The sequence below is a fragment of the Sus scrofa genome, chromosome 6 (genome assembly GCF_000003025.6).
Source record: "Sus scrofa isolate TJ Tabasco breed Duroc chromosome 6, Sscrofa11.1, whole genome shotgun sequence".
Taxonomy (NCBI): Eukaryota; Metazoa; Chordata; class Mammalia; order Artiodactyla; family Suidae; genus Sus; species Sus scrofa.
Window position 1 is genome coordinate 115,285,612 of NC_010448.4, and position 62,952 is coordinate 115,348,563.

General features: G+C 38.1%; 1 protein-coding gene across 1 annotated transcript; it reads left to right on the forward strand.

The window, feature by feature from the left end:
* Window positions 2,995–39,711, forward strand: DSG4 (desmoglein 4). The gene is made up of 16 exons (XM_003356395.4): window positions 2,995–4,590; window positions 15,003–15,038; window positions 16,719–16,850; window positions 18,458–18,613; window positions 18,898–19,042; window positions 21,488–21,654; window positions 21,910–22,044; window positions 22,837–23,022; window positions 27,006–27,277; window positions 28,755–28,894; window positions 31,726–31,953; window positions 33,893–34,189; window positions 35,028–35,167; window positions 35,318–35,387; window positions 36,723–36,931; window positions 38,475–39,711. The coding sequence occupies exons 1-16, from the start codon at window positions 4,543–4,545 to the stop codon at window positions 39,240–39,242; spliced, it is 3,129 nt and encodes a 1,042-aa protein (XP_003356443.3). The 5' UTR covers window positions 2,995–4,542; the 3' UTR covers window positions 39,243–39,711.

A 62,952-nucleotide genomic window follows, 5' to 3' on the forward strand; every position in this document is an offset into this window, starting at 1 on the left:
CATAATAAAAAAGTACAATTTACTCAAACTAGAAAGCATGTTAAGAATGAATAATTCTAGGTCCCATCTCCAGAGATTCTGATTCAGTAAATCCATATTCATTATGTACTGAACCATACATTTTTGGTGCTAGTGGCCCAAGAATTATATTTCCAAAAGGACTATATAGCTTTTGAGCTCCTTGTTTCCAGAATTCTTCTCAAACAACCTGAGCCCAGATCCCATTCAGAGTCTGCCAGATGCATAACTAATAGCATCAAAGGTAAACTCTGCCATAATAGCTTTGCCAAAGGACACTAACAGTGCCATTAAAGAGTCATAGTGACATCTAAGTAATTATCATACTGTAGAACAGCCGCCACTGTTGTCATGATTGGGAGTCTAGGGGTGGACTACAATGATATTTTGGGGGATAAGTATGCAGCACATGTGTAATAAGTATGTAAGTAACACACTTTAATTAATACAGAGCTAGAAGCCACGCTATTCCTTCCGCCCTTATTTGGAAGACATCCCACACCAAGGACATGAAGTCACGGGGAATCAACAAGGCACCTCTCTCTGTGGGTAAGTATGATTTTAGGGTGTAAACTAACATCATCTTCATGGTATTAACCTAACTCTTGAGAAAACCGATGTTTAGCTCCATGATTTCTAACACCCACTAAATAACCTGGTTTGCTAACACCCTCGTTGCCGTACATAAACTGGCTTTAATGAGGTGACAGGTTGTTTATCTTCAATGCTGTTATCTCAAAGTGAACAGACATGTATTCATAGCAACAGCTCTAGGTCAAACCAAAACAGCTTTACATTTTGTCCATCCCCCCAGGCCCATGCTAATGAAAACCCTCTGCTCCAGTCAACTTTAGAACCTACTTGCCTTCAGCATTTGACGTAGTTTGGGACCATAAATAACTTTTAAATTTCCTTTGCTCTAAGACCTGTTTTCAAGAAATTAAGCTGCCCTTAGATACTTATATAATACCCACCAGTAACCCTAAACTATAATAATTTGATGGAAAACTTTGCCCTAACATCATTTTCATAATATCTTTGCCTGTGTAGATTTCATTTTCTTTTCAAAAACAATTTGTCCTGGAACGTACTGGATTAGCTGTCCTCTGTGGTATTATTTTAAAAATATATATTAAAGTGCTTGCTATGTGTTAAATGGGTATGACATATGGAATGAAAATGTCCTACAACTTTGGAAGCAAGATAAGACCATAGTACAGAAGAACAAGAACAATAATTGACTATCAAGAGCCCTGAAATTCAATGTACACTTTCATGTGAGCAAATCAAATACTACGGTTTGAGTTCAAACACAAATAATTGGGCAAACTTACTTTAAAATTTCCCCTTGCAAGGAGTTCCGGTCATGGAACAGAGGAAACAAATCTATGAACCATGAGGTTGCGGGTTCGATCCTTGGCCTCACTCAGTGGGTTAAGGATCCAGTGTTGCCGTGAGCTGTGGTGTAGGTCACAGACACAACTCAGATCCTGTGTTGCTGTGGCTGTGGTGTAGGCTGGTGGCTGTAGTTCCAATTGGACCCCTAGCCTGTGAACCTCCATATGTTGTGGGAGTGGCCCTAAAAAGAAAAAAAAATTTCCCTTTGCAGTGTCAGCTGTTAAAAATAGTTTTGTCAACTCTAAAATATAAAAAGGCTTTTTTTTAAAAAAGGTAATAACATTCAGCATCAGCTCTTTTCTACTTTGCCTTCACACATCTAGCCAGTACCGAAAAGTGGCTTAGTATATGAATATATAAATTACCTATAAATTAGGAGGTGGAATTCTTGTTCTTTTTATAGTACTAATAAACTTTTCAGCCTCTCTGGGCTATATTATTACATGGAGACAAGAGAAGGAAGAGAGGACAGATTGGATTAAGTACCATCCTCTCATATTCTTCTTTTGATGCGGGTACCAATAAGAATTTTATGTACATGGGCCAGGATAATATAGGTGGCACAAAGAAAGAGGATGTCAGCCATATTTTTAAAATTCTATTTATTTGAGACACTTTATTTTCTCCTCCTGTGTTTCTATAATTTCAGCTCATAAGCAGTATTGAACACTGCATTTCCATAAGACATAAACCATAAACCATCTGCAGAGTTGTTTGTGGTGTGTTTCTAGGGATAGAAAACCACACAGTTAGCCAGGGAATATCCCCACTTACTGATACAGTACAAATTCTCATTGTCCTTCTTTATCCCAAAATAGGTCAAGTTCTTGGTATAAAAAATAAAAACAAGGATACAACACAGTCAGAGCCAATTAAAAGGTCTTTGGAAGGCCGGATTGGAGAGAACCACTTCACACCACACTTTTTCTTGGAAATAATCTCAAGTGGTAGCATCTTTTGTACCTCTGACATATAGAGACACAAAAGGAAAATGTTCTGCATTCCTAAGTACTACTGATAGAGGATAGATCTCAAAGACTAAGAGTAATTTAATACTGTTCTGACCTAGCTATGAAAGAAAATTGTTCCATGATAGATGAAATTATTACATTTCAAATTTCTGGACAAAAATTCATGAAAACAAGGATGAAAGCTCAGCTGGGTATAAAACAGTTAAAAGAGAATTTTTTAAATGCTTATTTGCTCAAGCATAGGTTTTCTCAACTCTTGGTTTAAAGACTAATCTAGCTTACAATGAAAGAGTGGGTTAATATCCTCCCTGTGAATGTATGTGTGTTAATTCTAGACAATCTGGAGGACCACCCGAAAATGTATTTTATTTATTTATTTATTTATTTTTGTCTTTTTGCTATTTCTTTGGGCTGCTCCCACGGCATATGGAGGTTCCCAGGCTAGGGGTCTAATCAGAGCTGTAGCCACTGGCCTACGCCAGAGCCACAGCAACGCAGGATCTGAGCCGTGTCTGCAACCTACACCACAGCTCACAGCAACGCCGGATCGTTAACCCACTGAGCAAGGGCAGGGACCGAACCTGCAACCTCATGGTTCCTAGTCGGATTCATTAACCACTGCGCCACGAAGGGAACTCCAAAGATGTATTTTAAAATATGATCCATACACATGATTTATCAGGTAAGCTTATATATTTTTGAATTAGGCAGCTATCCCCAAATACACAGTTTGGCTTTCGCAGATCTATCCAAATACTGCCTCTTTGTAACAATTCATTTCTTTCCACTGCTTAAGTATAATTTCCTGCTCTCTGTCTCACAATATCTTCAACATATAATTCATTTCTATTCACTTTAGAATACTATGCCAGCTTTCTAATTGCCTAGACTCTTTCCTATGATTCCAAAAATGCTAAATTAATGTTCTCAGGGGACTAAGTGTTATTTGCAATACATTCCATTACTATGATAGACCTGCCTTGTTTCTGAATTGCAGGGATGGGGTAGTAAAGACAAGATTCAGTCTCCCTTTAAAGTTCTCCAACCAACACCCATTTGCAATGAGAGAACATTTAACTACATGTTCTTTTTATGTTTGTGGATGTTGCTGTCAGCCTGCAATTTTTGCATGAGAAAACTATACCTGTTCTAAGCCCAGAACAACAAAGGGGAAGAGACACGAAAAGGGGGAAATGATTTTCAGAAATATCCAGATGCTGCTTTGGTCTTTTCCTCCTATATTCTCAGGTTTCCAATTTCAATTTCTCTTCAATAAATATTTATGAGGGTTTAAAAGGTGTTCCCTATCCATGTTATGTCCTTTTTTATCAGTAGAAATGCCATGAGGTGTGAACACACTCTATTTTGGTTATTTAAAATAATTTAGTTAATGTTATACATACTGGTTTGACTGTATATTGAGTTAAGAAGATGCTAAAATGTAGAAACAAATATACTAGTGAAATCAAAGTTTCTTTGTCTTTGTTTTATTTCTTAGAGCATCTTTAAAATTGAAGAACGCATCTCAAATACAGGACTTCTTAAGGAGGAAAGCATGAGCCACCAGAATTAAGGATTGAGCGTTCCATTATTCTATATTTTTCCCTACACAATATTTAGGCCTGGTGCCTTTCCACAGTGTCCTCTGCTCAAAGTCTGTCCTTGATGTTGATTCTGTAGTGGACATGTATGTGTGTCAGTATATGTAATTTTGCTTTTACAATGTTGGCAGTAAGAAGAAGCCTACTAATTTTATTCAGCATGATGACAGGCCCTAGCATTTTAATTATTTTTCATGTTGTGAGTAATTTATTATTCATTGGGTATCTTCCCTGTAAATCTTGTCCTCACTCTGTAAGATTTTTCTTTGGTGTCCAACAAAGGGTTTCATTGCAATAAGAATCAAGGTGTGTCTATGCTTTTACCCAGAGCCCAAGAAATGCCAGTCTTCCTGACCAGTCCAGGAGTTTGGGGTGGGGAAACAGAGTCATTATAGAACGTCTTCATTCCTCTGCCTAGAGAGCAGCAGAGGCCCAGGCCCTCCTTAGAAGGGCACCTCGAAGCACATCTTGCTGCAGAGCTGAATTCAGGACTCAGGGGACCAGGACTAAAATCAAGCCTTACTGGAGTTCCTGTGCAAGAGAGACCTGGAGGAATGGATTGGCTCCTTTTCAGGAACATTTGCCTTTTGATCATTTTAATGGTAAGTAGAACATAAAGGTCTGGGAAAGAAATGCTAACTTGAAGCCTCACCTCTTATGTCAGTTGCTGGACTTTCTACATGGGATTTACTCCATTTTTAAATCCCTTCCTGCAAAGGGAATTCTATGAGGTCAGCCTCTGGTGACTTCAAAGGATTCTCCATGCTTGAGGGAATAAATCCCATAGAGAAGCAGGGTGAGGATCTGGTGGAATTAGACTTAAATAACATCAGAGACATAATCTAATTCAGATAAAGTTCTGGAATAATTCTAAAATTCATCATCAGAAATAAAATTGTCTCTTTTCTTTTACTTATACTTAAATCAGACAGATTGCTGTCAAAATTCCCAGTGCAAACGAGTTCTACATTTGTAGGGAAGGAAAGTTGATCAAGGGCATTTCTTTTAAACAGTTATTACCCTGTGAGTTTGTATCAAAGTGGAGGAATGCTAGCTATATCGAGATTACACTGTAACTAATTATGAAATATTAAGTAATAGCATTTTTTTTGCCAGTGAGAAATGACTAAGGAAAAAAATGAAGAAAACCAAGCCATCAAGACAAACCCTTTCTGAAATTATTAAGGCATTCTTATAGTCCAGAAGGGAACATTTAGGTCATCTATCTCTTTAAAGTAAACATGGCATTTTGGATATTACATTACTTTCCTCCAACCCTCGGGGGCTCACAGTGTGAAGTGCTTTCCAGATCAGCGACAAAATAGAAGTGTTCTACCCTTCAAAGAGTAAGGCAGCTCCTAATGCCAGCTCCTCAGAGGAACAAAGCTCAGGTTAGTCAATTCACCAATCTATTGCCAATTCAGTTAGAGAAAGCCTATTGCAAGAATAAAGTAAGATAGGTTAGATTATACCAGATTTAAATCTATCAGTGGTCAAGTGACAAAACAATTCAGTCAAGACAGTTAAGAAAAAAAAATAAGTGGAAAAACAGGAGAGGATTGTAAGGAAATTGTGCATATCTTTTTTTCCAAGCAAAGAAAGCCAAATAACCTCTAGCTAACTGCACCCCTGTCTCCCAGGAGGGTCAGCAGTGGTGCTGCACATAAACTTGGACAATGATTTCCGTCTATTCTCAGGCAAGTGGCATTATAGGCGACTCATCTGAACATCAGTTCCAAAGGGCAGTGGGCAGCCAAGCTGGGGAGATAAGGGAACACATTGTTGTATAGTTGGCCTGGCAGGTGCTATTCTTCTGAAGTTCACATTTCTATGAACTTTAAAAGTAGTGCAGCAGCCTGACACCGTCAAAGGACAAGCAGCCCAATTGGGAAGGGAATAGTGGTAGAACATTCTATTCTCTGAGCTTGGGAGGCAGACTACAAGGCAATTTTTGAAAAAAAAAAACTCTATAAACTGAAAAACTCCAAATAGAACTGCAATACCCTGTTACAATGTTCGCTATTTATTTACACTGTGGGAAGACTCTGACTCGACCTTTAACAGAAATCAAGAATCATCAATATAGACTTCTTGTTACACTTCTGTGGGTTACCTGCATGCTTTGACTCAGAAATCTTTTGTTTTCTGGAAAGAAAACTGATTGCATGCATCAAAATTTCAGAGGCGACCTCTGGGCATTGAATTTCACCTCCTATTCCTCTCTGTACAGGCATGTTTTATGACAGCATTGTTTAACTGAAGAGTTAATTTTTCTTCTTGATCTTGAAAGAGTATTATATTTCAGATTCTCAGGATCTCTTTTTAGTACTATTGATTTATCACACCTAGTAATTTTAGGGTTTTTGAAACTAACTTTCTCCCTACTCCCGATGGATACTAAAGAATCTGCATTTCTTGGTTATTAAGATAGACTTAAGATCTTTTTGCATTTCTAATAGATCTTTTAAGATGTCAATTAATAACTTTTGGAATTGGGATGTATAAACTTCCAGCATGTTTCAAGGTTGGAACAAATGCAAGAAATGTATAAGGAGAATCAATATAATATTATAGATGTGGGACTTTGGCATGTCCGCTTGTCTTTGATTTCCAGAACTTGAACTCTGCCCCTTGCTCATAACTAAATCAAAGGCTTTCTGGGGCATCACTGCAGCTCATCCTAATGAGGGTGTGGCAGCCTCTCGGCGACAGGTACTTTGTGTCATCTATCTCTCAACCACAGAGTACTCTAAAGAAGATTTTGACTGACTTAACCCATAAAAGGTAGCCCCAAACTCTAAGCTACAGCAGAATGTTTCACTGTATCACATGAGTCCTCCAGCATCTTCTTCCTAAGGATGTTCATCATGTAAAATGAACTGGGGAGTTAAGATGCGGTAAACACTGACTGGAGACTCAGAAGCCCCAGGGCTAAGTCATGACTTCTCCTCAAAGGGACTGCATAACTTTTGACCAAGGCACTCAACCTTGCAGGGCCTCCCTGTGCCCCACATCTGAACGCAGTTAGACATGATGTCACTGAGTTTCTTCCAATGTAGAAACTCTGAAATTCTATAATTATCTCCACTGAATAGGTATGTCATAGAAGTTCATATCTGGTTCCTGAATATTTTCATAACTTAGTAGGATTAGCTAAATATTTAAGGTCATGCTATGGATTGTATAAGTTTCACTAGTAAGAAATCACTTAAGGCAGAGCAGTCATTAGCTATGAGAGGCTGTATTTTACCGAGTTGATAAGATCATTACAAACAGCCATGTAGCTTTTAACAGATAAGAATTTTTGTGCACCCGCAGTGATTACTCATGCAACATGTAAAATGCAAACATTTCAATTAAACATTTTGGTTCCTGGAAAGTAAACAGGATAGGTGGCCAAGCATATAGATATTATCTCACTATAAGTTGAAAACAGGCATCAAAAAATGTAAAACATACTTAGAATTAGCCTATCAATTTAGTTCTCACATAAGCCAATGTGATTCTGACATGAGGGGTAGAAATTTATTTTTACCTATCTTACTGCCAGGTAAATTTCTAGAAGTGTAGAGTGGTGGGGAAAAAGAATACCTTATCTGATTTGCTTTTTTTATTTGTATTAAACAGAATACCCTAGATGCATTAAGTGATTGGTTTCAGTACTGTGTGTTTTAAAAACATGAATGTCCTTATCATACCAAAGGTTACGTGGAAGTAAATCTCAGCTGTTTTTTGTTGTTGTTGATATAAGTGGCTAAAGAATCACACATTTTTAAAGCAGTGGGGGAAAAAAATTCTATTTTTGCCTTCAAATTCCTTCAGAGTTCATGGTGAACTAAAAAAATAAATATCCTATCCCACAATATATCCAAGATTATTACCATAGCATGACTAATAGTTTTAATATTAAGTCTTCTCAATAATTTCTCCCTGTAGAGTTGTACCATACTGCTCTAAAAATATTTCCTGACTCTTGAGACTCTCTGATGCTTTCTCTCCCCTTTTCAAAGATATTTCTCTTTTTTACAGAACTAGATCTTGAGTACATACTCTATGACTCCTTTTATCCTGAAGTATCCAGGAAGGAGTCCTTGTAAAGCAGTGAAACGGTTGCTTGAGCTGCTGTGACGTTTCCTTTTCTTTCCCACGTGGGATCGAAGTGGGAATTCTTCACTCACAGAGGGCAGCTCTGATGACAGTGTTGGTGAGAGGAGAGACCAGAGGGAAAACTTCAGATATTACCTGCATCAGAAATGTTTGCCCTTCCTTTCTATGCAGAAAATTACATGGCTTCCAAACTCAAATGCCACTGCTTAATATACCTTCAATTATAAACAAAAGTGGTATAATTAGGCTTGAACTTGGCACCTCAACCATCTCCTTAGGAGGACAGCAACTGCTTTACTCAATTATTTTTATAAGTATTATTCAGGAGGGAACTGCTTATTAGTAAGTTGGTCCTAAGTGTGCAAATGACTTCAAAAACTGACTTCAAAAAAGTAAGTTATGGAGATGAAAAGTAGCCTTGTTCCTTAGCTACTAATTTAAACACAGTTGATATGTAACAGAATAATATGTGTTTCAACACGGCATATATAAAATCATCATATTCTCTCTAGAAGAAAGCACTGAAAAAGAAAACTAGATCCAGAAAAATTTCAGCAAGTTGCCAAAAGTTAGATGGCCACAGAATGTTGTATATCCCCCTAAAAAGACACACACAAAAAAAAAGTAAAAAGAAAAAAAGGGAGTTCCCATGATGGCGCAGCAGAAACAAATCCGACTAGGAACATGAGGTTGAAGGTTCGATTCCTGGCCTTGCTCAGTGGGTTAAGGATCCGGCATTGCCGTGAGCTGTGGTGGAGGTTGCAGACGTGGCTCAGATCTGGCGTTGCTATGTCTGTGGCATAGGCCAGTGACTACAGCTCGGATTAGACCCCTAGTCTGGGAACCTCCATATGCCACAGGTGCAGCCCTAAAAAGACCAAAAAAAAGACAAAAAAAAAAGCGTATTGTATATCCTATTATTCCCCCAGAATGTATACCTCATAAAAGGTCGGAACTTGTCTTCCACAGAAAAGACAGTGCCTATCACATAATATTTTACTGATAAAAATTTCTGGATGAATGAATGGATTTAATTTCTAATTTATCTTTCTTACCAAGTTACTTCACCATATTTCCCACCTCTATACTAACAGCCAACTTTAATGAGATTGTGAACCTCAATGTGAGCTTGAGGGTTAAAAATTGAGACAACCAAGGAGGTGGTTCTCTGGAATTTGTTCTGCCACTGCAGTTCCATTTCACCATCTTCTCCTAGTAAAACTTTTTACAGTTGAGAAAGTTATTTCACACATATAACAAGATTCCTGAAGGGTAAATAGAGGTATCCTCATTTTACAAATAAAGAAACTTTGAGGAGTTCCCTTTGCGGCTCAGCAGGTTAAGAACCTGACATCCATGAGGATGCAGGTTGGATCCCTGGCCTCACTCAATGGGTGAAGGATCCAGTGTTGCTGCAAGCTGTGGTGTAGGTCACAGATACAACTTAGATCCCACATTGCTATGGCTGTGGCATAGGCTGACAGCTGCAGCTCTGATTCACCCCCTAGCCCAGGAATTTCTATATGCCATAGGAGCAGCCATAAAAAGAAAAAAAAAGAAATTTGGGGGGCATAAATGATTCATAAATGTAGTATAAGTGGTACAGTGGAATTTGAACCCAATGTTACATGTCCAAATCTGTATCTATTGATCCAGAATTGACTCCTTTCCCCAAATGGGCCAATGCTGTATCCTATACAAGCTTCTTTCACAATGTCTACAATATCCCAATATCTTTTCTAATCTATCTGCTTTCCTCCCTCTTTTTAACATGTGACCCCTTTGTATACTGGTACTCTGTCTTAGTTATCATCATATTCTTGGAATTAGCACAGATGCATATATTTCAGCTTCTTAGGCACTTTTACATTGCTAGAAAAGGTCTTATTCAGGTTACTTTAGTTAATGCAAATTCACTGTAAGGACATCCGAAGACAAAGGGAAGACAGTGAACTCTCTCATCAACCAGGCCACAGAGACTGTAACACCCTCAGGGTTACTTTTGCCCCTCATCTGCAGCTGCTTCTAAATCCCTTTTCTAGTCCTCCACCATGATGGTAACTGATTCAGCCATCACCATTTTACCCGATGTCTCTTAGACAAGCTGAGAACAAACCACATCCTAGGATGATGTGTGACCTATATATGCTCTAAAAAGGTGACTTTTATAAGCAAGGAATTTCTGCAATTATCCAGGAGCCCATAACACTCCTCTACACTATAACTGAGGCTTATAGACTTAAGCTACTATGTGCAATTTAGAAAGACGATGTCATTTTATGTTTCTTCCAAAATACCCATTCTCTGGTGTTTCCTGGAAAGTGAGGAGGCTCCTGACAGGGCTCATGGTTTTGTGGGGTCTGAGAATAAAATCTGCAGAGTTCCTTCAGGGAGACCTTCACATAAAGAGAGAGGATTTGAAGGGCTTGGCCAGTGTTCCCCTCATCTGTAAAGCCAGCTGAGCAGGAAGCAGAAATACCAGAAGTGTACCACCCCTATCAGGCACGATGTAAGCTCTCATTAATAACCCTAGGATCTAGCATTGCAGCTGCCCCAGCCTAAGGGAAAAAAAAAATGTCAGGGACAGCAAAAGGATGCAAGGATGAAAAGGAGTTTACACTCAAGTATTCTCAAGGTAACCCTGGATAGTTGGTTAACCTTAAATTGAGCTGGCTTCTTTAGAAAGGACAAGAGCAAGGTAACATGAACTCCAAACACCCTCTTTATCCCTTTAAACTGAGGACTAATATGGTTGATGTGGCTAATTTCAAGTCCATAAAAATGGTTGACTAATACTTTTATTAATCTGGGATGCTGTGAACATATATCTTGTAAAGCACAGAAGAAAACTCTTCTTTCACTCTTCTTCCTCTTTAGAAGTGGACTGAGCAGTTACTGTGCCTATCACTTTCACGCTTTTTTATTCTATTTAGATCAGACCTGAATCAGAGAGGCTATGAGATTTGTCTAAGGTCACAGAGCTATTAAACAGAGCCAAGACTCTGACTCAGTTCTTCTGCCTCCGAGTCTCAAGTTTTTGTATCTATACCACGTTGCTTTTAATGAAGCTAGACTATATTGCAGGGCCATATATCCACTCTGAGATCTAAATTATTTTCCTTAGAAACATACACTGATTTAAGAAACTTAACACCAGCTTAATTGCTGCTATAATAATACTCTTCAACGGGGACACAAATATTCCTGAGATACATAAGCAATTCAGAGGACACAAGTGCACAGATAGTTTTAAATGAATCACTTACTATATCCTCAGCATCCATATACATACACATATATTCTTTCCTTAGGTCAATCTGCTGAGCGTGCTCCTGAACCTAAGGTATCAAGCTGGTTCTCTTCCAAATCCTCCTTAAAAAATCACACTTCTCATGAATAGTACATATTATTATGTCATATTGCAATAGGCTACAAAAGTATCTGGGTCACTAAACTAATGGATAATTCAAGATATCAATGTCAACACTGAGAAAAATAACTGACTCTAAAGCTCGTAATGAATGCTTTTGCAAGTCTGATAGTTTTCAAGGACTTTTTTTCAACAAAATTAAAATAGGACTTAATAGAACATCAGCTAATAGGTCATTCTAAAATCATTTTATTGATAGATTACTTTGTAGATTTAAGTGATATAATTCAAAATAAGTTTAAAGAATTTAATGACTCTGCTGCTAAAAAAAAAAAAAAAAAATCCCAAATCATCCACCTGTTTGTATGAACAAGTTTTGTTAGTACTTGGCAACTGAAAAACAAAACCAAACAAAATAGAATGGTGCTAAAACTTATTTAATTCTAGCGATGTTTTATTCATGAACTAATTGTCTTTAAAAACTTCATCCAAGTCTTTGCAATGAACTTCTGATAAAATTTTACTTTCTATACATAATACTGTACCGAAAATTTCATCTTTGCATATTGTTCAATAAATTTGCTGCCCATAACAATTGTAAGCAAATTCAATCTAGAAGAAATTGACTTTTAACACTGAAACCTTATAATTACAGAATCCCAATAAAGTAACATTTCTATTCACATTTTTGTTGCAGAGAAGTATGACAGACTGTTCAATAAAAGCCTTTAAATGATATTAAAATATATTGAAAGCTAAAAAATATATTCCACTAGGAGAAATCTATGGGGGATACGGTTCACTAAATAGAAATAGGATATTTCAAGGAGATCGTTCAAAGAGAAATAGAAATGAAATAAAATTTCTAACTATTAAAGAAGAACTTAAATCTATTTTTTAATGGATGGGACCGGGCATCAAATGACTACAATTTTTGGATTCTATCGGCTGCAGTTAAAAAGTACTATAACAGTTTTATTTTAAAATATCAGCACTTAACAATACTCTTAAATTCCATCCTTTACAGCTGATTAATCTTACAATGAAATTTTTTAATGTCACTATATAAAAGTCTGAAGAAGCAGGTCATTTTTCAGAAAAAAAAGAATTTACAGCTACATAAGCAAAACCTTTAAAATCCTTGCAAGGCAATATTAGGAACAGTCAACACAAACACTGAGATTTTCCCAAAGCCAGGAACCACAATCATAGGACAGCAAAGTTTAAGTAAAACCAGAGCAATTTGGTAAAATAACATCAAGTGATTCAAGAGAGGCTTTAGGTGTTGAGTGAATTGTTAAAAGATAAACTGAGGCATATAAACATTTTAAGAATTTTTTTGAACAAAAATAAATTCAAATCAGGCTTTGCCAAAGTGTTTCTAGTAGTGAAAAACAATCCACCAACAGAAGCTGGGGAAACACTTTTATAGAGAAAAAGCAGAAGCGAAGTAAGGGAACTATTGGTTGACCACAGCCTAAATCTTAGTTGACTCTTATCAGCTATCCCTGGGTTCCAGTTTTGTCATCTTGAGGCATTTTAGGGGATTATATTTTGGTTTGCTTACTTCAGCACCACAGAATTAGACCACCCTAGTTGAATAACCTCCTTGTTTAATTAATTAAATGAAAAAAGAACCAGTGATTTGGGTCCATCCTCCAGTGGGTGTTTTCATACTGCCCAGATGCAATATTAACCTTGCAGGCTTGTTGTAAGCAGGCAGAAACCAGGGTGAGGACAGAGTGAAAACTACCTGCCACATCATTGATTGAATTATGAGCAGAACCCCAGCTAGGATTCACTCCCACTACCTCCCAGTTAAAATCAGGTTATTCGGTTGAATATAGCTCTCAGGGGAAGCAGCATAATGAGGTTAGAATGATTCTTGGTCAAGCCTAAGACTACGTCAGAAAGGACATGAGGAACAGGTGGAAGAGAATACCAAAGAGGAGAAATAAAAACAAGAGAAGAGGGAGGGAGAGAAGGGAGTGGGAAGTTGAAGATGAGGAGAGAGAGCTTCTTATTAACCTTGGGCTTATGCACTAAGCTCACCAACCTGACATCCACCAAGACAGTGCTTCTATTTACTTCCACCGGAGGACAGTGCCTGAGAATCCCATGTCAGAGTTTAGTCTGTAGCTCTAAACTGCAGCATCTTTCAGTTCTCTGTTAACCTAGGATCCCAGTGACCAGAATGGAAGACATCTATTAAAGTGATACATCGAGTTCCCGTCCTGGTCAGCGGGAAACGAATCCGACTAGGAACCATGAGGTTGCGGGTTGGATCCCTGGCTTCACTCAGTGAGTTAAGGATCTGGCATTGCTGTGAGCTGTGGTTTAGGTCACAGACATGGCTCGGATCTGGTGTTGCTGTGGCTGTGGTGTAGGCCGGCAGCAACAGCTCCAATTGGACCACTAGCCTGGGAACCTCCATATGCCGAGGGTGCGGCCCTAAAAAAAAAAAGACAAAAATACATAAATAAATAAAGTGATACATAAGGCAACCTTCAAAATGGATGTCTCTATGTCTTCACTGATGTGGAGTTTTACCCTGATAATTAAGTGCAAAAAAAAATTACCAAATGGGGTGTTATAATATAATCTCTTTTTAGTTAAAAAAAAAAAATACAACTTGTGTAAGTAGTTTTTGGAAAAAAAAAAAAGTTTGAAAGTCTTTCTCCAAATATTAACTATGGTGACTTCCAAGTAGTGGGATACTGTGTGACTTTTCCTTTGTCTTCTATCTTCCAGAATCATCTACCCCCAGTTTTAGAAACACGAGAAGCCCCAGTCCATAGCCCTCTTGGTGCTTCCCAGCACCACTTCAGCACTGTGTCCATGGTCTGTGTCTTACCTAAGCAAGTGCTAATACCTGAGTGTCTCAACTTCCAGGGCTTTTCCCTTGTCACCATCCCTTAAGATCAATGACGTGTTTGAAAAACGTTTTTGTCACTCCCAGACTCTTATCCAATAAAGTCCAGACTCCCTAGTCTGGCATATAAAGCATTTCATGATGTGCTTGCAAGCTGACATTCCAAACCTTGTCTCTCATGTCTCCTCACTGTTTCCTCCACCTTCATGCTAATATTATTTACCATTCCTGGAACCTCCTCTGAAACTCTGTGCCTTTATGCCTGTGCTCAGCTTTTATTCCGAATGAAAATTTCTTCCCCATCAAGTCCTCTTATCAAAGGGGGTTCATCCTGCAGACCCGTTTCAAATCCCTACTCCCCTGTGAGGCTTTCCCAGAATTCGCCTTGGTAACTTGAGTTGTCCAATCTACCCCTTCATGGAGCCTCTGCTGAAGCACGTATTCTAACTTGCCTTGCTGTGGTTATGTGTTTGTCTTCCAAAGGTTAAAGCCTCTAGATGACAAAAAGCCTGTATTATTCATTTTGCATTACCCATGTTTATTCCATATTATTAACAAAATATGTGTTTAGCAAACATATTAATGAGAGAACATTGTCAATGGTTTTATGTACTGCTTCCTTTAAATTATGCAAACTTATGCTAATGTTATACCTTCCATAACAGGTGGTGCTGGAAGTAAACAGTGAATTTATTGTTGAGGTAATGTATAATAAACTATTTTCTCAATTTAAAATCAAAGGAAAAATGGAACTTCGTAATGCATCATAAACCAAAAATTAGAATATAATTGTCAAGATAAAAGGTAAAAGGAAGAACCTCTTCCAAAATGAAGGGCAATGGTAAAACCCATATTCCCAAATAGCCATGCATTTAGCCATGGTTTTAGACAGCTCAGTGTGGTAACTCCTACTTCTCAAACTTATACTATTAGCTTATTTATACAGTTCCTCACCTAAATCAAAGAAAGAGAAACAAAGTAACAAATTAGAATGGGAAGAGGATTTTTAGATAGTCACATCAGCAAGAAAGACAATTAATGGGAAATAAATGAATGAAAGATATAAAAGTAAAAAAATGCATAATCACCCCTAAACAAAACAACAGAGAATCTGGTACCATTTAGAGCAGGACTCAGGAAATAAAGCTACTGGTCTCTGTCTCCAGCGGGGCTTTATTTCATTTCAGTAGTTAAATTTTCATTCTGACCTCAAACCATTGAAGAAAATAAAATTACTTTTCTACTCTCTGTTGACAAATGAGGGAATATGTAGTACATTTCAGGAAGTTGTATGCAAAAGGGGGGTGGGATGCAAAAGCAAATGCTTGAAAGGGTAAATTCCATTCACAGGGAATATTTCTTTTCCCCAAAGTGGTAATTAAATGAAGCCTTAGCTTAATCAAAAAAGAATATTCTAGGTCTCAGTAAGTACATTAGAAGTTACTTTAAAAAATATGTGTTTATACACATATGCATATGTTTATGCTTTATACATATGTTTATGTACGTAGTAACATTTCTAAACTCTTTACCTATAAAATTCTTAAACATCCTCCAACAATAGCAAAAACAAAACTACAAAGAGAAAAACATAGATCAAACAGAGATAAAAATGGACAACACTGAAAAACCACATGGGTATCCATGGGATTACTGCTTGGGACCATCAATTCAGCTGAAATCTTCTTCTAATCCCATGATAATATAGGTGGCTACTTAGCCAGAGTGGTGTCCTTAGCAGGAGAAGACAAAAACCCTTTCCCTCCTTGAAGTGAACGCACTCACCACCACAAAACTCCTTCAACATGGGTTGCGGGAACATGGAACACTGGCCATCTTTTTAGCTCTGGAGACCAGAAAGCCCGGTCAGAGCACAATGAAGGGTGAGGTGGGAAAGGCCTCTCACCTTGTGAGGAGAGACTGAAGAAAGATAAACCACACATATTATCCAACATAACCCACTACGAACTCCACACAGAGCTCATGAAATTTGTTCCGCTGGAATCCTATAGTTAAAAAAGAGATGATTCTGGAGTTCCCTTCATGGCTCAGCGGTTAATGAACCCACTAGGATCCATGAGGATGTGGGTTCCATCCCTGGCCTCACTCAGTGGGTTAAGGATCTGGCGATGCTGTGGCTATTCTGGTGGCCCAAAGTTGTAGCTCTGGTTGGACCCTTAGCCTGGGAACCTCCATAAGCAGTTGCTAGTCAGGGTGACCAAGCTATATCTATCTAGAGTTATGAACTAATAAAAACTTGCTTTGTTCCTCAACTCCAATGTCGTTGCTTCTCCTGAGTGCATCTCACAATGCTGAGTAAATGCCCTTACCAAGTAAAACTGTTCTAACGTTTTATGAAATGTGAACACTTGCTACTTAAGGTCAAAGAATTAGACATGGAGAATGGCACCACAAAATGGCAAACCGTCAGAAGACAGAAGCGAGAGTGGATCAAGTTTGCTGCGGCCTGTAGAGAAGGAGAAGATAACTCTAAGAGGAATCCTATTGCCAAAGTAAGTGATGAAATAAACGGGAGTGGGCTGCCCTGATAACAAAGGCTTCTGCAGGGCAGGAAGGCCCCTAGATTCTTCCAGGATTTGCAGCCTTCACTTCACCACAGTGATTTAGGAAGATGGGTGACACAGGGTAACTGGCTCTCATTGCTGAGGCACCGTTTTGAATGTTACCTTCCAGGATCTGATATAGGCACAGGTCCTTGCGTGATCCTAAAAGAGACTTGGATCTCCAGCACAATTGACTGTATCTGTTTATTGGTGTTCTGCTTATTGCCACCTGTATATGTTATAGGAAAGCTAGGCATGGTGTCATAGCCTTCTGACTAGCCCTCCCCCAAATCAAAGGTTTACAGTATTGATTAATTCTCCCCAAGAGGGTAAGAATTCCCCAAAAGTTCCCAAGAGATTCCAACATCCAGAAATGAGAAGAGTCTTAAGAAGTATTCCAAATAATGGCAATCAATAAGGAAGGAGAGTGAAGAAAAGAATGTATAATAAATTGATTCCCAAAGGATGGGACCCACATTAACAGCCTTACTAGCTCTTTCCAGGCATCTTGGCCTTGCCCCACTGATAAAATCAATGGTAGAGTGATCTACCAGATTTCTCTCCTTAAAGCTTTACATGTATACACAGCTTAAATGTATATACAAAGCTTTACATATTTAATAAACATCAGCAGCGGTGATATTACAGATATAACTTCAGCTCAAGAAAAGAGATGATTTATTCGCTTTCAGAAGTTTTCAAATTTTTGGAAATTTTTGGAAAGCTTTAAATTGTTATTGTTTCCATTTAACTCATAGTTATACCTTTATGTTATCCCATTTGTATGGAATATTCTTTTTTTTTTCTTTGTGTTTGGGGAGTTTCCTGAATTTTCATCTTTATAAATACTATCTTTGGGTTAGAGTGGAGTTAATCCAAGTTGTTTTTCCAACTGTTTACTTACTTGTGGATATTTGGGTAACAAATCAGTATATTACTGAGAGCTCTCATCATTAGTACATAGGTGAGATTTCAAAATTAAAGTACTTTTCTTCAAATTCATGAGCAATAGATATAAAACTATTCAAACAAGACTATATGGCAGAATATTTGCCATAAAATTTATTTGGCAAATGGATGATACAGTAGGTTTCAATTGATAAAATTATTGCCAATATCTCTAACCACTGTATTTCTCTTCAAGCTTTCTTAAGTTATTAAATCTCTAATTAAAGTCTAGGCAGGGTACATATTAATGTGACACAATCTTTTAAAAATAGCAAGGATGTTGATTTTTTATGTCAAACTCTATGTGCAGAGAAAATCAGAGAAATGGACAATGTATTCTTAATAATAACAAGTCTCACATCAAGTATGTATGTCCCCTATGCCAGGAGTTGGAATGAGGGCTGGGATATAAGCAGAATTATCCCATTATAGGCTGATACTTCACAAAACTAGGTGAATTTTTCAAGGTCACACAGGCACAAATCACGGTGCCTGGTTAAATCCAAAGCCTATCTAGCTATACAGCCCATTCCCTTCTCATTGCACTACATTCTGCAGATCACGATCTGCTCTATATTAAATCACAGTCCTGGCTATTTTCCTCATAGATTCGATCAGACTGTGAAGTGAGTCAGAAGATTACATACCGCATCTCTGGGGCAGGAATTGATCGACCACCATATGGCGTATTCACCATTAATCCTAGAACTGGAGAAATTAACATCACTTCAGTGGTGGACAGAGAGATAACACCACTTTTCTTGGTAAGTTGCAGCCGTGTGTAGATTGGACGCAGTAGAGTGGAATCAAATAAAGGACTTGAATCAATGAAAAGGGCGTGAAAATAGAAGGTTTTAGTTCAGGATTCTTTGGTGTGTGGCATATGTGTGTGAGCAAATGTCTTGATAATATTAAAATGACTAGATTGTAATACAGTCTGAATTCACTGAAAAAAACTATTTGCACATTTCCTGATATAAATGTAGACAGGTTACCTAATTTCCTTTGATGAACAAAGACCCCTTTTTTTTCCCCCAACTTTCCACAGATCTATTGTCGGGCTGTAAATTCAAGGGGTGAAGATTTAGAAAGGCCTCTTGAGCTTAGAGTCAAAGTTATGGACATAAACGATAACCCCCCAGTTTTTACACAAAATGTGTATGCAGCCAGCATCGAAGAAAACAGTGAAGCAAGTAAGTAGAATGACACTCCTTCTCTGCATTACACCATCTCTATTTCTCTTGGTCAAAAGCTTTAGGAGACTGAAACACAGGTAATTTCAAGATCAGAAAAAGTCAAACTTGTGTTTTGAACAAACCTCACAAATGCTAACTTAAAATTGATCTGGGGGGGAAAATCATGCCTAAAATACTAACCATCGTCGTGTTGGTGGAGGATTCTTATACATGTGATTTAGCAAGAGCTTAGCACCTTCCTGAGAGATGTTAACTGGACTCAGAATTAACTTAATCCAAATGGGTAAACTGAGGACGGAACCATGAATGTGCAAAAAGGCTCTGTTCTGATCTATTCCTCCAATTCTGGGCTGAACCTCACCAGTGAGAGAGTGGGGAAGGGTTCACTTACAACTGTCCCAATAAGGTCACTCACGAAGGTAATCACAGTCTACACAGCCAACTCACATAACATTTGGGTTTTGTTCTGTTTTTTCATCCTGCTTCTTTCATTCTCCAACACTAATATTCATTCTTTCCCTCTTTCTATCACTTCTCCTGAACTTCCACTCTGTGCTTATGCTTCCCCACTATTGCTACCTCTGCTCTTCTCTCCTTCTTTGCTTTCTGCCTCTTTCTTACCCCAGATCCTCTAATATTTCTTTTCTTTTCACATCTATGTCTGCTCTTATGCCTCTAAATAAATTTGGGGGAAAAGAATAGAAAAAAGAAATTTCAGAAGAAAGGCAGATAATGACTCTGATGGAGAGTCAAAGAAAGGATGGAGAAGTCTGGGGCAGAGGTGGGGGGAGTCGGGGAGGAGGCAAGAATGCTGAGGGAGAGAAGAGATAACTAAGGACAGGGGTTGAGGTGGGGAGTCAGGAGAATCCCTTTTTCAATTTTCCAAGAAAAAGGCTGTTGAAAATAAGACACACAAAACGTTTTACAATATAGGATGGGAGAACACAGAGAGGCAAAGAAAGGGTTTTTCTAAAAGAAGCCAAACAGAGGGGATGCAAAGTCCATCATGGTTTCTTCACTAAGACACTTCTGCACAAACTTGGTGAAGGAAGAGAAGTGGAAGCCCACACTCAAGTCCATATCCAAGTCTACCTCATTGCTGATCAGCAGCCTTGTTAATGTCTCTCAGATGAGGAGAAGGGCCAGAGCATATTTTCATCAACAAGGAATCCCATGAAACCTGGCTCTTTCTCTTCAAGCGACCCTGGTTCTCTGTACCAGGATTTTTCATGATGAAGCCTGGCTAGGAAGCAGAAAAACATCAGGGACAAACCAACTCTGAAAAATCTGTTCTGTGATGTCCTTAGAGATTGGCCCAAGATGCCTATGGTGTGTCCCTATGAATAATTAAGAACTTCTTATAATCCTGTGGACAATACTTCTTTTCAATCATTATGGTTTTTAGATGGTTCAGGAAAGGGCTATTATCTTCAAAGGCAGCCAATAATAATTCTCTGCTTTCTGGATGAGTGAAAATAATAATTGCAATGTCGAATTTAATTACGCTACAGTGTTTCCTAATTGAAACATTAAAAATAACACAAAACTATGGCAAAACAAATTTATAAAATCAATTTTTCAGCTTTATGATAAAGAATATTGAACTTTTTCCAACATTAAAGATGAATTACTTCACAAACTATTGGGTGTAAGATAGGCTCAAGGATGCATTGTACAACATAAGAAACATAGCCAACATTTTGTAGTTACTGTAAATGGAAAGTAACCTTTAAAATTGTATAAAATGTTTTAAATTTTAAAATATATTGGAGTTCCCATCATGGCACAATGGAAACGAATCTGACTAGGAACCATTAGGTTGCAGTTTCAATCCCTGGCCTTGCTCAGTGGGTTAAGGATCCAGCAGCGTTGCCCTGAGCTGTGGTGTACATCTCACCCATGGCTCTGATCTGGCATTGCTGTGGCTCTGGCGTAGGCTGGCAGCTACAGCTCCAATTAGACCCCTAGCCTGGGAACCTCCATATGCCACGGGTGCAGCCCCAAAAAGTCAAAAGACTAAATAAATAAATAAAATATAGTTTCAGGAATGTAAGACAATGCCAGCCTTCTCATTATGTTTTGACATAGTTCATTTTCATAAAAAGGATGAGACTTATGTAAACAAGTTTATTATCATTACTTTAAATTAATAAGTATACATTTTAAAAGGTAAAGACTGACTTTTTAAAAGATGACTATTTTTGCAAATTTACCACTTAATCATTTAAAGGGTTCAAGTACTTTATAAATGGGAAAGAAGCAAACCACCATTGTTTTTGTGATCAATGCTGTAGCTGGAAGTTACAGTTATATATTCTCATGGAAAACCAGAACAAGAGAATTCAGGAGAGGGCTAGTCACTCTTTCTTCCTATATCTGACAATTGGCTGAAATGATTCTAACAGAGTCCCAAACATTCTCCACCTCCATCTTCGTTTCCAGACACCCTGGTAGTGAAATTAAGTGCCACAGATGCAGATGAAGAGAATCATCTGAATTCTAAAATTGCCTATAAGATCATCTCTCAGGAGCCGGCAGGTGCACCAATGTTCATCCTGAACAGGTACACCGGCGAAGTGCGCACAATGTCCAGTTTCCTTGACAGAGAGGTAAGCCTTCTACACATGAATTTCAAAAATTAAGAAATTTAATTTTAAAGAGACAAAGATGAAATGATTCACATGTGCCCTTCTTCCAATGTAAAGGAGAAGAGTAAAAATAGTCCAACCACTATTTTTAAATGAAAATTATGAAAAGGCAAAATTGTATTAAAGGATTATAGAAAATTATAAAATGGAATAATCAGAATGTGTCAGATTTTATTCAAAACAAGAGCTAAGTCTTAAAATTCTCATTCATTTAAGCAACACAGCACGTACAACCTCCTCGTGAGGGGCTCAGATCGGGATGGAGCTACAGACGGACTGTCTTCCGAGTGTGACTGCAGAATCAAGGTTTTAGACGTCAACGATAACTTCCCCATTTTGGAAAAAACTTTTGTAAGTTGTTACTCCTATAATCCTTTTCTATAAGAGGCAGTAATTGATTTGCTTTCCCAAATCAATTTAGTTAGTTTGTAAGGCTGGTTCTGCTACATGCGTGGATGTGCTCAGTTTTGCTGTATAAATCTTGGAACTTCTTATGCATAACAATATACCTTAACAGTGCATGTTTGCCTTTGAGTCACTACTCTGCGCAAACCTCTGTGAAAGCAGAGACCATCTTCCCATGCTCCCCACTCACAGACACTTTATAAATATAACTCTGGGAATCATGTAACAACACTGACGTATCTTTCTAGGCCTGACGATTTGCTGAATTGATTCTATAAGAGTGCAAACATTTTCAACTTCAGTGTCCATCTTTAGGCATGAAGAAACATACAATCAAAAATGGCAGGGCCAAAAAATGTATTATTGGGCCACAGCTGTACTCATTCCTATCCATGTCATCTGTGGTGGCTTTGATCGTACAGCAGCAGAGATGAGTAGCTGTAACACAAACTCTCTGGCCCAAAACACCTACCATAATTACCATCCAGCCCTTTATCTAAAAGGAGGAAGAAATTTAGGAAAAATGTAAAATAAGCAAGAAAAATAAAACAAATGCCCGTTTGACCTTGATTTCATTTACAGCACCAGAAAATCAGTTTTACTATCTTAGAATCATTTTATCCTTCTGTATCCGATTGGATGCATGGCTGGTGCAAAAATCATCACCATCATTTTTGCTAGTATTTTAAATAATAATTATGTATTAGTAAATTATAAAATTGATCTATGTCATTTCAGTACTCAGCCAGTATTGAAGAGAATTGTTTAAGTTCGGAACTGATACGATTCCAAGCAATTGATCTTGACGAAGAAGGCACTGACAACTGGTTGGCAAAATATGTAATTCTGTCTGGAAACGATGGGAATTGGTTTGATATTCAAACTGACCCACGAACCAATGAAGGAATTCTGAAAGTCGTTAAGGTACAGTATGGGGTCTGCAATATTTTCTTCCAAAGGGTTAAAATAATCAGAGGAAAAAAATCTGCTTACAACAAGTACCCCATAACTTTGAACACTACTGATGTGGACAAGCCCCCTGAGCTGGCTTACTGTGTTGGCTTATTGAGACGTCCACCCCAGCAACACAGTATTTATCACCAAGAGAAATAAGAAGTCTGTTTTGTTCTCACAATGCCCAACATCAAGTTGAAAAGACATGACAGGTACTCCCAAACTAGATAATAATATGAGTTAAAAACAAAATAAATAGTAGTAAGATGCTATGATATTACATGCAATGAATGTCCAAATGGGTAAATATGAAATAATTACTAAGAGGTAAGAGCCTTCTGAGACAGATATGGCTGAAAAGTTCTCATTCATGGAATAAGGTTTGGGGTTTTTTTTTGGGGGGGGGCTTTTGAATTTCATTATATTTACAGTTGTACAACAATCATCACAACCTAATTTACAGCATTTCCATCCCAAACCCCCAGCCCATTCCTCCCCACCCCCCAGCAACCCGTCTCCTTTAGTAACCATAGATTTTTCAAAGTCTGCGAGTCAGTATCTGTTCTGCAAATAAGATCATTGTATCTTTTTTTTAGATTCCACATATAAGTGATAGCATATGACATTTGTGTCTCACTAACTTTACTCAGCATGATAATTTCTAGGTCCATCTGTGTTGCTGCAAATGCTGTTATTTCTTTCCTTTTAACGGCTGAGTAATATTCCATTGTATACATGTACCACGTCTTCTTTATCCACTCCTCTGTCAATGGACATTTAGGGTGCTTCCATGTCTTGGCTATTGTATATAGTAGTGAAATGAACATTGGGATACATGTATCTTTTTGAGCCATGGTTTTCTCTGGATAGATGCCCAGGAGTGGGATTGCTGGATCAAATAGTAATTCTATTTTTAGTTTTTTGAGGAATCTCCATACTGTTTTCCATAGTCGCTGCACCAATTTACATTCCCACCAACAGCGTAGGAGGGTTCCTTTTTCTCCACACCCTCTCCAGCATTTATTGTTTGTAGACTTTTTTGATAATGGCCATTCTGACTGGTGTAAGGTGGTATATGGAATAAGGTTTAAGTAAGACCTTATAACTCAGATTGCTAACATGGGTAATGAAAAGAGCAAACACCCTGAGGCGAGAAAATGTAAAGCATGTTCAGGCATGATGAGCAGCTCTGTGGGGCTGTACAGAGTATTCACTGAAGGAAGCAATGAGATGCAGGAACAGACGTTGAGATGGAGTCAGTCTGCTGAGAACCTTCAGTACTAGACTGCAGGATTTGACTTTTCCTTGTAGATTAATTTTTCTTAAATTACTTTATGCTTTTACTTTACAGACAGCAATAAAATCTAGAAATACAAATTAGAAATAAAATATAAAACTGTAAGACTCAAATTAGCATGAATGTAATAAAGGAAATTAATTTTTTGATGCAAAACCACTACTAATAACTTAGAACTTATAGTTATGAAAATATTTACAGAGAGACCCATGCACACATGCAGTGTAGTACAGTGTCAATTGTGATTACTTAATTCTGTTACTACTTTTCTCTATTCCAGTTACTAGGAAACTTTTTTTCAAACAGTAAATTAGCAAGCCATTTAGCCTTCATCTAATGCACAATATCACTTATATACTGAATTTTTCTCTTTTGCAATTGTTTAGAACAATTAAAGTATTACAACTTTCCACAAAACTCAACCACTAGCACTGAAATCCTGCAGTGTGGCTTCTATTAAAATTTTCTGAAGCAAAATACCCACCAGAAGCCAAAGCTCTCTTTCTGGAGGCATTGTCTTCATCTTGAGCCCTTCCTGAGCCTCGCTCTAGACCCATAAAAGGCTGCCCACCTCTCTAATACACACTTGCATGTGCTTCATACATGATTATTCTCAGTCATGCCTTAACGTGCAGAAACTGAGTTTTTCCAGCCTCTTCATTCTAACTCCAAGCAGATAAGAGTGGTAGACAGCTGTTTTTATTACTGTTTGCACACCAATAAAAATAGGGCATAACTGGAAGACCCTTGATAAAGGGCCCCATTTGCAAGCAATGGATGAGAGACTTTCTGCCTTTCCTCTATCTGCTTTTACCTCTCCTGTCAGAGGAAAGATTAGCCCTCAAGCAATTCCCTGTCCCCACCTTTTGTGAACATCTGTAATTGATAACAACTTTAGCCACCTATTAACTTATTTTCACCACACTCCATTCAATGGGAAGAGAAGTATTCTGACAAACGAAAAATACAAATGTATGTATGCACAGGAAAACCACAAAAGATCTATCAGAAGAGAGTAACCCAGATTTTTCATTTATTTAAAGACAGCATGAGATTCTAGCAAATAAAAATTCAATTGTAGAAGAAGGATCTCCCAACTGAAAATCCATTTCTGAGTCCACAATTCATATTCATCACAGAAGCCACACTGCATGATTTCAGTGCTAGAGGTTGAGTTTTGTGGAAAGTCATAATACTTTAATTGTTCTAAACAATTGCAAAAGAGAAAAATTCAATACATAAGTGATATTGTGCATTAGATGAAGGCTAAATGGCTTGCTAATTTACTGTCTGAAAAAAAGTTTCCTAGTAACTGGAATAGAGAAAAGTAATAACAGAATTAAATAATATTCAGAGTCCATAATTCATACTATGTGGTCCAGGGAGGGGAACCAAGGTACAAGGTTAAAAGTCCAAATCTCAAGGACTGAAATTTAAGTGAGGCATGTTGAGCAAGTCCAAACAAGAACCCAAGTGAATTCCTATGGATATTTCTTATTAGCTCTTGTGAAGAATTTAACTAAAATCTAAAAGAACATTCTAGGGGTCATGGAATTTCCCTGAGAAGAAGATATTTATCTAAGGGTCTTGCTGATAACACTGGTATCTTGCTTTCTGTTGTTGGTAAATGTGATGTTGACATTAGCTTCCAGAGCACTTCTAAACGGTGCCCCATACTCTTTTCCACATTTGCTTATTTCACTTGTTATAGAAAAGGAAACTCTTCCAAGTGAAAATCCATTTTTGAGTCTGTAATTCATATGCAGCTCTGTGCTGAATCATTGGTGATGACTTTATGTCACCACATCAGTTATTCTGGATCAAAAGATTCTATTTATCTTCTATCCAAAGAAATCCTCTCAAAGGTGACTTTTATTGGGCCATGGCATGTACTTATTTGAACATCTTTTATAAAGGCGGTTTCTTGTCCACCAGACCTGGAACAATTAAATTATACTTAAGGCTGACTATAAGAGTCATGAATTCTCCTTTAGAAGTTGTTTGCATCTTTTTTTTTAATTACATGTTCAATTACCTCATATATATTGGCTTCTTTATTCTCCAATTATACTTCCAAGATAGTCTCAGATATGAATTCTACAAAGGAAACCTGGGTACTATTTATTCATTCAATAGTTGTGGGAACATTTTTATTTCATTCTAAGTTTACTTTTTATTTCACATAAACACCTCATTTGGAAAGAAAAATCATCTTTCATTCCTGGGTTTTTATGTAAAATGTTCAAAACTCCAAAATTGGAGTCCAATTTAAAGTCATAGGCCTAAATGACTCGTGTCCCTGATTATGCCAAAAGATAAAAGAAGTAACATATCTAAAATACCCAATGCCATAATAAATAAAATTTTATCAATTCAAGATCATAACTGCAAAGTTCCTGGACTTTATTCTAGTGTGCTGCTTTTTTTGTGGGGGGGGGGGGAGGCCATGCCAGTGACATGTGGAAGTTGCCAGACCAGGGACTGAATCAGTGCCACAGCAGTGACCTGAGCTGCCGCCACCGCAATGACAGGTCGAGTCCTTAACCCACTGCACCACAAGTAGAACTCCTAGTGTGCTGCTTTTTTATTATGGTTCCTTTCTCTTTCAAGAGAGTCCTTTTGCTATTTCAGAATTTTTTACCTTCTATCATTTCAGGTGCTGGATTATGAACAAGTGCCTAATATTCACCTTAGTATTGGAGTTAAAAACCAAGCTGAATTTCACCACTCAGTTGCTTCTCAGTTCCGAATGCACTCGACCCCTGTGAAAATTCAAGTTGTTAATGTGAGAGAAGGACCCGCATTTCATCCAAATTCTATGACTTTCAGTGTGAGGGAAGGAATGAGAGGAAATTCCTTATTGAATTATGTGCTTGGTACATACACGGCTATAGATCTGGATACAGGAAATCCTGCAACAAATGTCAGGTACTACCGATATTTTGCTCATGTTAAAGTGATAAAAGCACGGTTCTGTCCTGTGTTAATTCATGCAGTGTGTGCTAATGTATGTGGGTTGAAATACTTTTGGAGTTTTGCTTTGCTTTTTGTGTGTGGCTGTTTGTTTTAGAAGACTACTGAGGCATTAACATTTTTTCAGAAGTCTCATAGTGTTTAAGAGGCAGTAAGGGCTTCAACTGGTTAAAAGAGTAATTATGTCCAGGGAGCAATTGTAAGATCAAAGAGCCACCTACAGTTACTCTTTGAGTCTCTTTGATCTCTTGTGTCCTGTTGTACTGCCCTGAACCCAGGATGATTAAGCCGTGTTATAAACATCAAGAAAGATGAATCATTGCTTTTTTCCTTAAAAACCTGTGTTATCTAATGACTCAGGGGTTAATTTCAACCTCCTGCTTGACCTAAAACAAACAAAAAAAAAACATAACAAAAGAAGCTGAATGAAACACAGACATTTGAGAAATTTGATGAGCCTAAAGAGAGTCAGGATTGCAAAAACAGAAAGGTAGGTATTAGGGGCATTAAGTACATAGATTATACATGAATTAGACCTATGGAAGATAATCTGGAAGATAACTATAGTGAAATATACAAGGTTTCTCTATATCTTCTTTGCCCCTCTTCTTTCTTCTTAATATTTTTGTTCTCTGTTTTTCTTTTTTGGCTGCACCCATGGCATATGGAAGTTACCAGGCCAGGGATCAAATCTAAGCCACAGCTGCGATCAAATCTACACCGCAGCTATAGCGACACCAGATCCTTAACCCACTGTGCCACAGCAGGAACTCCTCCCCAATATTTTTGGAGTGATAAAGTCTACCGATGTATAAATTACTTTTGATATTAACAGTTTTGATTACTTAATCAGCTAATAAATTGGTAGACAACAAAAGTTATGAAGTCTATCAGAGGAAAGCATATGCCATATAAGTGCCTTGAACATTTGAATTTGTGTGTTGTACAGAGAGCAGATTTTCTTCCAATATGGTCAAGAACTTTGAATCCACTATATGTAGCAAAAACCCACACAGGATGACTAGAAGATACCACAAGTCCTAAGAGGCCAACAATGAGGTGCTCTGAAATCAATAAGCCTTAAAATCCAGAGTACAAACTATACCACATTGAAAATGAATAAAGCATACTTCCTCAATAGATAAGTGCTATGATGCTATGATTTGAAACACAGATCTGAAATAAACTCATACATTTTATTAATGATTATATTAAAAGCTGGAAGAGTAAGAATTATGAAACTATAAAATTGTGTTGTGAATATGTGCATTATATATTCAACATTAGAATTTTATTGCCTATACATTTTATAAACTAAGTCAATTATCAGTGTAAAGCATGCAAACCCCATATATTAAGTTTAACACATTGTGCAGCTTAAAATTATTGACTTTCATGTAAGCAAATGATGAATGTATTTATTTAAAAACAGGTATATCATAGGACATGATGCAGGCAACTGGTTAAAAGTAGATTCAAGGACTGGTGAGATACAATTTTCTAGGGAATTTGATAAGAAGTCAAAATATATAACCAATGGGATATACACAGCAGAGATCCTGGCTATAGATGGTAAGAAAATTTATCTTCAATATCTTAATAAAATTACTAGTGTTACATGAAATGCAAATAGTATTCTAACGTTGATATTAGATTGACTCAAAGCATATCATTTACCGGTGTCCGTAAGACTTAGAAAGAGTTCTAAACACCTAAGTCAAGAACTGAATTCAGCATCCTTATAACCATATTTTACAGTTGTCATAATTTATATCACCAAATTCCAAAAAAAGAATTGTATGTGACTTAAGGTGTGAAGTATAAAAGTTAAAATATATAAATAAAATTCAGTTTTTGCCTATGATCTCATCCCTTGAGATGGTTGATCAACTTGTAGAGTATGTTAGAAATGTTTACTTAAAGTGAGTGCTATGAGGTGTGCATAAAATTCAATAGGGTATCACCTGAGGGAAAGGCAGTGTCCCAAAGTGTAGTTATTTTATAGCCACTAAAACTAGCTCCAGTGAGAAGCCTGTGTGAGTGTTTTTTGATTAGACATGTTGTCCAAAGAAAGATGTTAAGAACCAAGAAAACGCAAGAAACAGAGGATCCAATTAAAAGCCATAAGCAGGAGTTCCTCTCCTGGTTCAGTGGTTAACCAATCCTACTAGGAACCGTGAGGTTGCGGGTTCAATCCCTGGCCTTGCTCAGTGGGTTAAGGATCTGGCGTTGCCATGAGCTGTGGTGTAGGTTGCAAACGTGGCTTGGATCCCGTGTTGCTGTGGCTCTGGTGTAGGAGCCTACAGCTCTGATTAGACCCCTAGCCTGGGAACCTCCACATGCCGCAGGAGTGGCCCAAGAAATGGCAAAAAGACAAAAAAACAAAAAACAAAAAAAAAGCCATAAGCACAAATGCACTCAATTAACTTGTAATTGGGCTGTTCCTCATGTGGGAAAATCTATTAAAGATTCCTCTGGTGAGTAGCAACAGGAATTTGTTTAATGATTCCCTGGAGTAGCGCCTAGGAAACCAGCTACTGAAAAACAAAACAGCAGAAAAAGGAAAGTAACCAGGAAAGAAGAGGGAAACAAGATATTCCAGATAACATACCTAACAGAAGATAGATATTGTAGGTTTGCATTAAGTTTATATCTGAGCTTTACAGCAGCCAAACAAAGACAAAGATAAGTAGTCAGTATAAGACTGAAAGGGAAACCATGGTAATACCCAAGTAATTACAGTCCGTACATCTGGTTCTTATCCTGTGAGCATCACTTTTAACATCTGGGTCAGCTATACAAATATTATAGTCTTATTTATTATCAGTATTCTAGAGATCCTATTCCTAAAATGAATTCTAGAGCCAAGTTGATCACAGCCTATGTTTGTACATGGGCCATATGTGAAAATCTTCAAAAACTAGAATAAAAAATTCATCATTTTAAGTAAATAAAAAGAGAGAGAAATATAACATGTATCCACAGAAACCTAACAACAAGGGCCATGGTTTATTTCCCTAAGCAGAGGATCTGCACTGCCACAAGCCATTCAGGTTGTTTGGATAAGTTTGCTCAAGGATGCGCAGAATGCAAATGCAATGGGGTAGCACGTGCTATCAGCAATAGCTTGAGCTGTGGGTTTGCCATAGCAAGAGGCCATAAAAAATTTCCAGAGAATCAGAGAACAACACGGAACAAAATCCGTGGGATAATCTGGTGTCTCTCTAATAAACCTAAATCTAAAGAGTCCAGTGCTGAATGGGGTATAGAACCATGTAGAATACGGGAGTTCCTGTCGTGGCTCAGCAGTTAACGAACCTGACTAGTATTCATGAGGACGCAGGCTGGATCCCTGGCCTCACTCAGTGGGTTAAGGATCAGGTGTTGCCGTGAGCTGTGGGGTCACAGACGTGGCTTGGATCCGGCATTGCTGTGGCTGTGGCACAGACCGGCTGCTGTAGCTCCAATTCAACCCCTAGCCTGGGAACCTCCATATGCCACAGGTACATCCCTAAGGAAAAAAAAAAACAAAAAACAAAAAACAAAAAAAAACATGTAGAATATGAATAGGCTCCTGGTTTGTTATCACTAACTAAATGAGTCTACTACTTAGGTATACAGAAAACATCTTTAAAAGATATTTATTAATTTCTCAAAAAATGACCTAAAGATGATACTGTTCAACTTTACAAATGAGAAAGCTAAGACTTCTCTCAAGTTAAAAACAAAATAACTCTTTATTCAACATAAAGTAGAAAAGTGAAATGAAAGTCCGGACTCCTATTTTTTGGTCCTCTGCCTCTTCTAATAAACTATACTAACCCCAAAATCTGTTTCAAATAGGTTAGGAGAAAAATCTAATAGGTTTATACATTTTCAGAAGCAGAATTTCAGAGAGAAATCACATCTAAGGGATTTTAAAATAAACAGTGAAATAGAAGGAAAAAATACACAAACAATTAACTTCAAATTGCAGTTATTTCCACAAACACAGGACTCAATAGGTATCGAGAATGGAAGGCTCCAAGCTAGACTGGAGGATTTTCATTTTGGGGGGACAGGGTGGGAATAGAAAGCAGCAACCCTTCTCTGAGGAAGGACATCTAATTTGCACCCTGAGATGTGTAGGAGTTAGCAGACTGAAACAGGGATGAAAGACATTTTAGGAAGAGAGAATAGAAGGTGAAAGAATTCCAAGTTAAGAAAGAACTTGCTCAAAGTACTAAAAAGAAGCCATGTACCTGGAGGGTAATGAACAAAAGACTGAAGCCGACAGGAACTTAACATGAACATTCTCAGGAGTCATTCAAACTATTCCTCTATGCTGCAGCATCATGAGATGTGAGAAAGAATTTTCTCCCTGACACCATTCACCCGAGCACCAATATGTTTTGCTATTTCAGATGGCACTGGGAAAACGGCCACAGGAACCATATGCATCGAAGTGCCTGATGTCAATGACTACTGTCCAGTCATTGTTGCTGAAAGGGAAACTATCTGCATTACTTCTCCTTCCATCCTTATCTCTGCAACAGGCGTTACTGATCACTCTTATGGGGCTCCCTTTACCTTCTGTGTTGTTGATCAGCCCCCAGGGACAGCTGACAGTTGGGATATCAGATCAATAAATGGTGAGTGGAAATGCAAAGTTGCTCATCTTTTAAGACCATAAGCAAAACAATTACCAAATAATTCATCGAGTCACATAACAATTCTTTCTATCTCTATTTCCACAAGGGTGTAAAGATGGCATAGTTATATGTGTGTGTGTGCTACCTGTTGCTACTTAAAAATGAAGGCCTGACATTGATAAAAATGGAGATTAAATTTTGGGTAACATAACACATTATACACCTTGGGTTCTTTTTCCTGAAATGTTAAATGTAGAATAGAAAATGAAATGTTATGAGAGAACCTCATTTGAGCTACCATGGCTCTCTAATCTCAAATTCATTTGGGAAACAGGAAAGATGTCAGGAGGTGGGATGGCAGCATGGGGCTCAGACTACAGAGCCCAAGATGAGAGGAAAAACCCACCTTTACAAGGCCACCAAGTTCTCCATTAATCGTAAAATTATGCCAGAAAAAAAAATGCCACCATTAAGGGCTTAGTCAAAGGAGGAAAAGAGGCAAACCATAAAACCTTTTAGCTCTTTTGCACAAAACATATTTTAATATTTTAAAAAGCTAAGCACATTAAAGCAATTCCATTAAAATCAAGGCAACTCTGAGTTCACCTTTCCCTACAAAGCCAAATATGATATTCTTAAATAATTGCTAACCACTTTTTCCTCATTCAGATCCTAGATATTATGAGTAAGAATATAATGAAAAATGTTCAACATGAAGGTTCATAATGGTGTTCAAATATTACATAGATTTTTCCAGTAAAAAAATATAGTCACATTGGAAAGAATATCCTTAGGGTCCTATTTACATGCTGATGTTGAAGAACAGAATAAAATTCCACCTAACAGGCTGTGGCCTTGTCTTATTCACCTCTTATTTTGTGCACAGGTTACAGTTTGGTTGATACAGCTGGCTTATCATATACCTACCTGAAAGCAGTAACCCATAATAATAAAAATGATAATAATGGAGTGTTATGGATTAATCGATTACTATTCATGACTTAGGTACAAATCATCTCTAAACCCCCTCAGGTCGATAAACAACCTTCAACCTATGTTTTAAGCAACAGTTTCTATAAAGCTCAGTAAGCAATGGTAGCACAAAGAAGTAGGAAAAATAATAGTTATTGCAACAATTTTAAATGATAAGACAGCAATTTTGAATAAGAGATAACAGGAGTTCCCGTCGTGGCGCAGTGGTTGGCGAATCCGACTAGGAACCATGAGGTTGCGGGTTCGATCCCCGGCCTTGCTCAGTGGGTTAACGATCCGGCGTTGCCGTGAGCTGTGGTGTAGGTTGCAGACGCGGCTTGGATCCCGCGTTGCTGTGGCTCTGGCGCAGGCCGGTGGCTACAGCTCCGATTCAACCCCTAGCCTGGGAACCTCCATATGCCGCAGGAACGGCCCAAGAAATAGCAACAATAACAACAACAACAAAGACAAAAGACAAAAAAAAAAAAAAAAAAAAAAGAGATAACAGTCTTAAGGAGGGTGTTTGTAAGCTATAATCCTAAATAGAAGACTTCCAATATTTCCTTTCAATTCAGTATTCTTCACTCATTAAACAAGTATTTTTTGAGAGCATGTTATATGCCAAGTATTGCTCAGGACATAAGCATCAGGTCCCAGCCTGCTTTGTAGAAATAAAAATCCAGCAGGAAGAAGTACTGAACAATTAACTGCATGTTGAATTTAAAAAGTACCATGTGCTCTATGACCAAAGGAGCATGGAAAAAAAAAAAAAAAATCAGACCTTGGAGTTCCCGCTGTGCCACAGTGGGTTAAGGATCTGGCTCAAATTCAATACCTGGCCTGGGAACTTCCAAACATAGGTGTGGAAAAAAAAAAAAATCAGACCGTCCTAAGTTACTATTGAGTATTAGGAAGGGTTACTTCCAAGAAATTTTAATTTATTTTTTCTCCCCACTCTTCCTTTCAGCTACCTCTGCAATCCTGACAGCTGAGCAGGTTTTATATCCCTTAGATTATGAAATCCCAATCCTGGTGAAGGACAGTTTTAACAGAGCATGCGAATTGCCACAGATTGTGGCGTTAAAGGCCTGCGATTGCGACAGCAACCACGTGTGCTTGTACCTGGGTACCACGGGCATCCACACTGGGGACGGCAGCTCTGTTACCAGTGTGTCTGTCACTGATGATCAAACTGGGACTTCAAATGTTGGACTTGGACCCACAGGGATGGGCATGATTGCTCTGGGCCTCTTACTACTGCTTTGTAAGTACTGGATTACACCCCCTCTTTTCAGCAGTTCTTCAAAATAAGAATGGAACCAGGCTGACGGGAATGACTTTATTCACTTGGCCATTTCTTTTTGGGTAGCTACAGCAATTTGGGGGAAAATTTGGAAAAAAGCAATGGGACTGATAAGGGCCTTTCCTTGTTCAATAATGATAACTAAGAAAGTCCAGGGTCAGTGAGGGTCATAAAGATGGGACACATGCAAATCCCTGAGTATAACAGAGCATAAAGTAAATCCTATCATGAAAATTTCAGCAAAATGCTTTAAGAAAGGCTGAAACAATTAAGTCGAAGTGGGAAGGCTGGGAGGTCTTGATGGAGGATGTGGCTTTGAGCCAGGCACGAAAAGCTAAGGCTCTTCTTTGAAGGAGGATGATGTGTGGGGAAATCTGAAAGGCAGCCTATGACAAAGGAACAGCACAAACATAAACACACATATATAAACGTGCATGTATGAACATAGGGGACTAGGAAGCATAGGACTCGAATCCTGCATCTGCCACCAACCAGGTGGGGTCTTAGATTAGCAGGAAAAAAAGGACCTTATTTGCCTAATCTGTCAGTAACATTTACCAGATTACATGATCTCAAACTCCTTCTACTCCAGCTCTAAAAGTCTATATGACCTTTTTTTTTTTTAATAAACATGGATATGAATACTCAATCCTTTAGGAGAAAAACTGATGCTTTCTTCCATTTGTATTTATCCCTTGGGTTCTAAATATAATGCCACATTTTCCCAAAAACGATACATTCAATGACTTCCTAAATTGAGCAATACGCACTAACGCTTTCTTTCCATTTTCTTGGGCAGTGTCACCACTCTTGCTGCTCATGTGTTGCTGCAAACGAAAACAGCCAGAAGGGCTGGGGACAAGGTTTGCTCCTGTGCCAGAGGGGGGAGAAGGAGTGATACAGTCCTGGAGAATAGAAGGGGCCCATCCAGAGGACAGGGTGAGTGGACCATCATGTTCCGGAGAACCACGAGCTTTCAATGGGATAGAGCGAAACTTGACAAGTATACACTGCCCCAAAATGAAAATATGTCAATATTTAAATGTTTAACAAAAAGCATTTATTTCTAAAATCTTTTTTTCTTTTCAGGACATGTCAAATATACGTGCACCAGTGACAGTGACAGCCTCTAATACCCAGGATCGTATAGATTCCTCTGGTCAGTGGACACCAAAATCTGTTTTTCTTTTTAAATTTTGCAAAATTATTCAACCAGACAAATCTCATATATATAAGTACCTTATTTTAAAAACAGGAGATCTGTCACTCTCCTTGGATGATGGTATAGTTGGAGGGAAAGTTACATGTTTGAAGTAAACCTTATTTTTCTTTTAAACTACTGGCATGGAAGTATGATGTAGCAATTAAAAGGGCAAACTCTGGAAGCAGAATGCTTGAGTTTGATTCCCAGCGCTGCCACTTACTAGTAAGAAGTCCCTGGATGAGACAACTTCTCTGAGCCTCAATTTCCTTAGCTTTGAAATTGAGTTTATGATAGCGCCTGCTTCAAAAAGTTGCTATGAGGAGTAAATGAGAGAGTGTGTGTGAATACATATACATATAATATGTATTATATATGTTATATATCATATATTATGTATGTATGTGTGTGTGTATATATATATCACAAAATATACATTAGAATAGTGCCTTGCACAAAGTGCTACCATTATATGTAACATGAGCTGTTCCCCCAAAAAAGAACAAAAGAGTAGCAAACACCTCCTCCTAATAATACACTAAAGAACTTTTCTTAAATTCATATATGCATTTACCTTAATCTCTCAATCTCTCCTAATTTATCAAGTCCCATGCATGCCTTAGAATGCTGAAAAACACCCAGCATTGGACAATGATTGAACAAAGTAGGAAGGCTGCCCTGCTTTAGCACAGACCTGAGATTTCCCAGGGATGATTCCTGAGTATTCCAAGCCCAACTGTGGAGGCAAAGAGTTTCAGGAGGCTGAACACTGTTATGGAAGCCAAATCTCAATCCCACTCCCACGCCGGGGTGAATGAGAACTGTGTTAGTTTCTGCAGATGCATGGCTGACCTTGCCCTGGAGACTTCCTCTGTGAGTAGGAGTCCCCTCAGACAGGCCAGGGGAGCTCACAGTGGTAGCCATGGAAGGAACCAGTGCTGGCACAGAGGCCACGCTAATCTTGTCTCGTTCTACGGTTCTACGCGTTTAAATCGGGGGCGGGGTTGGGGGGGGAGGAGTTTGTGCAAATGTGAGAAAGCCAAGCCTGAATGCCGGCTCCTTCTGTACCATTTACTCAGTTTTATTTATTTATTTATCTATGTTTCCATTTACTTAGTTTTATATCATTAGCGAGCCTGGGGATTGTTAGTATAGTTTGCATTACTCCTATAGTAGCGTTCCAGAACCTTTTCTTTGTTGGGTGGTGCTGGCAGACAGCGGCTGACAGTGTTTTACATGGGTAAACTATGCAGATGACTCAAGTGCCACCATATGAACACCCTCTCCTTCCAGAAATCTACACTAACACCTATGCAGGCGGAGGAACGGTTGAAGGGGGTGTGTCAGGAGTGGAACTCAATACAGGTCTTGGGACAGCCGCTGGCTTAGTGGCTGGAGGAGCCGTGAGCACAGCCAGGAAGAGGAGCTCAACGCTAGGAACCCAGCGGGACTATGCAGACAACAGCCTGAACCTGGCCTTCTTGGACAGCTACTTCTCAGAGGTAACTCCCCTGCACAACATTCCACAAGAGTCTTGAGATTGAATAATAGTAATAATAATAATAATAATAGCCGTAGATTCTTCTAAAATACATTCAGTTATTCTTGACTATCCCAATCTGGAATAAAGAAAAAATATTTCACACCTCCTTAAAATACACAAAGCCAATTTGCCAGAACATTTTATATTCAATTAGTATAATGCATCTACTCCTGTGGAAAAGGCTAGCATCTCTTCATTTTTCATTTCCCTTTCTCCATTTTCCTGTCTTTTGTTCCCTTCTGGTGCTTCCACTTTGTTGCCCATAGCAACAGCAAAGCAGGAGGATCCTGATCAAGAAAGCAAATGTGTATTCACCTTTGTTCTTTAAGGTGTCCTTTCTGCTCTGCAAGTGCCTCCAACAGAAAGGAGATAAAAATAAAAGTCAGGGAGTTCCCATCGTGGCGCAGTGGTTAACGAATCCGACTAGGAACCGCGAGGTTGCGGGTTCAATCCTTGGCCTTGCTCAGTGGGTTAACGATCCGGCATTGCCATGAGCTGTCGTGTAGGTCGCAGATGCGGCTCGGATCCCACGTTGCTGTGGCTCTGGCGTAGGCTGGCAGCTACAGCTCCGATTCGACCCCTAGCCTGGGAACCTCCATATGCCATGGGAGCAGCCCAAGAAAATGGCAAAAAGACAACAAAAAAAATAATAATTGATTTCAAGACCTAAAAATCATTCATTTCTAATGGCAGAATTTAGACTCTGGTAGAGACCAGAGGGAAAGCAGCATGATGCAGTGGAGAAAGGATAGTTGGATTTGAAGTTGTATTCTACAGCTAGTTAAAGTCTTGGGCCTGCCATTCGTGATCTCTGGGCCTTTGGTTACCTTATTTATAAAAGAAAGAAGGAGTCAAATTATATCCAGTGATTTTAGATGATGTCGGGAAGACTCTATGGGATTTCATGAAACACACCAAAGGCAGGCAAGGGAAATGGGAAGACAGCTGGCAGGTTTCTGCTCCCACCTGGCCCATTCAAACAGAAGTTCCAGTTTCATCATTTCTACATGTTAGGGTCGTACCGAAGATTTCATTTCAAGGGTTTGTCATTTAAAATAATTTGAAAATTACAGTAAGATAACACCTTAGCTCCTTCCCCCCAGTAACCTAATCCCAAGCACCCCAGCTGTCTTCCCTCAGACCGTGCAAAACTTCAGGAAACACTCCAACATAAATCTCTGAACCTTAGAGTTATGTACACCTTTATACAAGCTTGTATTCTAAGTTGATGAAATCTCTCTTCTTTAATACTGTTTTACACATAACTAAATATATTTACTGTTTTAAGACCACCTCAGAAACAAAAGACTATAAATCAAATGCACACTGATCTCCCTTTTAAAAATCTAATTATCTAGATATACAGCAAAGAATCAGTTTTCTGAGTTCAGTCCATAAAATCTTCTTAAATCAGACATCTCTAAGGCATGGTTGTTGTTCCTCTCTGATTATTTTAAGAGAAAAGACACTTCTAATTTTCATTTTTTTTCTTCTAATTTTAGAAAGCATATGCTTACGCAGATGAAGATGAAGGCCGGCCAGCAAACGACTGTTTGCTCATTTATGACCATGAGGGAGCAGGGTCTCCTGTGGGCTCCATTGGTTGTTGCAGTTGGATTGTGGATGATTTAGACGAAAGCTACATGGAAACGTTAGATCCAAAATTTAGGACTCTTGCCGAAATCTGCTTAAACACAGAAATTGAACCATTTCCATCACAGCTGGCGTGTATACCTATCAATACCGACCTCCCTTTACTTGGACCAAATTACTTTGTTAATGAGTCTTCAGGAATGAATCTCTCAGAGGCTGAGTTCCAGGCAGAAATGGCAGCACCTGAGCCCACAATTCATGGGGATGTTGCAGTGACCGAGACTTACACTACGGCCGATCCATGCGTGCAACCCACTGCAATTGTTTTTGATCCTCAGCTTGCACCCAACATTGTAGTAACGGAAACAGTATTGGCACCTGTCTATGATGTTCAAGGGAATATTTGCGTACCTGCTGAGTTAGCCAACACACACAATGTAATCTATGCTGAGAGAGTGCTGTCTAGTCCTGGTATGACTGATATAAGCAATAGTAGCATGACCGATGGTTGTGTAGGACCCACAATGAGTGGCGGTATTTTGGTAGGACCAGAAATTCAAGTGATGCAAATGGTGAGTCCAGACATTCACTTAAACCAAACCATTGGTTCCACATCCCCAATGACATCTCGACACAGAGTAACACAGTATAGCAACATACATTATTCCCAACAATAAGTGCTTTACGGTCAGTATTCTCCATGGAGACCTTGCACCTTGTAATCACCAGAATACCATCAAAGATGTATATACAGTATTTAACATTTTAGCAGTCAACAAATATTTGAAAATTCTAATTCAATGAGACTTTAGTTGTATGTTTTGAGGGGATAAATATGGCCAAACACTAAGGTAAACCTTAAAAATTCTTCCTGATTTTAAATAACATACAAAAAAATTTGATATTTTTACATATTCTGATACTGTCTAATAAATAGCACATAACTCATAAGGTGAATCTTAGGGGTGACTGGGCTAGAGAACTGGTCATGTAAACCAAGACAGCCTTGTTCTTGAAGGTTGCAAAAGAAGTCTTGTCTGCATTCACCAGCCATATTTATCCTTAAAGAAGTACTTCTTTTTGTTTGTTTGTTTTTTGTTTGTATGTTTGTTTTGCTTTGCTTTTTAGGGCCACACCCGCACCATATGGAACTTCCCAGGCTGCCAGCTAAAGTGGGATCCAAGCAGCGTCTGCAACCTACACCACAACTCACCACAACACTGGATCCTTAACCCACTGAGCAAGGCCAGGGATCAAACCTGAATCCTCATGGATCCTAGTCAGGTTCATTAACTGCTGGGCCACAAAGGGAACTCCCTAAAGAAGTACTTCTATTAAAAGTTTTTGATTGAAAAAGTGAATTAAATGTTCATTTTTGAGGGGAAATTGAACAAGATGGAAAATCCATCAATCTGAAGTCGTTGTCTCTTCAAATGGTTTCTCAAGAGGGCATGCTTCTTATGATACTGGGAGTCTCCCAGCTAAATGTTTCACTTATGGTGGTTCATCAAAAGGAATTATATAATATGAATCGATATACATACATAAATATCAATATGGATGAATTTTTATTGCACTTTATTGATTTATATCATCAACTATAAATTAATTTACAATAGCAAAAATAAAATTATGACAACACTCCAACAGAAACAGTTCTTAGGGGAGGTATCACAGATTTTCCCCCTTAGAGAAAAATTTTCCCTACTCTTATTACTTGTCATAAAATCACAAGAAATGTGGTTTAATCAGTTTCATTGACCTGAGTCATAGGCTTTTCCTTTGGACTAGGTAGTCGCTAAAAGCACTTCTATAATGATGCATATGTTCAATAATATTTACTCAGAAGCTACTCTCTATTGAGTGCTGGTCTTGGCTCTGTGAATATATAGATGAAGATGACTGCCATGATTCTTGTCTCTATAACACTTCTTATTCATTTCTAGACTTAAAACTCCAGGGACGTGGCTTTGAGTTCCTACCATGAATAATTAACAACATATTTAATTCCATTACCAAGTTGTGTTTCTCTTTAATACTACTAGTGTGTTGAATGAGTAAAATGGAAACATATGCACAGATTGCTTATTTTTTGGTGGACATGAAGCTGGCTTGAGAAAAAGAAATTTAGCAACAGTTTTATTCTATAAAATATATAAAATCTATAGTAGCAAATATAATGTGACTAGTAAGATAATGTAAATGAAATACATTCATTTACAGGGCTTATTCCCTTTTGGAAGGAAGTAACTATAGTGATTCTTGCTTAATTCTTTTTTTTTATAAGTAAAAGTATTGTAGAATTTGGGGCATCTCATAATCTCTTACCCAGTTCTCTCATTTTATGGAAAAGGAATCTCTAACTAAAGAAGTTACATGATCACCACCAGCTAGTTGAGGTACAAAACCTTGAACCTATTGCTTAGATACTCTGGCCAGTATGCTTTTCAATACTCTAACTTTATAAGACATAGAAAAGATCCAGCTTGGCCTGTTGCATGGACTTTGCTATTTCCTAATTGGAATAAAAAGTACCTGCCAAGAAAAAAAAAAAAAAAAAAAAAAAAGGTTTTGTGAAGTTTAAGTGCAGAATGGCTAAAACATCATAATGCCAGCAGGTTATTTACACGTTTTCTAATCTTTTCCAAATTATATGAATTGTCAGTTGTTACAACCATTCCTTACTTTAGTTATTCACAACCAAAATTCTGCTACATTTCATTACTCCATTGGATGAGATCCATAAGATGGCCAAGGAGCACTGATGCCATGGTCATTTTAACACTCAATCAACAAGTAGCCATGCTGCATTTTGTATGCATTCAGCCAGTGGCACATCCTGACATGGGTATTTCTTGAAGTTCAGATTCTACAAGGCCAATGAGTCTAAGAATTATGAAACAGTGAAGTAAGATAATGTAGGATTAAAACTGAAAATGCTATGATATTTGAGATATGAAGAATAAAATTGCAAATGTTTAACTGATAGACTAAAATTTTGAAAGGAGGTGAAACCACTTGTGAGAAGGGTAAGACAGTTTTTCTGTGGTCTATCCCACTGTCAATATGCAAAGATTTAATGATGCTTCAAAAAGAGAGACTCCACCTCTGGCAGATGCCTTCATCCATACTATCTGTGGAAACAAGACCAGAACCACTTTTTTTTTTTCTCTCTCAACATTACCAGTGGAGAGGAACTTCTCCATCATTCTAAGATGGTCAGTATTGATCACATATGACTCAAGCCTCTGAAATTGGCATTTATTAAAAAACTCATCTGTAACAAAATAGAAAGCATAATAAAGCAAGATTTCCCCTGCTTAAGAGTTAGGGTGCTGGTTTATCTAGGAGACAAAGATGATATAGCATGTGTGTTAAGGTTTGAAAATGAACCCAGAAACCCAGGAAATGAGATTTAATAAATAAATAGAATAGTATATGGTTTGACTCCTATCTCCTGCCCCATAGAATTACATGAGGAGATAGCATCAAGTGAATAAATGGGTTCTCTTAGAAAAGTCTTATCAGGTGAAGGGAAAGGAAGACATTAAGAAGACAGAGAAGTAAACGAAAAGAAAAAAAAAAGAAGAATTTGTGAACTTATTTGAGAAAAACATTATTTTTTTAAATTTCCTCTTTTGGATTAGATATTTCTGATTGCCATGTATTACTAAAAGTAATAATGTTTTATATGTCTTCAATAAAAAATACATGATAAGAAAAAACATTTCATTTTCTCTTTGGGGCATGTAGTATTCCATATACAAACACACATTTAGAAAATTTTTTCCCATTTTGTTACTAGATGATTATCATCTTTATCACTATGTGTATAAAATAGGAATTATAAAATTATCACAGCCATTTTATATAATGCTTACTGTACTAATTACTAAAATATACCCTACTGAATTCTCAAAACAACACTATGTGGTATGATTTATACCCATGTCATAAATGAAGATACAAAAGCTAAGGAAATTGCTATTTTTGTGTGAGCGTAAGTGAAGAGCAGTTAAAGTTCAAACTCAGAATAGCGTAACTCCAAAGACCTTATTCTTACTCATAAAATTCTTCTGACTTAATTCTAGAAGGATTATGTGGGAGGTAGATGGCAGAAAATCTTGAATACCGTGGAGTTTTGGATTTAACTTGGTAGAAACTGAAGCACCCAGTGAAATTTTCTGTGCTGGTGAATGGCCAGGTCCTATTTTATGAGACAACACAAGGGCAGCCCTCAGGAGTCCCCATGATAGGCGGTGCACTGTATGATACAGAGACATCCCCTCTGCTGGGTCACTAAGGCAGAGAGCCTGGCATGGTGTCAGGATCTTTTGAAAAGCCAGCGTTCCAAGGTGAGCTCACTGGCCCCAAAGGCTGAGAGACACACTGATCACCACTGAGGTGAGCACTGACGGGGCCCATGCCACATTGTCTAAAACGACTGCAAGCAATCATGCCATATGCTAATCAAAAGATTTGTACATTGCATGCCCCTGACCTTTTTTTATTACTTTAGGTGAGGCGTATGGACTATTTCAATTTCTAAGTAGGGCATGCTTTCCTACCTCTGTCACTCTGCCCACCTCTCATTCCCTCATAGGAAACCCTCTTCATTCCCCTCATCTAGCTAGCTTCTTTCTACTCCAGCCTCAACACTCACCTCAAGCATTTTCACTTCTTGAGGGCATTTCTTGATATCTCTTCCACTGCCCAAACCTACTCACTTGCCTAGCTCTTCTTCTTTACTCCCTTCAGCAATTAAGATACAATTTTTCCTATGCCTTTGAGCTTTGAGAATAAGGGCAACACTTTTCTTAGTCCTATATCTCCAGCGTTCGTAGAATGTCTAGTACAGTGCATGCCACCATTATGTCTGGAAGTGAAAAATACAGTCAAATTCTCCCAAACGTCTGAAAGGAAGTGTCTCCAGTGTAGCAGTTCTGCCCCTAGACAGCAGCCCTTCAAATGACCTTTGAAAGGTTTGTGTAAATGCCTTCCTTAACAGGAAGATGCAAGTATAAACTCATGAAGACAATTACATTTCGGGAGAAATTTACAATTTGCAGAAAAAAGTAATAAAGTCATCAAAAACAACCTCACATGCTTTTTTATTGAAGTATAATTGCGATACAAAGTTCTATTAATTTCTGCTATATGATAAAGTGATTCAGTTATACATATATATACATTATTTTTTAAATGCTCCTTTTCATTACCATTTATCATAGGATATTGAATATAGTTCCCTGTGCTATACAGTAGGACCTTATTCTTTATCTATTCTAAATGTAATAATTTGCATATACTAACCACACACTCCCAGTCCATCCCACACACTGTTCACTATGTCTGTGAGTCTGTTTCTGTTTTTGAGATAGGTCCATTTGTGCCATATTATAGATTCCACATGTAAGTGATATCATATGGTATCTGTTCTTCTCTTTCTGACTTATTGCATTTAGTATGATAATCTCTAGTTGCATCCACATTGCTGCGAATGGCATTATTTCATTCTTTTTTATGGCTGAATAGTATTCTATTGTGTGTGTGTGTGTGTGTGTGTGTGTGTGTACCACATCTTCCTAATCCATTCATCTATCAATGGACATTTAGATTGTTTCCATGTCTTAGCTACTGTGAATAGTGCTGCTATGTACATAGGGGTGATGTATCTTTTTGAATTATAGTTTCATCTGGATATATGCCCAGGAGTGGGATTGCTGTATCATATGGTACTTCTGTTTTTAGTTTTCGGAGAAACTTCCATACTGTTTTCCATAGAAGCTACACCAACTTACATTCCCACCAGCAGTTCAGGAAAGTTCCCTTTTCTTCACATCCTCTCCAGCACTTGTTTTTGTAGACTTATTAAGAATGTTCATTCTAGAGTGCCTGTTGTGGCACAGTGGAAACTAAACCCACCAGGAACCATGAGGTTTCAGGTTCAACCCCTGGCCTCACTCGGTGGGTTAAGGATCCGGCGTTGCCACGAGCTGTGGTGTAGGTCAGCAGCTGTAGCTCCGATTCGACCCCCAACTTGTGAACCTCCATACACCTTGAGGGCAACACTAAAAAGAAAAAAAAAAAAAAGAGCAATCATTCCTACCAGTGTGAGATGGTAGTTCATTGTAGTTTTGATTTGTATTTCTCTGATAATTAGCAAAGTTGAGCATTTTTCATGTGCCTATTGGACGTCTGTATTTCTTCTTTGGAGAAATATCTATTTAGGTCTTCTGCCCATTTTTCAATTGGGTTATTTATTTGCTTATTTATTTTTTGAGGGAGGTTCATAACAATACAGGACTTCCTCAAAAAAGAAGAAAAATCTCAAATTGACAACTTAAACCACCACCTAAATGAATTAGAAAAAGAAGAACAACCAAAACCTAAAGTCAGCAGAAGGAAGGAAATCATAAAGATCAGAGAAGAAATCAATAAAATAGAAATTCAAAAAACAGTAGAAAAAAATCAATAAAACCAAGAGCTGGTTCTTTGAAAAGGTAAACAAAATTGACAAATCTCTGGCCAGACTCACCAAGAAGAGGAGAGAAAAAACCCAGATAAGCAAAATAAGAAATGAAAAAGGAGAAATCTCAACCAATATTGCAGAAATACAAAAAACCATGAGAGAATACTATGAATTATTATATGCCAACAAATTTGACAACCTAGAAGAAATGGACAATTTTCTAGGACTTATAGCCCACCAAAACTGAATCAAGAAGAAACAGATCAACTGAACTGATCAGTCACTAGAAATGAAATTGAATATGTAATAAAAAACACTACCTACAAACAAAGTCCAGGACCAGATGGCTTCAGAGGTGAATTCTACCAAGCATACAAAGAACTTATACCCATCCTCCTCAAACTTTTCCAAAAGGTTGAAGAAGAAGGAACACTCTCAAAGACATTCTATGACACCACCATCACCCTAATACCAAAACCAGACAAAGATACTATCAAGAAAGAAAACTATAGGTCAATTTCTTTGATGAATATAGACGCAAAAATTCTCAACAAAATTTTAGCCAACCAAATCCAACAATATATAAAAAAGATCATACACCACGACCAGTGGGATTCATCCCAGGTTTACAAGGATGGTTCAACATACACAAGTCAATAAATGTCATACACAACATTAACAAAAGTCAAAAACCACATGATCATCTCAATATATGCAGAAAAAGCATTTGACAAAGTCCAACATCCATCCAGGGTTATTGGTTTTTTGTTGTTGAGTTGTATAAGCTGTTTGCATATTTTTGAAATTAAGCCCTTGTAAGTCACATCATTTGCAAATATTTTCTCCCATTCTGTAGGATGTCCTTTCATTTTTTGTTTATGGTTTCCTTTGTTGTGCAAAAGCTTGTAAGTTTGCTTAGGTCCCATTTTTTTTTTATTTTTGTTTATATTTGTATTGACTTAGGAGACTGACCTAGAAAAACATCAGGGCAATTTACATCAGAGAAAGTTTTGCCTTTGATCTCTTCTAGGAGTTTAATGATGCCATGTTTTACGTTTAAGTCTTCAAGCTATTTTGAGTTTATTTTTGTGCATGGTGGGTTCTAAGTTCACTGATTTACATAGGACTGTCCAACTTTGCCAGCACCACTTGCTGAAGAGACTATCTTTTTCATTTTATATTCCTTTCTCCTTTACCAAATTTTTTTTTGTCTTTTTTTTTTTTTTTTTTTTTTTTTTTTTTTTTTTGTTATTTCTTGGGCCGCTCCTGTGGCATATGGAGGTTCCCAGGCCAGGAGTCCAATCGGAGCTGCAGCCACCGGCCCACGCCTGAGCCACAGCAACTCGGGATCCGAGCCACATCTGCAACCTCACAGCTCACGGCAACGCTGGATCGTTAACCCACTGAGCAAGGGCAGGGACCGAACCCGCAACCTCATTGTTCCTAGTCGGATTCATTAACCACTGCGCCACGACGGGAACTCCCTCCTTTACCAAATATTAACTGACCATAGGTGTGTGTGTTTATTTCTGGCCTCTCTATTCTGTTCCACTGAGCAATACCACACCATTTTGATTACTATAGCTTTGTAGTGTTGCCTAAAGTCTGAGAGAGTTATGCCTCCAGCTTTGTTCATTTTTTTTCAGTATTGCCTAGGTAATTCTCAGTCTTTTATGGTTTCGCATAAATTTTAGGATTATTTGTTCTAGCTTGTGAAAAATGTCATGGGTAATCCGATCAACCACACATGCTTTTTGAAAGAAGTTATAAGATAGTTGAATAACATAAATTCTAAAATGTCACAGAGAAGGTGAATCTGGGAAATGCAGTTTCTCAAAGATCTTAAAAGTGGGTGATGGTGAAGCAAAGTTGAAAGTTGGCAACCCAGCACAAAAAAGATGTCCAAAACAACTAGTTTTAAAGTAGTGATAGCATATTTGCTTTGATTTGGTCAAAAATAAAGGTATTAGAATGTGATTTAGCACCAAGACTCTGTTGGTAAATTTTTCTATTATAGTCTTCTATAATTTGACTTTACCACATGATCATGAACATTGTTCTATGTATATGTATATATACACACATATATTCTTTCAAAATTCTGCATAATAATTCGTAAATTTTTACCACACATTTTTAAACATCCCATTTTTTACTGTTATTAACAATGCTATATATATATGTCATATATATGTGTGTATATATATATATCATATATGTGTGTGTGTGTATGTATATATATACACACATGTACATAACCACAGAGGCACACAGACATGTTGAAATATTTCTTTAGGATAGACTCTTAAAAGGGAGGTTGCCATATCAAAGGATACATGCAAATAATTTTTTATAAAGTTTTCCAAATTTCCCTCTCGACAGCATGTGTCAACTTGCACTCCCAACAAACAGTTCTTGATAGGACTTGCTTAATGACAAACTTAATAATAATTGATTCAATCGTTTTTCAAATTTTTAATAGTAAAAATTATGATTACCTCATGTATAGATTCTGACAATCAATAAATATAAATAAATATAAGTTCCTTTGCCTTTTCCAGTATGATATTTTACACAGAATAAATACTTTATAAAAAAGTTAAAACTTCTGGCAACTTGTGACTGCCAATAATAAGGTTACCTTTCATTATAGCCATCAGTTGATAGTTTTTATTTTTCCTTCAAAACCATTTCCTCTATTTCTTATCTATAAGTTCAGTAACAAAAAAAAAAAAATCATACAGTAGAGGGTAAACAGAGTTCCCATATTAAGATAAAAGTTCTTTACCTTTCATTGTATTTCTCAAAAACAACCACAAAAAACAAAAAAATGAACTCTAAATATTACACCTACATCTTACATGGAAAAAAATCCCATTCCCAGAGAGACAACATTTATTTTCACCAAATATAGTATAACTTTCTACTTTTCTTTTGCATGTTACCATGTGTCCATGTGTAAATGGTTGTTGCAATATTTAAAACATCGACTAAATATTAAATACAGATAATGAAAATTAATTTCCTAAGACAATCTCTTAAATTCTATTTCAGCTTATTTGAAATGAAAGTAAGACTGAAAAAACACAGTTCATATTAGGAAGGAATTACTGGTAGAGATCTGCCAGTGCTTTTGTGAATTGTTAAGAAAATGAATAAACAAAAGATCATGTCTTATCAATTTAAAAAATAATAAAATTAAGTACAAAAAAAATAAAGGAAAAGGCAATAAAACCATTCCAATAATTACACAAATACTTTACAAATAAAGATGGTGATTGTCTGGTACTGAACTGTTGTCAGGCAGGTATCATGTGCGGCACAAAGTGTTTGTTCATTAGCTCATGTGCAGGCTGAATTGTGCATAAGAAAGCCAATGTCAGGGAACCATATATAACGCAGGAAAAGTGAGTTGAATAAAGTGGAAAAAAATGAAAATTGAGGACTATCTGTATATATTGTTGTCATAAAGGATCAACCTTAAGGACTGAAAAAATGTTTCTTAAAAAGAGGACCACACTTGGGAGTTCCCGTTGTGATGCAGCAGTAACGAATCCCACTAGGAACCTTGAGGTTGCGGGTTTGATCCCTGGCCTTGCTCAGTGGATTAAGGGTCCAGCGTTGCTGTGAGCTGTGGTGTAGATTGCAGACGAGGCTCGGATCTGGCATTGCTGTGGCTCTGCAGTCACCGGCAGCTACATCTCCGATTAGACCCTAGCCTGGGAACCTCCATATGCCGAGGGAGCGGCCCAAGAAATGGCAAAAAGACACACACACACAAAAAAAGGAAGACCACACTTTGGTTAGAAATCTGTAGAGCTAAGTTTCCCTGTGATTAGTAAGATGACTGAATTAAAGGTAAGAGAGACGCTGAATGTGTGCTTAGGAGGAGGCAGTGAGTATACGTGGTGAGCAATGCTGAGGTGTTGGTATGAAAGTCACAGTGTTTGCATGTGATCAGTATCAACATCGTTGACTGGGAAGTCTTTGTTATGTATTTAACAAGGAGGCCTGACGGGGTGGGGATTTTGGTACCTATAGGTATGAGCCACCAGGTGTGGGAAACCTGAAACTAGACAGGGGTTGTAAAGAAAGAAGAGTGAAAAAAAAAAAAAAAAAAAAAAAAAGAGGCATTCATTATTATTCACCGCATTATGCTAATTACTTTTCAAACATTTTGTCATTTAATTCACCTTATGATCTTCCTTTTATAGATGAAGGATAGTGAGAAAAGGAAAAACAGATAATGGGAACTGCTGTAACCTAGTTCCAACGCTCTTTCATTCATTCATGTAAAACGTTGTTAGCATTTTGCTATTTACCTGTGAGCCGAGAGCTAGGAATAGAGAGGTGAACTGCGATCCCTGCCATTAAGAACCTCAGAGTCAGATGCAGGAAGAAGTAAGAGTTAAAAGACAGTGTTATGAGTGTTTCATAAAGGGGTATGCATGAAAGAGGGGACACCCAGCTGAGTAGAGTGGAGAAAGGCTAGAAGAAACAGACCTTTGAACTGAGTCTGGCACGACCACAGGAAATAGAAAATAGGCAAATGAAGAAATGGGAATAGTAGAACTGCGGAGGCGGTGGGGGGATGGGAAAAGAAGGAAAGGGAGGGGATAGGGAGGGGACAGGGAGAAAGAGATTAGCTCTTTCTGAAAACTGAGCAGTTTAATAAGGCTAGGGAATGAAAGAAGATGGCTGCAGAGACAAGTTAGAAGCCTAAGTAAGCATGACATGCTAAGGAATTTTAATTTTAACCTGAGAGTTGTTACAGAGAACCACTGAAAGGAGAAGAGTGACTTTGATAATACTTGTGAAGTTGGCTCTGGAACAGACAGGACAGGGATGAGGCTGTGGTGAGAAGATAAAGAGGAAAGTGTTTCAGTGAAACAAGGCAGGAAGAGACAGCTTTGAGTTTCATCTACACGTCCTGATCCTTGGGTTAACTAAATAATTAACTGCCCATATCACAAACTCATATTTGTATTGCACATTGCACATCATCAGCAAGCAATGGTGACCAGTTATGCCAGTTATGTCCCAAAGATGGCACTGTAACCTAAAAACACGGAGCCAGTAAAGTCCCTTGAAATCAGATGACTCTCCGGAGCACCATCTGCTGAAGGGACAGAACACGAAGACAAAGACCCAGACTTTCACCTCAAGAATAATACGCTTTCTATATTTACCAGAAATAGAAAAGAAATCAAAAGGAAAGTCAATATAAGATTCTAAGACTTTTTTGGCTATTAGTGCAACATTGATTATTTCCTAGGATAAAGTTAATGCATGCTTAAAGTAGAAAATTTGGAAAGTATAAAAAATATAAAAAGAAAATGGAAACAAGGAGGTCCTGTCACAGCTCGGCACTTAACAAACCCAACTAGTATCCATGAGGACACTGGTTCAATCCCTGGCTTCACTCAGTGGGTTAAGGATCCAGCATTGCCATGAGCTGTGGTGTAGGTCGCAGACGTGGCTTGGATCCCGAGTTGCTGTGGCTGTGGTGTAGGCCAGCAGCTGTAGTTCTGATTCACATCCTAGCCTGGGAACCTCCATGTGCCACGGGTGTGGCCGTAAAAAGACAAATGGGAACCATATCCCCTTACCCACAGACATCTACTGCTAACACCATGATAGTTCTCCTTTCAGTTAATGCTATCATAACTCTACCCCTAAACAGACGGGTAATGCCCAAGAAATCCAAATCCATGGCTTAGCAAATCTCTACAACTTTTCTCTATGTCCTTATTCATTGCCTACAATTTCAAAGTTAAGATTACTGTGTATAAAAGTTTGTAACTCCTCTTTTATTGAAAATTCTTTGAACAAGTAAAGTATCCTAAGAGATGTTTCATCCCATGAATGAACACTGAAGTTTCTTTCACTTCTTGTATATTATAAATAATGATGTGTTTAATGTCTTTGTATATAGATCTTTGCATGTGCTTAACATTAGTTCCATTCCATTCCATAATTTCCATTCCATTCAAATACTTCCATTATTTCTGTATCAAAGACACATTTAACAATCTATATATTACAACACACTACTAACAAGATAGCCCAGGATGTTAGTGAAAACACCTTACACACCACAGTGCTACAGTAATTAGAGCTATAAGATATTTTTTTACATTTCTGGAGTTTCCCTTCCAACCCTGAGATTGAGTCTGTGAACCCCATAGATGTATCATATCATTATGAAGCTTATCCATCTGTAAGGATGCCAGCACTCTAGAGGGACATTTAGGTAGATAGCCTGTGCTATGAAGACTTAAGTTGTCTTCTGATGTCCATAAAACTTACTCAGTTTTTGGACTGAAGACAATGCAAGCTCTGACATCTATTTATAATGTGTTCAACCCTGATCTATGCACGGTATAATCCTAGAACCAAAGTAATGGGTTATAATTTTCTAAGGAAACACTAAATTATCATCTAACAACTTAAACCCTGAAAAACATCCCCCCTTCAAAAAAAAAGTCATGAGAAAGTCTGAACCATAATGCCACATCAGCATTCCTCGGTACTACCTATGGCTGACTCATAGAACTAGGTTAACCATCCATCAGAAAGCATCCTTAGATTTTAAATGTGTGTTTTAGAGGGAAAAAAAAGAAAGTCCCAAGAAAAAGAGGACATGATCTGACATGATAATGGTAAATCCCATCCTGACATGGCACTTATTACTTTGTTCTTAATTTCAAAAAAATTGAGATTTTCTACACTGTCCAGAATACATTAAACCATAACTAATCTTTCACAATTGGTGGGTTTCAATCAAGTTCTAGCCTGTTCCCTGTTATTTTCCATGAGATAAATGTTTGATTTAACTTCTGGACAGAGCGTGTGGAAGACCTGGACATGCGAGGGAACATTTGGCTTTTACACCGTAATCCTTTTCAGAACAATAACAAGCTGGAGTGCAAACCCCAAGCAAATACCTGAAGCTAACAAGATTCATTAATTGATTCTGATGGCTGTTATCTCATCATACAGAGCATAATCTTCACAGCATGGTTACAGTCAAGATGCTTCTAACCAACTAGTATAAATGAGTAGTACTTTAGGACGAAATCACACAGCAAGCACTAAAACAGTTAACTGGAAACATAACATTTTTTTACCCATTCCAATTTCATAAAATGTATCAGTGAAAACAACGGATTGTCTGAAGAACTGAAAAGAAAGGCTAAATCCTTTATCAGTTAGTCCACTAGTTTAGGGGGTTAATGCCTTCTTCTCTCAAACTTCAGATTTTCTGATGGGAGGCTCTGGGAAGCCTCATTTTTTGCTGGGAGGAAGCAAACATGAGCATTTGAAAGCAGGAGCTGTTCTCTAGCAGAACGAGAGGAAACAGGGCACCTACCCTCCATCAACTCCGGCCTCTGCCAATCTCTCTTCCAAGTCAACAGTTCCTTTCCGCCCTGCACCACAGGCTATCTCAGAAAATAAGAGCCAGTGGGTCAGGAGGGCATCAGACTCCGCCCAAATGCATTCCTCCCTCCACATTCTTCCCTCCCCTCAAGAGCAAAAGAAGGGAGGGGAGAAACGACCACAAAAAATCCCACTGGCTTAACAAGTATGGTTTCTGTGAAATCAAAAGGGATGTCCTTTCTCTGAAGATAAGGGTGTGTCCACTTCGCTGCATGTGCTGGCAAAGTACTTGTCAAGCACCCTCAGCTAAGACAGAAAAGCACGTCGCTTAGCAGGAAAAAAAGACTACGAAATGATATCTGAAGTTAAAACCGCTAAGCTCCATGACAGTCTCACTGATTAGCAGTGAATACTTAGAAATCATCCATCATGCTGTCACATGCAAATCTGGGCAAAGTGAAAAATGCTTTGTGATGAGTTCTGAAATTTAGAACAAGGTGATTCTTAGGGTTGGGCACAATAATTAATAGTATCCCTACCTTCTGGATTTCCAGGATGAGTTCATAATAATCACCAGCTCTTTCAGTCTAAACTTAAAATCATCTCTCTGTTGCCACCTTAGGTACTCATTCTTGTTAGACTAAGCTGTGTTTTAGAAAATACAGTCACCCTTTAGGTGACTTCATTAAATATTTGTCAACTTCACATGACCAATTAGTCATGTAAAATCTTTCATAGCATGAGCTGAATTTGTTCATTTCTCTCCATGCAGATACATCCACATTGATCCAAGATTCTACCACTCTCTTAGTCATCTTTGTATCTCAGGACCTAAACTGTGCCTGATACATATTAGATACTTAATAAATGCCTACAGAATGTATATTTGTTGGTTGAATTATTCTTATTCAATCAAGGCTTAAGGTTAGTATCAAAATTGTCTCTTCTACTAGCTGTCGATTATAAGAGAATCTCGGTTTCTAAAAGAAAATTCATGAAGAGATATTAATAACCTATTAGAAGGGAAAAAATGATTAGATGATTAAACTTCTAACATTCCAAGGCTTGCAACACTGCAAAACTGGGCTGAGAATTCTATTCATATTTGGGTTCCATTCTCAGGCAATTCACTTAAGTTTGTTCACCTTATTTTGCTCATTTGTAAAATTAGACAATAGGATTAAATCAGTGTTTTTTATACTGTGAGTCACACCCCCTCATAATGAGTCATGAATTCAACTTAGTATGCCTATCTAAACAAATGTTTTTAATGGAATTACATAGAACATAAAAGAAAAGGAAATAGCCAAGTATATCACACATATTAAGAGTATGCGTTTGTATATATGTGTACTGGTTGTTGACATAACTATATTTTTGACCAAGGTTAAAAGAAGTTCGAACACCACTAGACTAGATTATCTTAAGTTTCTTCAGAGTTTCACATGCTTGAACTTTAGGAATAATTTGAAAGAGAAATAGAAAGGGCTTCAGTGCTAGGAATGGGGAAGGTAGAGTGACAGACAGGGGACAGTGTCTCTTGGAGCAGAGCAAAATCTATACAGGTGAGAGATACTTCAGGGCCCTTACTATTATTCACATCACATGGCAATAAGCAGTAGGTAATCTTTTATACAGACTACCTCTTTCCGAAAGGCACTGGGGAAACCAGGAAGTAATCAAATCCCTGGAATACTATGGAAGAGTTTATGAAAATGAGTACTCAGTGCTCCTCACTTACCAAAGGGACTACTGTAATTATCACTGAGCAAAGGCAGTTCGTCTCCATGGAAGAAAGGCTGTAGGTACATCCTATTTTCACTAATTTCAACTGAACCTAGAATACCCTACTCTTCACTCTCTTTGACCTTCAACATTTGACGTTATGACCTAGCTTGCACTTTGCAGACGATAGGCACGTGTCTATAATTCCTGCCCTGTGGCAACTTGTCATCCTAATCTGGACACTGGAGATGGGGATGGTGCCCAGTTTCCACCACTGAGGAACCATGCAATGGTCAGCGAGTCCCTTAGCTTTTTGGGTTTCACAAGAATCCCCTTCAAAATGTGAGTTTTCTTGGACAACATATGTTTCTGGGTCTGAAATAGCCCAGGACTCACCTGCTCTTACTTCACAAGATAATCCTTATTAGATACGAAGTGTTTCCTAAAACCAAAGGGACCTGAGGCATTCCAAGCATTTTGTTCAAGAAGAAACCAGTTTCAGAGGGTCTCCTTTGTGAGTAAAACCCCAGGTATGCAATCTCCAGGATGTTTTATGGTCAACTGAGAAAATTAGGAATGAAGCCCCTTGGAAAGCAATGAACTGCTGTTCCCTGAGGGATATGGTTTCTGAAAGAAATGTGAGAATTCCTTGAGATTTTGTGTTATCCCCTGCCCTTTCTGTGAGCTGCCCTGCTTGATGACTGGGGAGGGGGGGGTCAGGCTCAGTGCAACCACTCCCCTCTCACTCACTCCCTACCACAAACAGTAGCTTGCTTTTCTTCAAGCTCTAGCAGAATGGGTTTTAATTAAGTCTAAAAGAAATTTTATTCGCCAGATTTTAGGAACAAAAAAATGTTGGAGGCAGTTTACATTTTTCCAGTGAAAACACAGAACAAATTTCCTCTGATAAACAAAGTAATGCAAATGTCCAATCTATATTCTGCCCAGAGGTAGTATGGAAAAGGGAAAAAGAAAAAAGGGAGAAATAACACAAAGAAAAGACAGAATGGGCAGGGGGAGGGAGGAGGAGTGAAGCAGCAAGAAGGAAAAAAATGAGAAGGAGGGAGAGGAAACAGGAGTTAGGAGTGAAGATAGTAAGCTGCATCCAGGGGGGGCAGACTGGAGGAGGGATGCACCCTGAAAGCAGTCAGGAGCCAGTGCTGGGCTCAGGAGCCCCAAGGAGCCTAGCCCACTCTGGAACCACCCATTCTCGCCCAGCCTGATCTCTGACCTCACCAGGAAGCCTGCACAAGACAAAGCAGAGGTATTCCTTGCTCTAGAGTAGACAGTCATTTCCTGGTTTGAAGCTCGTTAGACTGATTAGCTGCCTGTTCTGATTCTTTTCCTAATCTGTACTCCATTCCCATTTTTGTTGTTGTTGTTTTACTCATGCTCGACATAAAAGCCAAACTCTTGACTTTGATTCAGACTGCCTCTCCTTATATCTGTCTTGGATTTCTGACAGCTCACATAACGAGAACTTTTTCAGACAATGAAAGGTACCCACATCCTACAGTCTGATCTGGTATCTCTGACCCTGATCTTAGGCTTCCTCCCAGGATTCCCAGATAGGTTCTTTCAATGGAATGCTCAGATGCATGATTCCTAGCCCACATTTGCCCACATTTTGCTCACACTTTCAAACCCCTGAAATCATCTCATTTCAACAAATATATCCTGAGTATCTGGCATGAACAGTTTAGGCATGGGGGCTACAAAAAGGAACCAGTTCCCCCCTTGGGGATGTTACACATTAGCAAGTGGGATCAACCCTCAGGCAAATGTTTCAGGATAATCTTTTTAAAAATTATTTATTTACTTATTTATTTAAATTATTATTATTATTAAAGTACAGTTGACTTACAGTGTTTCTTCAAGTTCTGTTATATAGCAAAGTGATCCAATCACACACATTTCCCTGGATTGTACAGTAGGACCTCATTGCCCATCCACTCCAAATATAATGGTTTGCATCCAAAAAAACCCCCAAAATGCCCATCCATCCTATTCCCTCCTCTTTCCCCCTAGGAACCCAAAGTCTGCTCTCCTTGGCCATGGTCTGATTCTGTTTTTTTTTTTAGATAGGATCATCTGCTCCATATTTTAGATTCCACAAATCAGTGATATCATATAGTATTTGTGTTTTTCTTTCTGGCTTACTTCACTTAGTATGAGAGTCTCTAGTTCCATCCATGTTATTGCAAATGGCATTCGTTTGTCTTTTTTTATGGCTGAGTAATATTCTATTGGCATAAAACCAGAAATATAGATCAATGGAACAGGATAGAAAGCCCAGAAATAAACCCAAGCATCTATGGTCAACTAATCTAAGAGAAAGGATGACAGAACATACAGTGGAAGACAAACAGCCTCTTCAACAAATGGTGCTGGGAAAACTGGAAAGCTACACGTAAGAGAATGAAAGTAGAACACTACCTAACACCATATACAAAAATAAACTCAAAATGGATTAAGATCTAAACATAAGGCCAGATGCTATAAAACTCCTAGAGAAAAACATAAGCAGAACATCTTTGACATAAATCACAGTAACATCTTGTTTGATCCACCTCCTATAAATAATGACAATAAAGACACAAATAAACCAATGGGACCTAATCAAACTCAAAAGCTTTTGCACAGCAAAGGAAACCATTAAAAAAACCAAAAAGACAACCCACAGAATAGGAGAAAATCTTTGCCAATGATGCAACAGACAAGGGCCTAATCTCCAAAATACACAAACTCATGCAACTGAACAACAAAAAAACAAACAACCCAAATGAAAAATGGGAAGAAGACCTAAATGAACATTTCTCCAAAGAAGACATACAGATGACCAACAGCCATATGAAAAAAATGCTCAATATCACTAATTATTAGAGAAATCCAAATCAAAACTACAATGAGGTACCACCTCACACCAGTCAGAATGGCCATCATTAACAAGTCAACAAATCAGTGACAGAGAGGGTGTGGAGAAAAGGGAACCCTCCTACACTGTTGGTGGGAATGTAAATTGGTACAACCACTATGGAAAACATTATGGAGGTACCTCAGAAAACTAAATATAGAACTACATATGATCCAGCAATCCCACTGCTGGGCATATAGCCAGACAAAACTTTCACTGAAACAGATACATGCACTCGTGTGTTCACTGCAGCACTACTCACAATAGCCAAGACATGGAAACAACCTAAATGTCCATCAACAGATGAATGGATTAAGAAGATGTGGTACATGTATACAATGGAATATTACTCAGGATAATCTTTAAGAAAGCTCTGCCCATGCAGACCCAGAGTACAGGCTAGTCTGGAAGACCAGAGATGGTCTCTGGAGAAGATGAACCCATCCTCAGCTTAGAGTCAGGGAAGCAGCTAACAAGGTGGTGAAGAGCATGGTGGACTGGGGGTGGGGCAACCCCCAGCAGAATGCAGGCTGGTGTGACACAGACAGAAAGAGCATCAAGTTCATGCCGGAAATGGAGACCTAGGTGTCCACTGGGACAAATCACGGAAAACCTGTGTGTCCACGTTAAAGGGCTGGAAGTTTATCTCGCAGGAGTTGAGGAGACACTGACGGGATTTAAGCAAGGAAAACATGCTCAGATTTGCATTTCAAATGAGTCTTTTCAGTGACTCTGTGGTGCTAAATTTGTGTAGAGTAAAACTTGATGAAGGGAGGGACCAGGGCTGACTCTGCTTCCAGTTCTGCACCTCCCAGCCCACCTCCTCCAGTGACAGTCTGTGACCAACTGGGCATAGCTGGAGGCAGCTTCACAAACTGCTTTGTCTTTTGACATCGAAGGGTATTGCCAATAAGCCAGTTCAATATCTAAGATATATTTTTTAATTGAAGTACAGCTGATGTACAATATTATATGTTACAGATGTACAGTATAGTTATTCACAGTTTTTAAAGGTTATACTCCATTTATAGTTATTATAAAATATTGGCTATATTCCCTGTGTTGTACAATACATCCTCATAGCTTATTTATCTTATACATAATAGTTTGTAACTCTTACTCCCCTACTCCTATACTGTCCGTCCCCCTTTCCTTCTCCCCATTGGAAACTAGTTTGTGCTCCATATCTGTGAGTCTGTTTCTTTTTTTGCTATATCCAGAGGTTGTTTTAATTTTTATTTTTAAATTTCACATATAAGTGATATCATACAGCATTTGTCTTTCTCTGACTTATTTCACCTAGCATAATACCTTCCAAGTCCATCTGTGTTGCTGCAAATAGCAAAATTTCATTCTTTTTATGACTGAGTAGCATTCCATTGAAGTAGTATTCCATTCATCTGATGATGACACACTGAGGTTGCTTCCATATCTTGGTAACTGTAAATAATGCTGGTATGAACATTAGGGTGCATATATCCTTTTGAATTAGTGCTTTTGTTTTTGTTTTTGTTTTCAGATAAGCACCCAGAATTGCCAAATCATGTGGTAGTTCTATTTTTACTTTTTTATGTCACCTCCATACTGTTTTCCACAATGGCAATATCAACCTACATTCCCACCAACAGCATAGGAGGGTTCTCTTTTCTCCACCTCCCACCAACATTTGTAATTTATCTTTATTATGATAGCCATTCTGACAGATGTAAGGTGATATCTCATTACAGTTTTAAATTTCATTTCCTTGATGGTTAGTGACGTTGAGCATCTTTTCATGTGTCTGATGGCCATCTGCATGTCCTCTTTGGAAAAATGTCTATTCAGGTCTTCTGCCCACTCTTTAATTGTGTTGTCTGTTTTTTCGATGTTGAGTTATATGAGCTCCTTATATTTTTTTGGACATTAACCCCTTATTGGTCATATCATTAGCAAATATTTTCTCTCATTCAGTAGGTTATCTTTTTGTTTTGTTGATGGGTTCCTTTGCTGTTCAAAAGCTTCCAAGTCTAATTAGGTCCCATTTGTTTATTTCTTGTTTCCTTTGCTTTAGGAGACAGATCCAGAAAAATATTGCTACAATTTATGTTCAAGAGTATTCAGCCTATTTTTTCCTCTAGGAGTTTCATAGTTTCTGGTCTTAAATTTAGGTCTTTAATACATTCTGAGTTTATTTTTGTATATGGTATGAGAAAAAAAAAGTTCTAATTTCATTCTTTTATGTGTATCTGTCCAATTTTCCCACAATATTCTTCTTGATCATTTTTAATTAGCTGGTTGGGGACATATTTTTCTTCCATATAAACTTTAAGATTTTTTTTATCCTTCTCCACCTCCATTCCTCACATAGACTGTGGGTCAAGTCTGAGAACTGCATTGAGAATTTTTCTTTGAGGAACTTCCACAGTAATTCTTTTCAACCATGAACACATTAATACCTTTCAGTCTTCTTAAATATGGTTTTAAGTCCTTCATTAATAGTTTTCTAATCATTCTCAAGAAAGCTACTGCCAGATATTTTACAGTTTTTAACCAAGACTATGGATGGTTTCTTCTTCTCATTTCACTTTCTAGATCCTTATTACTAGGGTAAAGAAGAGTTACTGACTTAGAAAACTATCCACCTTAAAAATTTATGAGAAAAGTGCTTAGCACTAAGTGCTAAGTGTGTGATAATAAATTTGAAAACACGAGAAGATAAGAATAATTTCCTTGCAAAATGTAAATTATCCAAATGTAACTCCCCAAAGTGGAAAACTTCAACAGAACATTGAGGAGTTTCAGAGAGTGAAACTTGAAGTAACTGAAGATAAAATTCATAAGGTCAAAGCACTTCCTTAAAACAAAGGCTGACCAACCCAAATTAGTACAAATTGCATCACTTCTAAGTCTAAAGGAGTAAGAAGGTGTTTTGAGAATTTGTCGATCCTGACTGCACATGGAGAATTGAAGATTAACACTAAGTCACCATGTTGCACAAGTTAATCAACAGGCACAAACATCCATAAAATTGGCCTTGTGTCTAAGGCATCAAAAATGAAGTCTGAACTGACTCATGAACATGCTGTGTGAACAAGAGAGACTAAAGGTGGAGTTTTCTCTACCTTTAATCTCTCTTTAGGTGTATCCTTCCAGAGAAAGGCCAAATATGCTGCAGCTGTGCCAGCACTGGAGCAAAGAACATTAAATCATACTGCAAAGATTGTGCTTCAGAAACATTCCACCTAAACGATTCATAGGTATCTTCAGAAGTTTCAGTAAAGGAAAGAAAATTGAAACGATGTTCAAAAAAGTTAATGTGAAACAATACAGAAAAAATTCTACAGGTTAAACAACACTCTGTTCTAAGACATGGATTTATCCCCCATTCAGGTGGCTAATGGATTCTGATCCTCTTCTTAATGTCAGCGAATAGAATAATGGTGTTTATTCAAAGGAAGGCCAATTAAACATGTCCAAAACTGCAGAAGAAACATGTTCAGGTGTTTGAACAGGAAGATCAGTGCTTTCCTAAGTACTATGTGAAGACAAAACAGATCCACATGACATGAGAGTTACTGCGCCCCTGAAAAACAAAAGCCACAAAATACACTTGAAATGTGTTCCCTCTAATTAATCTTCTCAGGAGGTTTTGAAGCTCCTAGCCAGAACCCCAATAGTAAAATGCACAAGTTCAGTAAGTTGCCTAAGTGTTACAGGATTGCCAAATTTACTTAAAATTTACTAATCATGAAAGTGTCAGTGTATGATGTCTCCCTAGGTAAAAAGCCAGTAGCACGTGAATCTTTTGGTAAAGAAGATTAAACACAAGATTATTCTTTGATCCCAAAGAATAAAGAATGAGAGACTGCTCATTTTTCAGAGCCATCCTTCCCCACCACGTGAAAGCTAGGAGTTCTTAACTACCGTCATTCCTGGCATCCTTGGAGATCACTTTCTTAAATGTTTCATGCTGTTTTCAGAGTCCATCTACAGACTGGCATCTGAGGGAGCATAGATGCTGCTTCACACGATGAGGCGTGCCCATTCCGCTGGCAGCCACACCTCATGGCGTGTGGTTTGAGAAGCTGGTGGAGCATTCCACATGATATTTCTTCCCATGGGTGGAGTGGTGGGTTGAGATTTAAATTTTTTTAATTAACAATTTTTTTAATCCTTCCTTAAGAATTACCAATAATAACACTGGTACACTTTGACTACTACAAAAACCTAAGTCATGATTCCCAGGACACTTAAAAATACTTGAGGACACCTAAGAACTGTGCTCTTTATCATCAAAGGGCAAATTAAAAGAGTATAAATAAAGGGATCATAACAATAACTAAAGGGCTCAGTTTCTTGGACTGAAATACTCAGAACCTTAACTTATTTTTAATTTATCATCTAATAAATTGTTAGCATTTAAAGGAACAACATTTAAATCTCTTGATAGAGCTAAAATATGTATTTTTATAAAAGCACCATGTTCTTATTGAAAAAGCAGGAAAGAATATATAATAAATATAATAAATGTTATGCCTAGGGGATGGGAGGGAAGAGGGACAGCTTCTTACACAGTCAGTGGGAATGTAAATAGATATAGCCTCTGGACAACAACCTATTAACATTTTGAGCTATATACGTCCTTTGATCCAGCAGATACACTTGTACAAAGTTTTTGAAGATATATTCATTTATTCTCCTTGCTAAGTCCTGGGAATATGCTACTAAATGAAACAGACATGCTCTCTGGCAGCTAGAGCTCACAGTCAAGTGGAGAAAGGCAATGTAAGCAATCCAACTAAGAAATAACAATGGACACAAGTTTCTAAGCCATATGTAGGCATCAATTTGGGATGATGGATACAACATTGTGGATGAGAGTGCCCAGGTTAGGCACTCTGATAAGGTTCCATAAGCTATCACCTGATGAAGGAGAAGAAGCCAGACAGACAGGAAAGAAACTGAGTAAAGAACTGAGGCAGGAAAAGGGAGGGAGGGTTGGGGTGGGGGTTAAGAGCAAAAGCAGGTGCATGTGAGAAGGAGGGACTGTGTGATAAGGTTGGAGAGGAGCATAGGAAGAAGATAAGTCAGATCTTCCCTGGAAGCCACCAAAACTGGCACTTTTGATTCTGTTCCAAGTACACTGGAAGCCAGCATCCTTTTAAAAACATCAGTCAGGATGCTGAGTGAGAACAGATTGGGTGAGAGGTAAGACAGGAACAGGAGCTCAGTCAGGGGCACATTGTCTAGACTACCTGAGAGATGCCAGGAGTCTGCCTAGTGTGAAAGCCCAGAGAAGGAGGGAATTGGATGGATTCAAAATCCCTTGTGTAAGTAGATCTCACCTTGTCGATTTTATCTCCAACCAACCACAAGAACCAAAGAAGAGCTTTTCTAAAAGAAACAACATTGCTGAAGTGTGCGTGAGGTTCCTTGGGAAAATTCCTTCCTTCATACTCTTTATTACTTTAAAAAAAAATATTCCCACAATTGGGAATTTTAAAAATTGCCTAATTTGGGAGTTCTTGTTGTGGAGCAGAGAAACGAATCCAACTAGTATCCATGAGGATGCGGGTTCAATCCCTGGCCTCGCTCAGTGGGTTAAGGATCCAGCATTGCTGTGAGCTGCAGTGTAGGCCACAGACATGGCTCAGATCCCGTGTCACTGTGGCTGTGGTGTAGGCTAGCAGCCGTAGTTCTAATTCGACCCCTAGCCTGGGAACTTCCATATGCCGTACCTGAAACCCTAAAAAAGCAAAAAAAAAAAAGAGCCTAACCAGATTAAACAAAGCCAAAAGATATTGACCCTAGTTCATGGCATAAGTAAAAATTCTTTAAATGCACACTTATCCATATTTAACCTTCTAAAGTTAGGGATTGAATCAATAGATGATAAAAAAATTACACAAATCTGTTT

Bases quoted from the DNA above. Each gene is read 5' to 3' on its own strand.
- DSG4 (XM_003356395.4), top strand. From the start codon at position 4,543: ATGGATTGGCTCCTTTTCAGGAACATTTGCCTTTTGATCATTTTAATG. The intron at 23,023-27,005 runs GTACAGTATGGG...CTATCATTTCAG, and splicing joins GAATTCTGAAAGTCGTTAAG to GTGCTGGATTATGAACAAGT. The intron at 34,190-35,027 runs GTAAGTACTGGA...TTTCTTGGGCAG, and splicing joins GGGCCTCTTACTACTGCTTT to TGTCACCACTCTTGCTGCTC.